General features: G+C 45.0%; 2 protein-coding genes across 3 annotated transcripts; both read left to right on the forward strand.

The window, feature by feature from the left end:
- The first annotated feature begins 1,073 nt into the window (after positions 1–1,073).
- LOC135374137 (tigger transposable element-derived protein 6-like) lies at positions 1,074–1,757 on the forward strand. The gene has a single exon (XM_064607146.1). The coding sequence runs from the start codon at positions 1,074–1,076 to the stop codon at positions 1,755–1,757; it is 684 nt and encodes a 227-aa protein (XP_064463216.1).
- A 15,835-nt stretch (positions 1,758–17,592) lies between these two features.
- Positions 17,593–40,660, forward strand: LOC135374113 (zinc finger protein ZFP2-like). 2 transcript variants are annotated; one of them, XM_064607125.1, is made up of 4 exons: positions 17,593–18,331; positions 20,257–20,455; positions 24,996–25,139; positions 32,839–35,115. In XM_064607125.1, exons 2-4 carry the CDS (start codon positions 20,329–20,331, stop codon positions 34,386–34,388), a joined length of 1,821 nt encoding a protein of 606 aa, XP_064463195.1. In that variant the 5' UTR covers positions 17,593–18,331; positions 20,257–20,328; the 3' UTR covers positions 34,389–35,115. The 2 variants fall into 2 exon arrangements, with proteins under 2 accessions (XP_064463195.1, XP_064463194.1); XM_064607124.1 differs by lacking the exon at positions 32,839–35,115 and adding an exon at positions 38,247–40,660 and having other exon boundaries at positions 17,612–18,331.
- The last annotated feature ends 20,288 nt before the right edge of the window (positions 40,661–60,948 follow it).

Consider the following 60,948-nt stretch of genomic DNA (forward strand, 5'->3'; position numbering starts at 1 on the left):
GTGACTCACCTGTATAAATTTAGGCCCTGTAACCCTGCCAGTACGGTTGGTACGACCGTAATTGCAAGAAGTTGCCATGATCGCTGCGGCGACTGTTGTGGGTACAGTAAGATGGCGGCCGGTTTCTTCACGCTCGCGCTCCCTATCCGCGATCCAGCCTTTTACAATCGAGATCAGTGTTCCAGGCGCGCGCTACGCGCGCAGAGCAAAAATAGGCGGCGCCCCACGAGAGGAGAGGACTGGGAGAGGAGACCTAGAGAGAGGCGGTCCAATCTCTTTGTTTCGCGTCTTGATTTTGCCACGTGCAGAGCGCTACCATGGCTCCAACGTCGTCCCGTGGTAAATACGGGGCGAAAATGTTGAAAGACAAAGTGGAGATTCTGCGTGAAGTCGACGCTGGAAGGATAAGCAAGAGCGACATAGCGAAGAAGTATGGCATACCAAAAAGCACGTTGTCGACGTACATCCGTAACCGCAAAGCCATCGAAGACACCTACGAAGGTAAGGGTTTCACCCCCAAAAGGAAAAGACTTTGACTTGCGAAACATCCCGAAATGGAGAATGCTTTGATCACATGGATTAAGGAGATGAGGAGCCAGGACATTCCCCTGAGCGGGCCTATCATAATGGCAAAGGCAGCGGACTTTGCACTTCGCTTGAACATCGAGGACTTAGCAGCGTCTGATGGGTGGTTCCACCGATTTCGAGAGAGGCATGACCTTGTCTTCCGGGCTGTATGCGGCGAACATGGCGACGTTAGTGCGGAAACGTGCACTTTGTGGAAAAATGAACAGCTGCAGGAGTTCTTGAGGAGATATTCGGCGGATGACATTTTTAACGCCGACGAAACCGCTTTATTTTTCAAACTTTTTCCAGACTGGACGATCGCGTTTAAAGGGGACAGCTGCACGGGTGGAAAGCGCAGTAAGGAACATGTCACGGTGATGGTGGCTGCAAACATGACCGGGACGGAAAAGCTTCCCTTTTTCGTGATCGGGAAGTCGTCAAAGCCGCGGTGATTTAAGCACATTCGAACGCTGCCAACGGAGTATGCTGCCAACAAAAAAGCGTGGATGACCGCCGATCTGTTTAAGCAGTGGCTAAAAACGTGGGACAGGAAGCTTGAATTGAGAAACAGAAAGGTTCTCCTCATCGTCGACAATTGTACGGCGCACAAGATGGACGTCGAGCTGAGAGCTATCGAGCTGGCTTTCCTTCCGGCAAATACGACAGCAGCGTTGCAGCCGATGGATCAGGGCGTGATCAAGAATTTGAAGACGTTTTATAGACGTCATATGCTTGAGCGTTTGATTCTGTGCGGTCCAAGCAACACCGTGACTCTGCTTTCGGCGTTGCACATGCTGGCGCGTGCGTGGGACCAAGTCGTGCCATCGACCATCGCGAACTGTTTCCGCCACTGTGGCTTCATCACCCCAAGCTGTTCCACCGCTCGGGACACGTGTCTGCAGGAATTAACCGATGACGTGTTCGACGAGGAGAATGTTCCAGCAGACATGCATGAGGCACTGCAAGGCGTGCGCTTCACCGATTACGTTGACGCGGATAGCGCGGCGGCGGTCTGCGCTGTTCGCAGCGATGAAGAAATCGTAGCGGAAGTGTCGGCGCGACAAGAACCGGACGAAGAAAACGAAGACGATGAAGAGGTGGAAGAAATGACGGTGCGGCCATCCCCATCACAAGTTTTGGAAGCACTTAAAGGGACGGTCTCGTACAGACCGAGCGATTCCGAAACTTAGCTGAAATTATATTCAAGAGTGCTACAGAAACACAGTCGCGAAGTTTCAACCAGAACAACGAAGTGGTTTTCGAGAAATTTGAAGGAATATGCCGTGACAGCAGACGACGGAAGTCGCAGCTGGATTCAACTCCCTCTCATGCAACGTCACATGTGACGTGGTTATGGTATTTATGGTGGCAGGTCGCCCATTGGGCGACCGAAGCGCAATGCACAATACAGTCGGCGGTGTATGCGCTTTGCGCTTGGAAGTTGTCACGCGCGACGTCGTAATGTCTGATAGCAAATTTAGCGATAGTGACCGGTCCCTGTCACTAAGCGGTGAAGATGAGCTCATCGGCGCCGATCGATTGAAGAACCGGGGACGTCGACAAACCTTTAGATACTGACCCTTTGCCACAACAACGTGGTTAGCCAGTGAAAGTAGTGGATGATCCGGAATCGATTGATGGGTAAGACTCATCCATAAAAGCGCCCTTTTTTGCGTATATATGTTCCGCCTGATCGTGACACCATTTTAAATTGTACAAACATTGCAGGTGTGTGTGTAGCCACTGCTCGCCAATATATATACCAGCATGTGTTGTGCGCACAATCCGGAACCTGTTTCGATCCGTCACGTACACATGGTGTTGTATTCTCCTGAAAGGTGTTGTAAGGTTTGTTTTTGTTGCGCAGCTTTTTATTTGCATATAAAAATGTGTGTTTCATGGTACGTTATGCAAAATTTCAGATTTGGGCATTTCGTCATATGTATCAGAACTTGGATAGACTGCTGAAGAAAGCTGCTCTCTCTATCCATTCCCGCAAGCGGCAGGAGGTTGTCAACGTGATAAGTGAAGGCTTTCCATTCATGTCATTACACCTGGAGCAAATGACAAAATCAAGGATAAGCTGACCTACGTCAACGTCTTCAATTACCCCTGGCCTATGAAAAAAAAAAAAAAGCCCTTTTCAGGACCATCCAACATATCTGCATCAAAGACGATGCTTCTGCATCGAATAAACCCTTATCATCATTGATGATTATAATATTTCATATCAAAAATACCTAGACGTGCATTACGAATGTGCAAGATGGAACAGCCGTATTTTTACTAATGTTATGGCGGTGTGTTCATGAGCCCATACTGGCTCAGATTTTGATTGTGCCAGGGGTTGCACACTAAGATGTCCAGCACGTTGAATATAAAAGATTTGGAAGTGTTTAAAAACTTTCAAAAATACCTAGATGTCCATGACAAATTTGTAAGATGGAACAGCGGTTTGCAACATGTTTACATGTCGTCAGTCTTATTTTTGCTCAAGCTACACCGGTGTGTTCATGAGCCCATACTGGCTCAGATTTTGATTGTGTCAGCGGTTGCACACTAAGATGTCCAGCATGTTGAATATAAAAGATTTGGAAATGTTTAAAAACCTTCAAAAATACCTAGACGTGCATGACAAATTTGTAAGATGGAACAGCGGTTTGCAACTTGTCGACATGTCGTCAGTCTTATTTTTGCTCATGCTACACCGGTGTGTTCATGAGCCCATACTGGCTCAGATTTTGATTGTGTCAGGAGTTGCACACTTAAGATGTCCAGCACGTTGAATAGAAAAGATTTGGAGATGTTTAAAAACTTTCAAAAATATCAAAAATACCTAGACGTCCATGACAAATTTGTAAGATGGAACAGCGGTTTGCAACATGTTTACATGTCATCAGTCTTATTTTTGCTTATGCTACACCGGTGTGTTCATGAGCCCATACTGGCTCAGATTTTGTTTGTGTGAAGAGTTGCACACTAAGATGTCCAGCACGTTGAATATAAAAGATTTGGAAGTGTTTAAAAACTTTCAAAAATACCTAGATGTCCATGACAAATTTGTAAGATGGAACAGCGGTTTGCAACTTGTCGACATGTCGTCAGTCTTATTTTTGCTCATGCTACACCGGTGTGTTCATGAGCCCATACTGGCTCAGATTTTGTTTGTGTCAGGAGTTGCACACTAAGATGTCCAGCACGTTGAATATAAAAGATTTGGAAATGTTTAAAAACTTTCAAAAATATCAAAAATACTTAGATGTCCATGACAAATTTCTAAGATGGAATAGCGGTTTGCAACTTGTCGACATGTCGTCAGTCTTATTTTTGCTCATGCTACACCGGTGTGTTCATGAGCCCATACTGGCTCAGATTTTGTTTGTGTTAGGAGTTGCACACTAAGATGTCCAGCACATTGAATATAAAAGATTTGGAAATGTTTAAAAACTGTCAAAAATATCAAAAATACCTAGATGTCCATGACAAATTTGTAAGATGGAATAGCGGTTTGCAACTTGTCGACATGTCGTCAGTCTTATTTTTGCTCATGCTACACCGGTGTGTTCATGAGCCCATACTGGCTCAGATTTTGATTGTGTCAGGAGTTGCACACTAAGATGTCCACCACGTTGAATATAAAAGATTTGGAAATGTTTAAAAACCTTCAAAAATATCAAAAATACCTAGATGTCCATGACAAATTTGTAAGATGGAACAGCGGTTTGCAACATGTTTACATGTCGTCTGGCTTATTGTTGCTCATGTTACACCGGTGTGTTCATGAGCCCATACTGGCTCAGATTTTGATTGTGTCAGGGGTTGCACACTAAGATGTCCAGCACGTTGAATATAAAAGATTTGGAAGTGTTTAAAAACGTTCAAAAATACCTAGATGTCCATGACAAATTTGTAAGATGGAACAGCGGTTTGCAACGTGTTTACATGTCGTCAGTCTTATTTTTGCTCAAGCTACACCGGTGTGTTCATGAGCCCATACTGGCTCAGATTTTGATTGTGTCAGCTGTTGCACACTAAGATGTCCAGCATGTTGAATATAAAAGATTTGGAGATGTTTAAAAACTTTCAAAAATATCAAAAATACCTAGACGTCCATGACAAATTTGTAAGATGGAACAGCAGTTTGCAACATGTTTACATGTCGTCAGTCTTATTTTTGCTCATGCTACACCGGTGTGTTCATGAGCCCATACTGGCTCACATTTTGATTGTGCCAGGGGTTGCACACTAAGATGTCCAGCACGTTGAATATAAAAGATGTGGAAATGATTAAAAAATATGAAAAATACCTAGACGTGCATGACAAATTTGTAAGATGGAATAGCGGTTTGCAACTTGTCGACATGTCGTCAGTCTTATTTTTGCTCATGCTACACCGGTGTGTTCATGAGCCCATACTGGCTCAGATTTTGATTGTGTCTGGAGTTGCACACTTAAGATGTCCAGCACGTTGAATAGAAAAGATTTGGAGATGTTTAAAAACTTTCAAAAATATCAAAAATACCTAGACGTCCATGACAAATTTGTAAGATGGAACAGCGGTTTGCAACATGTTTACATGTCGTCAGTCTTATTTTTGCTCATGCTACACCGGTGTGTTCATGAGCCCATACTGGCTCAGATTTTGATTGTCTGGAGTTGCACACTTAAGATGTCCAGCACGTTGAATATAAAAGATTTGGAGATGTTTAAAAACCTTCAAAAATATCAAAAATACCTAGACGTCCATGACAAATTTGTAAGATGGAACAGCGGTTTGCAACATGTTTACATGTCGTCAGTCTTATTTTTGCTCATGCTACACCGGTGTGTTCATGAGCCCATACTGGCTCAGATTTTGTTTGTGTCAGGAGTTGCACACTAAGATGTCCAGCACATTGAATATAAAAGATTTGGAAATGTTTAAAAACTTTCAAAAATACCTAGACGTCCATGACAAATTTGTAAGATGGAACAGCAGTTTGCAACATGTTTACATGTCGTCAGTCTTATTTTTGCTCATGCTACCAGGGATCGGAACCGGAACTGAACCCGAACCGAAAACCGAAAAAAACCGTTATTTTCTGACGAACCCGAACCGAACCGAACCCGAACAATTTTTTTGCTTGTCCTGAGCCGAACCGGAACTGAACCGAAAAAAATTGATACGGTTACCGGTTCGGGAATCGGTTCAGAGGTGAATAAATTGTACTACTGACCGACCTTTTGTTTTGCTCACCTGAAACGGTTATCTCACACCTTTCTCTTACAATCGTGTACGGTGAGCGTAAGCTTGCTTGCATGTAGCAAAATTACTGCCCGTGGACCGGTTAAACCGAGGCCGAAAAAAGTAACTGTTCCAATACCTGTAAATGCCCCGACCGCTGACAGATTTTTTTTGTCTGTGTATGTGCGGGGGGGGGGGGGGGGGTTCTCCCTGAGCCGAACCCGAACCGAACCGATATACCTGAACCGGTTCAAGCTGATAATTTCGGTGCAGCGGAGCTAAACCCGAACCGAACCAATATGCATGAACCCGAACCCGAACCGGACCGAAAAAAATACCGGTTCCGATCCCTGCATGCTACACCGGTGTGTTCATGAGCCCATACTGGCTCACATTTTGATTGTGCCAGGGGCTGCACACTAAGATGTCCAGCACGTTGAATATAAAAGATGTGGAAATGATTAAAAAATATGAAAAATACCTAGACGTGCATGACAAATTTGTAAGATGGAATAGCGGTTTGCAACTTGTCGACATGTCGTCAGTCTTATTTTTGCTCATGCTACACCGGTGTGTTCATGAGCCCATACTGGCTCAGATTTTGATTGTGTCTGGAGTTGCACACTTAAGATGTCCAGCACGTTGAATAGAAAAGATTTGGAGATGTTTAAAAACTTTCAAAAATATCAAAAATACCTAGACGTCCATGACAAATTTGTAAGATGGAACAGCGGTTTGCAACATGTTTACATGTCGTCAGTCTTATTTTTGCTCATGCTACACCGGTGTGTTCATGAGCCCATACTGGCTCAGATTTTGTTTGTGTCAGGAGTTGCACACTAAGATGTCCAGCACGTTGAATATAAAAGATTTGGAAGTGTTTAAAAGCTTTCAAAAATACCTAGATGTCCATGACAAATTTGTAAGATGGAACAGCGGTTTGCAACTTGTCGACATGTCGTCAGTCTTATTTTTGCTCATGCTACACCGGTGTGTTCATGAGCCCATACTGGCTCAGATTTTGTTTGTGTCAGGAGTTGCACACTAAGATGTCCAGCACGTTGAATAAAAAAGATTTGGAAATGCTTAAAAACTCTCAAAAATACCAAAAATACCTAGATGTCCATGACAAATTTGTAAGATGGAATAGCGGTTTGCAACTTGTCGACATGTCGTCAGTCTTATTTTTGCTCATGTTACACCGGTGTGTTCATGAGCCCATACTGGCTCACATTTTGATTCGATATCAGGGGTTGCAGACTAACATGTCCAGCACGTTGAATATAAAAGATTTGGAAGTGTTTAAAAACTTTCAAAAATACCTAGATGTCCATGACAAATTTGCAAGATGGAACAGCGGTTTGCAACATGTTTACATGTCGTCAGTCTTATTTTTGCTCAAGCTACACCGGTGTGTTCATGAGCCCATACTGGCTCAGATTGATTGTGTCAGCGGTTGCACACTAAGATGTCCAGCACGTTGAATATAAAAGATTTGGAAATGTTTAAAAACTTTCAAAAATACCTAGATGTCCATGACAAATTTGTAAGATGGAACAGCGGTTTGCAACATGTTTACATGTCGTCTGGCTTATTGTTGCTCATGGTACACCGGTGTGTTCATGAGCCCATATTGGCTCACATTTTGATTGTGCCAGGGGTTGCACACTAAGATGTCCAGCACGTTGAATATAAAAGATGTGGAAATGATTAAAAAATATGAAAAATACCTAGACGTGCATGACAAATTTGTAAGATGGAATAGCGGTTTGCAACTTGTCGTCAGTCTTATTTTTGCTCATGCTACACCGGTGTGTTCATGAGCCCATACTGGCTCAGATTTTGATTGTGTCAGGAGTTGCACACTAAGATGTCCAGCACGTTGAATAGAAAAGATTTGGAAATGTTTAAAAACTTTCAAAAATATCAAAAATACCTAGATGTCCATGACAAATTTTTAAGATGGAACAGCGGTTTGCAACTTGTCGACATGTCGTCAGTCTTATTTTTGCTCATGCTACACCGGTGTGTTCATGAGCCCATACTGGCTCAGATTTTGATTGCGTCAGGAGTTGCACACTAAGATGTCCAGCACGTTGAATGTAAAAGATTTGGAAGTGTTTAAAAACTTTCAAAAATACCTAGATGTCCATGACAAATTTGTAAGATGGAACAGCGGTTTGCAACTTGTCGACATGTCGTCAGTCTTATTTTTGCTCATGCTAAACCGGTGTGTTCATGAGCCCATACTGGCTCAACTTTTGATTGTGTCAGGGGTTGCACACTAAGATGTCCAGCACGTTGAATATAAAAGATTTGGAAATGTTTAAAAACTTTCAAAAATACCTAGATGTCCATGACAAATTTGTAAGATGGAACAGCGGTTTGCAACTTGTCGACATGTCGTCAGTCTTATTTTTGCTCATGCTAAACCGGTGTGTTCATGAGCCCATACTGGCTCAACTTTTGATTGTGTCAGGGGTTGCACACTAAGATGTCCAGCACGTTGAATATAAAAGATTTGGAAATGTTTAAAAACTTTCAAAAATACCTAGACGTCCATGACAAATTTGTAAGATGGAACAGCGGTTTGCAACATGTTTACATGTCGTCAGTCTTATTTTTGCTCATGCTACACCGGTGTGTTCATGAGCCCATACTGGCTCAGATTTTGTTTGTGTCAGGAGTTGCACACTAAGATGTCCAGCACGTTGAATATAAAAGATTTGGAAATGTTTAAAATTTTAAAAAATATCAAAAATACTTAGATGTCCATGACAAATTTGTAAGATGGAATAGCGGTTTGCAACTTGTCGAGATGTCGTCAGTCTTATTTTTGCTCATGCTACACCGGTGTGTTCATGAGCCCATACTGGCTCAGATTTTGTTTGTGTCAGGAGTTGCACACTAAGATGTCCAGCACGTTGAATATAAAAGATTTGGATATGTTTAAAAACTTTCAAAAATATCAAAAATACCTAGATGTCCATGACAAATTTGTAAGATGGAATAGCGGTTTGCAACTTGTCGACATGTCGTCAGTCTTATTTTTGCTCATGCTACACCGGTGTGTTCATGAGCCCATACTGGCTCAGATTTTGATTGTGTCAGGGGTTGCACACTAAGATGTCCAGCACGTTGAATATAAAAGATTTGGTAATGTTTAAAAACCTTCAAAAATATCAAAAATACCTAGATGTCCATGACAAATTTGTAAGATGGAACAGCGGTTTGCAACATGTTTACATGTCGTCTGGCTTATTGTGGCTGATGTTACACCGGTGTGTTCATGAGCCCATACTGGCTCAGATTTTGATTGTGTCAGGGGTTGCACACTAGGATGTCCAGCACGTTGAATATGAAAGATGTGTAAATGTTTAAAAAATACGAAAAATACCTAGACGTGCATGACAAATTTGTAAGATGGAACAGCGGTTTGCAACTTGTCGACATGTCGTCAGTCTTATTTTTGCTCACGTTACACCGGTGTGTTCATGAGCCCATACTGGCTCACATTTTGATTCGATATCAGGGGTTGCAGACTAACATGTCCAGCACGTTGAATATAAAGGTTGCGGAAGTTGAGTGTTTATGTAGTCATATTTTATTGTCCCTTATTGTAATGTACGTCCACAGCACTGACCAATTGTGTTAAAATTGGGTTGTTGGTATCGGGTAGTCATAATGATGTTCAAGCAGCAAGCTCTGAGCAACCTGTCGTCCTGTCCTGTCAACAAGGTTGTCTTGTCTTTTGCTGCTTGAACATCATATAATCACAACACTGATTTGTGGATATAACTTACATATTTATATTATGCAATACTTTTCTCACATCAGCAATGTGCTGGGAAAAATTAAATAGAGCTGTGAAGCCTGCGAATTGGAGTTGTGATATTTGTGACCCATTAATAGGTGTTGATTCTGGCACAGGAAGGAGTGCCACTCTCATCAGTTAATGTCAGCTACTGAAGGGGTACAAGACAACATTATTGAGCATAGTTTGGCGATATACTGCTCCGGTAGGGATAATACCTTAGAGAGGCTATATGCAAAACAAACTGACGTAGCCTGCTGGATCAAGCACTTCCTTCTCGCAATACTACCGAGGCACGCGGGACTGGCGTTTCGTGCAGTGCCGACAATTTCTGTACACATCACTTTTGGCTATTATCAACAAAGTAATACCTACATTTCAATACTGCGCGTATCCAGTTCTTTGGACACCGTTGCCGCTAACAGTTGACTGCGTGACGGTCGACATCTTCTAGTTTGAGCTGCGTCCGGCGCCGTCCCATACATATCGTGCTCGCAGAACGTCTCTTACCTCATATGCATCGTGAACGAAACGTGCGGAGTACACGCACACGTGTGACAATCAGACCTTTTGTTGAAGATGCTTCGAGTATGTGACTCCCAACAGGTGCTTTTCTATACCCACTTTCGTCACATTGTCGTCGACAAAAGAGTTGTTATACACCCGGGTTACGTTTCCACCACTTCCATACGGAATATTCTTTTCGCAGGTAAGACGAACTAGAAGTGCTCAAAATACCGAACGATACGAGACAAGTTAGTAAATAAGCGTCAACTGCCTTTATTAGGTGGAGTCATCCACGTAAACATCCGCTCGAAATGAAGATGCGAGACGTATTGACATTGTTGTTCGGCCACATTTTACAATACGCGTCTTTTGTTTGACCAGACCACATGCAGCAAATTTATTGCCGTCGCCGTGATCCTCGAGCACCTTTTGGAAGTCGTCTGCTCTCACCGCTGCAAAAAAGGCGCGAGAGCAGACGATTTGTTCATCCAATAAGCGGTCTGCCATCGTAGCGGATATCGCTGTTGCCAACAGAAATCGCAATGTGCTGGCGCTGTTCTTATAAACTTAATTTGTTTATTTAATAACCGTGACGATTCTGGACGAGCGAATTCACGGTATTACGTTTTCAGCAATGAGGAATCGAATGGTACGCTTTGTGGATGGGCCAGGGTGTACGAGACCGTCCCTTTAATGTTGCCCGCCAATTCTTCAGCCATGAAGAAGGCCAAGAGGACGCTCTTCACCATCTTCGTGTTTTGGAGCGCAAGCTGATGGTGTTCAGTTTTCGAGTGCAGAAGCAGCAAACAATCACTGACTTTTTTCATCAATAAACGTTGTAAGCTTTACTTATCTTAACAGTGCTGTTTTCAACTATTTTTCTTTACTTTCCATTAGTTCGAACTTCGTTTAATTTGAACGTTTTTCGCATCCCCATGGGATTCGAATTAACGAGCTTTTACTGTACTTTGTACTTCAGCTTACCTTAGTATTTCTGTACAAGAGGTGCATATTCCACAGATGTTTCATTCTGAGGTTGATTATCATCATCATTCTACGCGTTTTCATAGGAGCTATCGCTGTCGTCTGCTACGGTAGTCACACATCATCGCACATACGCTTCTGCGTGTTCAGAATTCAAATTTCCATCGTCCAATCATGATGCAGATCTCGCGTGCAGATGAGTAGTGCCCCCTAGCAGATTGTGCGGACGGGCTTCTCATAGGGGTTGCTGATTATGACATGGTCGTTATCAACTAGTATGTCGTGGTTTTACTATCCATCGGGAGAACTCTGATCGATATATGCAGACAGACACTTTCACGACTATCGTTATATTGATGTCCCGTTCGCACGTGCTCCAATGGGTAAGATCACAGGAACCAGCAATTTGATCTCAATATTGGAGGTACGGTTATCTCAAAGGTCGTAATCATAATAAGTAATCAATAATAATAAATGTAACAATAAATGGCCGCAGCCGGTGCATGACGAGCAGAAAACTGAAGGAGTTTCCGTTGCATCCCTGTTTCTTGTCTGTACGATGCCCAGCGCTTTGATGTTGACTAATATCCCCGTCATATCGGCAGTCTTCAATCACCATTGTAACCATTGGCCATTGGGAACATGCGCAGCGTCACCAACACTATGAACTTTTCAAAGAGCATCGCATCTGACTGACTCTACTAAATGGCTGACTGGTTACAGTGGGTGGCACTACACACATGTTGAATGGCTGTTGGTTTCAATGGTTATTGAAGACTGCCCATGTGTCACAACCTGGGTACATAAATCTCCTCGACCATTTTGTATTTACCTTCTGATGTTGATTGAGAGTTGTGTCCCATCTGGTCCTGTTCTGTCAAGACTGCAATGTTGTAAGGCTCTGTCTCCACTTCTACGATTGGATGTTCATTCGAAGAGTCCTCTCGAGGTTCTTCTTTAATGCTACACATCCCAGCTGTCACTCCTGCGGTAAAACAAAAAACGGAAGAAGTAAGCCATATTGCAAATCTCATGCGACGGTTTATCTCCACACCCTTTTTGAAGCTAATCACACTCTGTTGTAACCTATCCGCCTATACACATCGCATACAACGTCAGTCGACAAATCCAGAAATACTCTGTGACTATATGGGGTGAGATAGACATCTTCCTAATGTCACGCTCACATGTGCCAGCTTTCTGCTCCGAGTCGAACTAGCTGCTGCATTTTAGTGCATTTTGCATTCTAGTACCCCTTTAAGAGAATGCCTACAGATTTGTTTCGTTGGCATTAGTGGAAAAAAATGAAATGATCTCTCAGTATATATCTGCAGGAGTTGAACCCATGCCTGGTAGTTCGGCACAAACAAAATCACACCATTGGGAGTCACGTGGCAATGCTCCTCTTGCTGATTGGTCGATTGGCACAAGCAACTTTTCAAGTTCTTACTCAGTGACCAATAAGTTCAGTTCATGGTCCCCACTCACCGTCACCAGCTCTGAAGCTGGCCTGTTTATTAACACAAAAATAATAATAATAATTTTGTACTTTTATATCGTAAGACTACAGTAATGAGTAGGTCCAGATTTTTAGGTGGTGTTAGGGTATAAAAATCCTGATTTAGGCACAAAAAATGCCATTACAGGCACGGCACTATAAATGGATTTTTTCCAACTGTAGCACCGAAAGCGCAAAAAGAAACTGAACAAATCTGTTTTATCCGCAGCAACAATACCGTAAATGGCAGTTGTGACTGCTTTCCTTATCTTTTGCTGCACGAAATGCAAAACATATTGGTCCTACTGTGGTCACAAGGCTTCTGGTCACTGCCACCTGTTTCACATCACTTCACAGGAGGACTTGCAGGATGTACCGTAATCTCAGAGTGTTAGCCACAGCTTAGAAGCAATTTTTTGTTTCTTACAGGAGCTCTGCGGCTTATCCACTGGGATGACGTCGAAATAGATCATGTAAGAATAAAACACTCAAAAATAAACGTACTTGCAAAATAAACTCAATATAAATCATAAGAAAATCCACACTGCTTAAATGAACCCTGACAACTTTGAAGAATAAACACCTTCGAAATAAATCTTTTAAAATCCACAGTTCATGATTGGTGGACGGCCGATGGCTCTACATCTGCTGCGGAAAATAGCGTGCTCATCGTGCTTGGGACTACCCCGGGTAAAAAGTGTGAACGAGGATCTCACTCCACCGGACATAGATTGTCTGTCTCTGTGTGACCTGTGGTCAGTGTTGCCCACTTAGAGGGGCGATGTCGTCTGCTTTGGCAGCTGGCAAATTTTTTGGGTCGTGTATCCTGGCCGGTTTTATCTCCCTCTGTCTGTCCACTTTTTTTGTGTGTGTGCATGCTTTCTCTACCTTTCTTTTCTTGAGATGGTCCACTGGATATTTGTTTGTTGAGGGGAAACGAGCATTTTGGAGCGATGTCCCGAGTGCGCTCCTCGGTGACGATTCGTCGCTCGTTACAGAGTAGGTGCTGGGGCTTTCGAATGAAATTTTTTTTTTCAACTGAAATTTCATATGAAGGCTCCTACTTATCCTACTCATGCCCACCGTATCAAACGAACGTGTGTGCAGTCAGGTTGCGCTACAAAACTGCTGAGGCAGCCGTAAAGATTCGGATTTGAAGTGTTGTCTCCTGGCTTCCACTCACATTGCCGCCACTTTAAATCCTGCTACGTGTAATGGATAGCCCCATTCTCTCCACCATCTTACCGAAGCCTGTTAGCCTAGTCCACAGCTCAGCTGGTTCAAGGGTCGAGAGTTAGTGCCCTGTATTCATATGTGCATCGTCCCTATCACTTCAGGACTGGATATTTTGAAATCCGAAGTTGTTAGGCGAAGGAATGTAATTGATAACAGTACAAGCACGAGTACGAAACACCACAATAGCGTGTTCTGCCAAAAATCGTCCATAAAACATTCACACCTTGAGTGTGTAGTTTAGAAAGCTTTTACCACAAGCATCAGCTGCTGATGGAGACTCGTGATGCTGTCGCTGCATCTGCCTCTCTTCTGGCAGAAGTGCAACATCAGGTAGTTCCGACTTGACTTTCACGAGCTGACCACTCATCTCTAGTGGGAGCTGCATTTCTTGGAGTTGCGAATCTGAGGGGCTGGTACGTGAAGACTCAAAGACACGAGCATGTCTTGCCTCTTCCTTCATGAGGAGTAAATCGTTTGCTGTCCTTGTCCCTTGTAAATTAGGAAAAAGAGAAAATTGGGTCCAGAAGTGGGACAAATACAGCAATGGTTTCGGCAAGCTCAAACAAATGCGAAAATGCTCAACAGTGTATCAATGAGAGCGTCGACTCACTGTTTCTCAGAGGGTCAGCCGTATCTGCAAGGGTTCCCAGTCAAGAGAGAAGACACATCATCGAGGGGTTCTTGACTAAATCTCCTGCTGTAGACATTGTTTCTTCTTAAGTAAGAAGTGCAGTGCTTGTTGAAAGGCAACCCCGAGACAAGGCCAGTTCCCACATACAGCGCTTCGCTTTATAGCGCTAGAAAATAGCGCTCAAAATCTGGTGCTGTTTTTCCGGTTGTCGTTCTCACATACAGCCGAGCACAGAGCGCTATCCTGCTGCAGTCACGGGATATCTCGTTGCGACGTGATGCACCTGTACCTCCGTGATTGTTTACTATCCGCGCCGGATATCCGTAGCATGAACGCGAATGATACCTTCGATGCTGTGATCGCGATACCGAACTATAGTAACCAAACAGCCATGAATTGGCATATGCACGGCCAGATGAAACTCGTGGCCATTTTCACGTCGCCGTCGCCTTCCCGCTTCGAGTGATCGGAAGCAAAACAAACCCCAGCTCCCGCGACGTCACGGCTGGAAGACGCTCACGATTGGTTAACGCAGACTCACCGCTTAATATAGCGCTAGAAAAGTTGACTGGGGCTCTACTTCGACAAGAGTGGTTTTATAGTGGTAAGAGTGGTATTATATGGTTTTTTATATTTCGCAGCAATGCGAGGAGGAAAATACAGCGCAATTTTCTAGCGCTATATGTGGGAACTGGCCTATAGAGTAAACACAGAGACAACCACAAATTCTCTCGGATTACCACCAATGTTACCGGATGAACCGTAAACTGCACAAACCTTTGCTATCCTCTTTTTTACTACCCGCGTCCCGAGTCGCGGCGGTTTTGACTCATTTGCGTATCAAAATTCGGGTGACGGATATTTTAACACACCGTGTTTCAGGATTTGTAATTTTTGGGTAATTTTGGTAGCGTCTCGTAGTTGCACACTTTCTTCGACCGTATGTCTGCCTAGCCGTAGAACTCAGCTGCAAAGACGCCATCTATACTGCTCTCATAATCTTGTTACGAAGATTCTGTAAAGGCTAAACATAAACACCCTGTAGAATGTTTCGAAGCAGAATTTCATAACTAACTGAATAATAGTTCATTTTCAGGGAAAAAAAGATATCCGTATACTCGTTCTGAAATATAATTTATGTAACACGTTTTTCATTTACTACGGGAAATAACTAGATCAACTCTCGAGTCCGCATTCTTTCCGCAAATCTGGGAAGCAATCGAAAAGCCAGGCCACGTTAATTTAGAACTTGTAAAGTAAGAGTTCTTTGCTAAACTGTTTCAGTCTGAAGCAATATAAAGAGACAAACAAGAAAACCAGCCATCAGCCAATCAGGATTTCGGCACACTCCGATGTGCAAATTAAAAAAAAAAAAAACAAGACAAAAAACAAACGCTGTTTATTGCAATTGGGATTCGGATTCTCGAATCCCCGCCTAGGATTCCAGGGTTCCGTTGGCCCATCCCTAGTTGTAACGGAAACTGAAATGGAGGCAGTAACGGAGACGAAAAAGATTCCGTTAAATTCCCCCGGATGCTATCCACCTCGTTCACTGCTTCCATGATCACATGTCATGTCTGTTGTCCAGTGTTTTGCTCGTAATGGATTTTCTTTATATTTTCATGGGCTTGGGACCATGTGTGTTTGGAGAGGTAACGTGGATTGCGTAGTACTAATTAGGAATACTAGAATACTGACACTGGTGGCTATTGGAGAAGACAGCCTGGCAAACACCTACACGAGAGTAGTCAAAGTCTTTCATGACGGTGATGTTGCCGAGATACCAATACCACCTTCCTTGCCCTATGTGGACAGTTCTTCAAATTCTTTTCAGAAAATCGAGGTTCTTTCTGTCAGTTATTCGGATGTTTTTACGCACAGTTATAAAAACTAGAACACCAGAGAACATGTCACCATGTGCACCTTAATGTTGATGCAGTTCTTTCTGCTTGTATCCACATAAAGATAACCAGTCCTGATAGCTTTCCTTTCAAAGGAACATGTATTCAGGCTTCATTGTAGTTTTGAAAACTAGCAAAAAAGTTAGAACACCCGCTGCAACATCAGCAGGCCGATGTCACACGGCTAGATATAGAACTCACTGTTTTTTGGAGATGAAGCCTCGTTCTTCACACTTGCTTGCGCATGGGTGTCTCTGTCCTGTTCCTTGAGGTTCTTCTGTTCCGGGTGCTTCCCCGATTGTTGTTCGTCCCAGACGATCCTGGAGCAGTACGTTAGCACTGAAGGATCTCGTCAATAATAATAATAACAAGGAGTACGTAGATTCACACTTTAAAAGCGATTTTTTAAAAAACGTGCCGGGAAACAAACAAAGGACGACACAACACACAGCGCAGCACACATGTAGATTTACGCGCGTCATGTCAGTCAGTGAACAGTGAAGATTCCCATGTCATCTCCATTGACAGATACCCACGTTGCTTTTGCCTCGAAGTGAACAGTAAATGCTACTTCTAAGTGGCACTCGAAGCTACTTTGCCATTACTAGAAGCGTACTAGGAGCTTTAAAGTTTGTACCGATCCTATTTGCATGATTACTTACCGCCATTGAAGAAAGGAGGAAAGATTGGTGTCGATATCGTTGCATGAGTAAAGTAGGGATGAAATATAATGATACGCCCGAGAACAATAAAATTTCTGTTTCTGTAACGTATCTTGGAGAATTTAGTTTCTGATATCATTGAAACTCGTGTACGCAACAAAACAAAGCAAAACTGTGTTGATCACAGCGGTAAACGTCGTCTGCTACGGCGATGTGCTGGATTAAATAAATAACGCCAGTCAGTGATATCGAGGAATAAATTCAATATACGTGCTAGAAAAAGTATCATCATATTTCATTTCTTTTTCTTTATCCATGCAACGACTTCGGCACCATTCTTTCCTTCTTACCTCTGTGGTGGCGGTACGTGTTTTTAGCAATGTCATATTAATTAGAAACAGCCTTTAATTTTCGCTTCGAGGCATTAGAAATGTGGTGGGGGGCCCCCCGGGGGCCCTCCCAACTTCATTATCGAAGTGGATTTAGGGGGACAGGCAAGCTCGCATGGCCACATTAATCTGACATAAGAGCACCATACATCATAAGCTGGAACGTCGTGCAAAGGGACAATGCAAGAAAAATTACAAGATGAGACGCAGAGAAGAAAGAGAACACATTCGCTCTCGCTTGTTCTCGGGCTTGTCGTTTACTTTTTATCGACACCGTTTAGAGAAGAATGTGCAACAGAAGTCGATCATTTCTGCAGTGATTAGTGTGTTTCGGTTTACATATTTTTGTCGCGGCGAAGTGCAAAAGGACGTATTTCACTGGTGTGGTTCATTGAGGGGTAAGGGAGTGTAAGAGCGTCGTTTCGCGTTTCACCGCTGGCGTCAGTCAGAACTTTGACGTAGAAAATGAACTCGAGTGTGCTCCAGCAAACGGTCATAGCAGACGACGCGTGGACATGAAATGCTATCATCATCATGCTTTTTCTGGTGAGCGCATGAAACTAAATACATTCAGTTGTATCGATAATTAAATTCTAATCCGATAATTAAGTGCGTTCCACACACCGCGGTGTTCTTACTCATAGGCTCGTAACCATATTTTTATTTAACCCATGCAACGACATCGCCATCATTCTTTCCTTCTTTCCTTCCTCCGTACATGGCGGCGCGCACAGCGAACGTAAATATTGCAGCGTTGAACATTGAAAAGTGGTGCTCTGTCCGCGGAGACAATATTGGGATCTCCACCATTTGACGGGACCCTTTGTTTCTTACCGTTAATGTCGATTCTCCAAGCCAATTGGAACCAAAGAACCCCGAGCAGAAGTTCTAGGAGGAAACCGAGACCCCCACGCTTAGGTAAGTGACAAAACGCTTCGTCTGCAAAACACTTCTTGTTTTGTCTAAACGTATTGGGCTGCATAACCCGCAGTGATAGCGACGCAAAAATATCAAGTTTCTCAAATTGTATTTTATAGTATACTATATCGAAGAATCACAGTACATTTTGCGGGCATGCTGACGAGCCTTCCACACATAATGTCATTGTCATTTCTAGTGTGCAAAAAATGTACTAGTTCATAGGCTGGCTATAGCCCTGCCCTTCGGTCACGAAACCTATCGTTCAGAGTTCACCACGGCCGCGTGACACTGTGACCCTGCCCGTTTTTCGTGCGTGAACAAGTACCACGCAGAACTCTTGCCCTACAGGACCAGAGAAAAGTTTACCGAACACCAGGGTGACATATTTCTCGATTGGGTCGACACGTTAGCAGGGAACACAAGTGGGCCCAGAATACCGAATAGAATAGCGAGCCACCTGTCTGTAAGTGTGTGTGATCCTCTTTGCTGCAGGTGTAGCGATAACGGAAACACATTCCACGGTCCTCCGTTACCGGAAACGAAAATTATGGTCTAGTACTGAATTCGGGTAATGGCTGTTCCTGTTGTGCGATATCATTTCAGTGACTTTTCAGTTTATTTTTGTATTTTGATGGCTTTATTCTCTGTAATGCTCTAAATACTAGGAGAGATCGTGGGAACACAGAGAAATATTGGATCTCTAGGGTGCATCCATCGCTTACTTACTCCTCCTAGTCCTCATAACTCCATGACATCAACACATATACGAGATGCAGCATGGACTCCACGCATTCTCCTCCACCATAGCACGAGGATGACAGCCTATATTTCCTTATCTCTTTTTTACATTTTTTTCATTTTGCCGTGGTTATGGCAGTATGGTTTGCTACCGAAAGGGTCGGCCTATGAGTGTGACATTGGATGAAGGTTACGCCCATCTTGGGTTTCTGGACTCGGAGTGACTGAAGCCATGTTCCTACATTTCTTTGAAAAATCTCGCAAGATGTGCTCGTCCCAACAACGTAAAATTAACGAATGCAACACCTGCCTCGGCCAAATCTCGTTGTTTACAACGTAAAATTACTTGTGTACGCGTGGCAGCGAAGTAGCACTGGAGTAAAACAAGGTGTTGTCAGCAGCTGTGTAACAGCCGTTCCATTACCAGAAACGAAATTCAAAAGCTGGTATCAGAAACGGATAATGGAAACGAAAATATAGCAGTAGCAAAAACGGAAACTGTAATGAAAATATGTCCGTTATCCTTCCCTGGGTGTCTCCCCAATATAGATTATTTATTTATTTATTTATTTATTTATTTATTTGCAGATACTACTAACGTCCTAAGCACGACATTGTAGGAGTGGATACATTGAGAAACAACATGTATAATCAAGAAAAAAAAAGATAGAAAAATCAACAACACACGACATCAAAATATATACATTATACTTTGCTAAGATGGCCATTCACAGATTACACAAATATGATTGAAGCTCTGAAACAAAAGCAGATGCCGTTTGGGATGTGACAATACTGTCCGGTAATTCCATTCATTAATAACCCGTACAAAGTAAGAGTACCTGAAGCAGTCATTGCGATAGCTTATGGGTGTAATACGCCTAGAATGTTTGTTTCTTTGAATTCTTCTTGAATGGTAAGATACATATTTGTGCGCTTCGAGATTACTGTTTTCTCCCGACAACACGAAAAAGAACTTTAATCTAGCAATTTGACATCTCTCCGACAGAAGAGGAAGTTGCGAGCGCTCCAAAAGTTCAGCTGTACTTTGATCGCGGTTAGATATATGCCACACTGGTGTTGCATAAAGCTTACATCTCCACCATTCTGTGAGCGTGTGACAACTGTTTATGTTCTTTTCTTTTTTTGGAAAGGGTGGCAACAGTTTGGCTTCTCTTTGACAGAAACCCGAAGAGACAGAGATCTGCGTGTTTGGGACGTCAAGTTCCAGCCCTCTGGATTTTCAACCCCGAGAGATGGAGCTCTCCCTAAAGTTCGGTGGTCAACTCACAAAAGTAAAATTGGAGCCTCTTGACGCTAGCCTACCAGAACAGGGCCAGCAACAGGAATGCAACGAGTCTTCATGGGGAGACAACAATTACGGTAAAATTTTTGTAGACATTGTACTCAGTTGGTGAATGCTTTCTGGAATATTCCTGAGGAACATGGAATAGTGTAAACTATGTACAGTGCTGGACAAAAGTTTACGAAACACGCTTCAGCACATTCCATCCCCAGAGCGACACGCTAGCAGTGAATGGGACCGTACGGAGTTACAGATATTTGCCTAGGTAACAGGGTCACTTGTTTGCAAGTCCGTACGGTTCCATCTTCTGCTGCCGGGTCACTCCGAAGAAGGAAGGCGACGGAGTGTTTTCCGTAAACTCTTGTCCAGCATTGTACTGCTCAGACTAAATGTTCTGGGGAATGTCTTACATCTGGCTGTCTCACGTCATTTAAAGGGGCCGTCGCATCCGTCCCGGTTGATTCTAAAACTGTATCGCAGTTATACTCCGCCTTCATCGTTGATAATAATGGGGTCATTCCATGCCGACATTCGTCCCAGTCATTGCGCTCGACCGTCCTCGATTTCTTGCAAATAAATTGTGGTTGATTGTTCCCACGCAGGCAATGCCCTCTCGGCTTCTTTTTGTAGCAAATAGAATTTTTCGCGACGTGGTCGCCACTTGAAGATTGTGATTTGACATGTAACCTACCTCGAGAAAAAAAATTCTAACAAAGTAGCTTCTGCACAAATTTCTACCAAATCTCTTCTGAGTGAAGGCAAAGCATAATACTTTCGTGCCAAGACCAGTTAAAGTTGATCGTCACTTTTTATCCAGAGCTTATGCCCGGAGAAAACTGTAAAATTTTGTGAACTTTTGGAATTTTTCTCAGAACTCTCCAGTTTTTTCATAGCTATGTAAACTGTTTAGCACTGTTGCGTAGGAGGCATAGAGCATGTTAAAAATATTTTGAGGTGCGCAGACTTGGAAGAGTACGCAGAAAGAAATCATGAATTTCGGAAATACAGTCAAACTCCTTTACAACGAAACTCAGGGGACAGCAAAAATAATTCGCAGTAAAGGTATTTTCGTTAAAAATGATGTCCATTATTGGACCCATAGCCTCCAGCGGGACCTCAAAAAAAATTTGCTGTAGTGTTATTTTCGTTAAAAAGGTGTTCGCTATAAAGGGGTTTGACTGTATTGCTTTTTACCACATATTCAGCCGTGAATTGCACGCTTAGGTGGTCCTGATAAAAATGTGAGACAAATTGCATTTGATAGTACGCCCCTTGAACATTTATTTTACAAAGTTTCATCAAAACACTTTTTGTTTTAGGAGGAAAATTTTTTTTTGAACTGGAGCACCCCTGCACTCCTCCGGCATTGCCCTGCAACGCGCACCTTCACCCATGTTGCATGACCGCCGCTGCCACGAAACGCACACGGGAGCTGCCCAAACCGATTTGCGTTCTTTAGCAAAAAAAAAAGAAGAAAGAAACAAGTTAATCTTCTAAGCTTCGGGTTCTCACTAGAACGTCCTACTGTGGCGACCCAGTTGAGTAGGAGCACTGGGCCTAGGGATGTACTTCGGTGACAACGGGCACTGTCGGGCTATTGAATAGCCATAATCTGTTCGAGCGATGACGCACACAATGCTTACCTACACCGACTCTACGGCACCAGGCAATAAAGTGTGGGGAGGATACGTTTAATGATGATAAAAAAAGGGAAGGTTAGTCATGATGGAGGCTTGCTATTCCCAAAAAGCAAAGAGACACAAAGAAAGACGAAGAAGCAGAAACACAGACACAGAAACTTATGGAGAAATACAGAAAAAAACAGCTCCTTCACTAGTCGACGACGACAACTTCACTCTTTCGGCTACGACCAAAGAATACGATAACAAAGGGGAAGACTTAAAACTGTCCAAGTGACGTCATTAAATATAAGGAGCCAGCTCAGGAGGACAGTATCGCATTCCGATCAAAGTGAACTAGATGTGATAGGTGCAGACCGGTCGTCGTCGAAGTATATCCCTGGTTTCAGTGCTCCTTGTGTACTGCACCACCGCAGAAGGCGATGCGTCTTGGGGTGAAACATCCTTGCAATGCCGGATGAGTGTGGGGGTGCTCCAGTTCAAAAAACTTTTTCGCTGCTGAAACAAAAAGTGTTTTGATGAAACTTTGTAAAATAAATGTTCAAGGGGCGTACCATCAAATGCAATTTGTCTCATATTTTTATCGGGACCACCTCAGCGTGCCATTGACGGCTCAATATGTGGTGAAAAGCAATATTTCCGAAATTCACGATTTCTTTCTGCGTACTCTTCCGAGTCTGCGCGCCTCAAAATATTTTTAACACGTTCTATGCCTCCTACACAACAGCACTAAACAGTTTACGTAGCTACGGAAAAAATTGGGGAGTTCCGTAAAAAATCGCAAAAGTTCACGAAATTTTGCAGTTTTCTCGGGGCATAAACTCTCGATAAAAAGTGGTGATCAACTTTAACTGCTCTTGGCATCAAAGTACTATGCTTTGCCTTCACTCAGAAGTGATTTTGTTGGAATTTGCGCAAAAGCTGTTTTGTTAGAATTTTTTTTTCGCCAGATAGGTTAGATGTCAAATCGCAACCTTCGAGCGGGCGCGAGAAATTTTTTTGCTGCAAAAATAGGCCGGGAGAGCATTGGCTGCGTGGGAACAATCAACCACAATTTATTTGAAAGAAATCGGGGATGGTCAAGCGCAATGTCTGGGACGTTTGGCATGGAATGACCCAATGGGAAAAATCCAACACAAATTGGTGGTGTCGTTCCTGTGCATTTGGAGTACTAGTGGACAGCGTCTGCTCTGTGATCGGCTCGCATGTGTATTGTTGTTTGTGTATGTTGTCGGACGAGTTCATAAAAGCCAGGAGCGTCACAGCTTGTTCCACACAGCAAAGTCACTTAAGGAGGAATCACTTCTTCAGAAGTCCGTGAGTGATTTTCGTTCGCACAAGACACGTGAACGCTTTCAACTATCATCGTGAGATTGGTACTGGCGTGTTCTCTTAGCTTTTCTCTAGTCAATGACGTATTTTTTAGAGGACAAGGTTGAGCCGTTGATTTTTAATAAATTAAAGCTTGGCGCGTCTCGAACATGTGCTGCCATCTTGGTAGAGTGTCGCACACTAAAATATTTGCAAATTCGGGCTCAGTACAAATAGACGGATAGTCCTGGAATTGTACAAAATGCGTCATTGACAAGGGCAAAGCAAGGAGAACACACCAGTGCTTCTGTTTTGACGATATTTTACGCAGTTTCTGAGCGCTGTACGAACAAACGTTCTCTGTTGTCTCGCGCGGAGTGATTCCCCCTTAAGAACTCGCAGTGGTGAGCGAAAGTCGGCATATTTACTGACGTCTCTCCACTTAGTATATTGCGAAGCAAAAGCTGTACAGATGACTTCAGATATACGTAATCGCCTGCTCCCATTTGTGTGCCTAGCTGCAGGGAGACATGTTTTTAAGACTCGTTTGTACTATTGAAGCCAGAGGCGGAGAGTTTTCATTTTCCCGGAGGGGGCAAGGGCGCTCACTGGAGGGAGGGGGGGGATATGTTTATTAAGAAAAAAAAAAAGGAAAGTTAAGCCAGATGGATGTCGGCCTGTTATTCCAAAAAAAAGTGAAAGGGGGAAGTCAAAAGAGGCAAAGAAAATAAGAAAACAAAGAAGGGAAAAAAAAGGAAAAGAAAAATGAAGAACACAAAACTAAAGCTGAAGAATAACACACTCTGGCGGGATCCTATGATGTATACAGAACTGGTATAGAAATAAGGGAAGGAAGAACAGAAAAAACAAAAGAAAAAAAAACAGAGAGAACGTAAACAGTGAACATGTGCACAATTATGCCTTTGAAAACTCAGTGCAAAAAGAACAAAATGTATTGAATCCCCGGTGCTTGACCCGAAATGCGCGCAATATAATGGAGCAGCGGGAGTTGAACCCGCTCCCAACGAATATGCGTTCCGAAGACCCTACCGTTACACCTCACTGGCAGCTGCTGGTACGTTTTCGACTGCTTCGTTTCATTGATCTGATTACTTTGCGCGAAATTCAGGCTATGTGTTCTGTCATCCACTGTGTTTCTTCGCCTCACCTTCTACTGTGATAATGGGCATGGTGGGCGGATACATATTTTACAGATTGCAAGATGCATTTTTGGGTTGGTGCCTCTTCGCTCTTTTGACCCGAGCGCGCCGAGCCCCAAAGGTTGGTGTCAGCCTCTTAGCGGGACTTAGCCTCTTAGCGGGTGAGGCGGCGCCGCCCCTAGTTCATGTTCCGGGGGGGCAAGGGCCCCCGCGCACCCCCGCAGTCGGCGCCTATGATTGAAGCTGTTTTCGGAAGAGAGACACGACCAAGTTGGTTGTTAAGCGGCGACAAGCATCGGGGTCTTATGTGCGTTCTCATATCCGATAGCCCCTTTAACAAAAGGATCCAAGGAAGGTTTTCTGGACTGGTGTTTTTGTGTGTGATGTGTACACATGAGTTGTAACAGAGCATAAGGAGATTCAGAAAGGGGACAGAGATGACTACATACCACGTGGCTTGAAGCTTTGCCGTGTGACTTACTAATACCTTTTTTGTCTAACTTTAGGGGCAACTCGAGGGATGGTCCAAATTAAAGAAGAACCTCGAGAGGAATCTTCAGACGAATATCCGGTCATTGAAGTGAAGACAGAGCCTTACAACACTGCAATTTTGGACCAGGTGGGACACAGCCATGACTCAACGTCAGAAGGTGATACAATATGATTAGTTAACTTAGTTACAAAAAAAAATCTACAAGAAAGTGTGATGCAACAGATATGCTTTGGAGAGATTCCTCTCAAGCACGTATCATCTTTCCTGTCATGCTTGCTCATACTTGGGCTGTGAATTTTTCAGTAAAAATCTGGCGCTGTCTTCAATTTGGGGAGAAATCGGCATCACTTGGGCATCCGTGGGCTATCGCGTGTTTTTGTTTCTCATCTTGTCTTTTAAAGGTGCACTAAAATGCAAATGCAACTTGTTCTCAAATGAGAGCCAGTGTTTTAATTAGTATGGTGTAAGCAAAACTAGTTCACGCAACGCTACCGCTTAGAAGAAAGATGCAGTGAAAAGAACATGAGAGAACTGATGTTCTGAGGCTGGAACAACATAGAAGGGAGAAATACATACAAAGCCTTATTGAGGCTTTGTATGTATTTGTTCCTTCTATGTTGTTCCAGCCTCAGAACATCAGTTCTCCCATGTTCATCAGTTGCCGCCTGCGTCGATCCCGTCGTATGAATGTGTGTATGGGAGAGCAGAAATGTAAGAGTGAAAGGAGGATGAGTGAGAGAGAGTGGCTGGTTTGTCCCTTCAGATGACGCACCCTGGAAGTCGCTGAGAAGGCGTGTTAGCTTAGCTCAATTGGTAGAGCCCTGGACCGGCAATCCAGAAGATGTGGGTTCGACTCCTACAGCTGGCTAACCTTTTCAGTGACTTTCAACTTTCATCGCAGTGAAAAGAACTGTCTTTGGCGGCATCCAATGAGACTGTACGAGAAACACGTGTCTGTCTGTTGTGCACGTATGGATTTGTAATGGGGCCTGTTGTACTGTTCCGTACATGCGCCGCATGCTTTAGTCTCAAATTTTTTGATACTGATTTACGGAATCCTCACGACAGTTATCACAAATCTTCCACTGGCAACGTCTTTTGAACAGCGACGTAAGTCCGCTTTGTAACTCGCGCCACGTTTTTCGCCGAAACTGCTCCACGGCGTGGCGCACTCAGCGTGGACTAAGAGCACCCGATGCGCGAGTTAAAGGAACGTTGACTGCTTAGCGGCAAAGCAAAAAATAATCTGGTAAAATTATTGTTGTTGGCTTCGTAACAGAATCCTTAGTAATGAAATTGCTTGGAATCCAAGCTTCTATTTATGACAAGTATGAAGTTAACGTGGCATGTAACTTAATTTGAAATGAACTTGTTCTCACATTTTAGTGACCCTTCAGGTCCTTTATAAGTTTTTTTTTTGTGGCCTCCCAGCAGTCATGGGCACTAACTACTTCTACAGTAGTTTAACTATAACTACTAACTACTTTGCAATGAAGTAGTTTAAGTAGTAGTCCAACTACTTTTCAGTGAGGTAGTTAAAACTACTGCTTTAACTACTACAATGTATTTTACAATGTAACATCTGTAACTACTTAACGTTGACCACCAACACCAATCCCATTCTGTAGTGTTCTTGGACACCCGAGTGTGAACGACAAGCAGTGATAAAAGTGAAGATTTAGTAACCATGCATGGCACAATTGCACTGCACCTCCGTTCTCATCAAACAAGTAGCTCGAGGTAAAAGTCGGAAACACAATCGCGCCGTAAAGCTCGCGACAAAATCGGAAGTAGTTGGCGCCTGCACTAACCTAACTACTCTAGCTAACTACTCAAAATACTAGTTTAACTAGTAGTTGACTACCGGCCATCACTGCCTCCCAGCGCTAATCCTCTTAGGCAGCGGGAGTTCTGACACACATGGGTGTATTTCAGGGAACGCAAGTGACTCATTCTTACACGTGTTACGCGTGGCAACCTCTGCTCGTATTCAGCGGAAATGTCACTTCAGGATTACGTGGCGACTGGAATTCGGGGAGAATTCGAGTTTAACCGGAATTGGTCACAGGTTTGTTTGGGGGTGGAGGGATAGCCGGGTTTAACCCGAAAAAGTCACTCCCTACTTATACTGAAAGCTGTCACAGAAGACGGAGTGATACTGGCTCCTGAATTCATAGATGTGTCTGCACCAAGACCTCTCCTTGCTAGAGACAGTTTACATCTTTCGTGAACCCTTCCGCTGGCTTACCACGTCTAGCTTACTACGCTGGCTTAGTACGCTTACTACATTGTAGGAGATGGGGAAATTCGAGATAAGGGGGGACATTGAGATACAGTAAAAGCTAGTTAATTTGCACCTCATTAATTCGAATTGCTGGATAATTCGCAAAGTCATCATGGTCGACTTCAAAGTCTGCGAGGCAAAGTCGCAAATTGGAGGAGGCAAAGTTATCATGGTACCGCCATATAGTACATCAATATATATCACACTCAAATCAGCTCCGCTACGGATAATTTGAACGGCGCGCCCACAATTGCACGCTGCCGCTGTCAGCTTTCCAGGTTCAAACTGTGCACCAAGCTACTATTTCTGCCAATCAGCAGACACCACCTGAATGCATCTTCTCCTTCTCTCCTTTTCTTTTTTCGGAATCGTGGCTGCGTTGCTGTCATCGTTCCACGTGCACAGTTCGCTTATTAGCTCACGAGGGGAGTATCGAGTGCGGAGACAGTGCCCATTGCCTGGCACATGCTGGTGTGTGCGCAAGAGTGCAGGTCAGTCCGTGCATAATATTAAACCCCGAGATTAGGGCAAAAGGGGACAGACACAACACGGAGTCTCAAAAAGTCAGTCCAGCAATGATTACGAACTCTTTTCCCCATTGTGGATTTGTTGCCAAAGTGTGGATGAACACACCCAACAGGAGTCCGACATCAAGGCAGAAGGGCTCTGCTACAGCCATGCTACAGCCATGCGCGACGTGTTGCTGCCAAGATGCTGTCTGTTCTAAACTACCATAAGAAGTCCTAAACTGTGATGAGATGGACCCGCGGACAGCGCCACAGATGAGGAAGGGGAGGTGTTGCGAGTGCGGCATTAAAAATGGAGGTGCACCGAACTTCATGTACTTTTTTTTTAGCTTTGAGGGAGATCAAGACTAGCACTACAGCATGTGCATGCAAACGAAGCTTGACCGTGCTTTGTTTTAACAGTCAAAGGCAAAACTTACTAACTGGTTTATTTCGCAAATAAAATTCTGGACTGTTCATCGTGCACTCCTGCTTTATCTAGCACATAAACTTCCGTTCCAGACAGTTGGCTGGTGCATGGTTGCCAAAACATGGTTGGTAAAAAACGTAGATGGTCCATCTATTTGTTTTGCTGTGCCTGCTTCTATCTTCCAGTTATTTGAAACCCTCAGAAGTGGATTGCCTCTTTAATTTTGAGGGGGGGGGGGGGTCTTAGTGACAGGAGCGAAAAATATCTCAAGAACAAAAAGTGAAACGGCATAAAAGATTGTCGGCGCCCTAGCAGCTTCCCCTCTCTGCCTGTGCAGGAACGCGTATTACCTAGTCCACCTTCACTCGAGCGCTACCATCTTGACGGCACAAAAGACCGCATAAAGACGAGGCCTTCCCTAAAAGTACATTTGTGCGCGTTGTGCTTTCTCCAGTTCGTCAGCGTGCACTGAGTTTAAAAATAAAAGCGCGGCTATGAAGCGTAGAAAGTTTACCAGGTCTTGTAGTTCGAAAAACGAGCCTTTATTATGATGACGATGAGGATGAGAACGATGGGTCTGAAATTCTTCTCACACCTGCCCCTTTCTGGAGAGGAGCCCTCCGGGCGATCTTCTTGTGGCGGGCGAGCAGTGTCGAGAGGTCGTGCGATGTATGGTTTGAGGCGTGAGACGTGCGCAGACTCAGTGGAGCGCCGGTCAACGGGATTGTCCAGTGGTTGGACGAGGTACGCTACATCATTGAGCGCTCGGAGTACCTTGTAGGGGCCAGCGTAATGGTAGAGGAATTTTGACGAAAGGCCAGGCTTCCGCAGAGGAACCCAAAGCCAAATGAGGTCCGCAGGACGATAAACAACGTTAGCGTGGGACGCGTCGTAACGCTGTTTGGCTGACGCTTGCGTGTCGAAGGTTCGGCAACGGGCAATCTGTCGGCATTCTTCTGCAATGCAGGTGGCGCTTGCAAGTACAGGGTTGGAGATATCAGGCACGTAGGGAAACAAGGTATCAATAGTATGGACTGGATCACGGCCGTAAAGTAGGAAGAAGGGGCTGAAGCGAGTTCTCGATTGTGTGGCAGTGTTGTACGCGTAAATGAGGTAGGGAAGGAGGTCATCCCAGTTGTCTTGATGAGGCGAGATATAGAAAGACAGCATGTCGGCGAGGGTGTGGTTGAAACGTTCCACGAGTCCGTTTGTTTGTGGATGGTAAGGAGACGTAAAGTGGTGGGTGACATTTGAAAACGGTGCAGTCGATGCAGGACGACCCCCAGGAACTGCAACTACATGTTTCCCCGCTGGGGAGGAGGGGATGTAAGGCGTATGGGGCTACGTGACAGTGACCTGCGGCGACCGGCTGGAGCCGGGAGCGACGTGAACCGGCGTAATCGTCATTCCGGCGTCCGTCACCAGATGTTGCGGTGGGAGGCGCAGAGTAATAATAGCGATCACCGGCATAACGAAATGGGCGGTCTGAGGGACAAGCATCAGTGTAGGGCGTAAATTGTGGACGGCAACCCCAGAAAGCCTCCCGTTGACGTTTCCTGCAGAACCTTATTGTATGACCGGTAATGCCGCAGTAGTAGCATGTTGGGCGACGACGGGGCCGGTCCAGGGACATACTGAGAGGAAGTTGAGAACCTGGAAGCATCGACGGGGAGTACATCATGGACTGCTCTCGGGCTTCTGAGACTGCAGCTGTCGCCGGACTCGGGTGGATATTTGACCGAGCAACGTCAGCGTACGAGGGCTGAAGCTGGGCTGTGGTGCGCTGTCCAATTGCGCTCGCGAGTTCTTCCCGTACTACCGACTGTACAAGCACAGTTGTCTCAGTAGGTTGACTCAGTAGTTGACCCGTAGGTGATGAAAGCCTGGAAAGTTCTTCCCTTATTATCTCTCGGATCAAGAGACGCAGATTATCGAGGGACACGATTTCAGAGGCGCCGTACTGGAGATGGGCTTCCTTCGTGCGCCGGTTTCTTGCGTCCTGTAGTTTCTTACAGAATGCAAGAATTTCGGCAGCAGTAGTGATGTCCTTTGCCATGATAAGTTGGAAGGCATCCTCCCGTATTCCCTTGAGTATGTAGCGAATTTTTTCATCGTCAGGCATCTCAGGATTGAGACGCTTGCACAAAGAGAGAATCTCTTCGACGTATGACATGTACGACTCATCGGGATGTTGGGCTCGCGAGGACAGCTTCTGCTCAGCATCTGTCTTCCGAAAGGCGGGCCTGCCAGATAAATCCCGTAGCCGAGACTAAAATCGTTCCCAGGCTTGGAATTCTGCCTCGTGGTTCAGGAACCAAGTCTTGGCGACCCCGGACAGATAGAAGGCGACGTTATTCAGCTTGCTGTTGTCATCCCACCTGTTGTGACGGCAGACGTGGTTGAATTCGTCGAGCCAATCATCAACATCCTGGCCGTCGATGCCGTTGAATGTGGGCGGGTCACGTTGCCGCAGTACTTGTGCGAGGATAGTCGACGCGGTCGCTTGTCCTCCCGAGGCAGAACCGTTGCCGGCTGCGGATGGGGGTGCATTAGCCATAAGTACAATGCGACGGCTTCGGAGTTCCAGATTTACTGGCTTAAGAGGAAGGAAATCGAGCGCACCTCCACCAAATTGTTGCGGTTCGAAAAACGAGCCTTTATTATGATGACGATGAGGATGAGCACGATGGGTCTGAAATCCTTCTCACACAGGTGGTATTCAAAATGCGCAAGTGATACATGATGTTTTTCGGACCTCGTGCTGTTAGTAAAAGGACAGCATGGAGAGAGGAATACAGATGAATGAACAACATCTTTATGGAAAAGCGTGACAAAAGGCAGCAAAATGGTTCGTAATCTCGCAGCAAGACCACATGAGCAAGAGAAACAGCAGAGAAGGATCTTTCTCTAGACTTTTCTTCCACCAAGGAGAGTGCAGGCGAGAGAGGTCACTGATTGCACTAGAGGATTGCAAAATTCGAAGCATGCAATTTTTCAGCAGTGCTGCCGTCGCCTGTTAGGAGTGGGCAGGATTCGGTCGAAGGACTGCCTTGAGGAATGCTTCAGTTCTGTGTGTGGCTGAACGAATTGGTAGATGACTGTTGGGTTTCAGTCATCCATAAATAACGCCACCTCCAACGCACGCGCCACATTTTTGTACGACGTTGCTGCGGCCTGAACTCGTTGATACAACGAAGTCCGTTCCCGCAGATTTTGGTCGGAGAGCGAATTGTCGCGCAAACGAGGAACAGCCGGAAAATACTTTTCCCCTCCTCCCCCATCCCCCATGTTGCATGTGTTATCAACTGCATATTCTGTCCGTTTGCTCTTCGTTCATGCCGTGCTCAGTCTGCTACCTGCGTCGATGATGACCACAATGGTCAAGTGTCCAATGGTCCTGCACTCTTAAAGGCGCATTAAAATGCAAAAACTTGCTATCGAAAGAAAGTCCGTGTTTCAATTAGTATAATGCCAGCAAGATTAGTTCACACGGCGCTACTGTTTAGAAGAAAACGCAACGAAAGCAGAACAGTCTTTGGCGTCAGTGAATGGTATCCCCAGGAGGCAAGGATTGGCAGCAGGAAAAGCAGGCGCATACGTGTTGTAGGTGCGTGTATTTGGAACTGGTCCAGTCGAAGTGTTGTGTATATGAGTGGCATGGTGTCCACTGCTCATTTTTCAGTACCGATTCCCTGAATGGTGCCCGCAACAGTTCTCGCAAATGTTCGACTGACGACATTTATCTTCGGACAGCGATGCCCGTCTGCTTTTCAATGCGCACCACATTTTTCGACGGGACTGCTCCCTGGTGTGACACACACTTGCACGCGCAGAATGGTCTAAAAACACTGATGCATGAGCAGAAACGAGGTTTGGCACTGAACCAATAAAGAGTCCGGTGGAATTTAGTTTGTGGTTCCGTAGCGTAGTAACGTGCACGAAATCAGCGTAGCGTGCAACCTTGTTCTTGCATTTTAGTGTCCCTCTAATACACGCTGCTTTCTGTGCAAGAGCTGTGTCTCACAATGGGTTCACCTGAAAATGGGGTTGTACTGCGGATGATGCTGTCCACACACGCATCGCATAGGCCCCCCAACTGTACTCTGTGTTACACAGTGGCTGCAAGGTCAGTGGTCGTAAGAGAAGCACAACGCTGGTGTTCGCACCCTGATCGTCCTCAAGACTCTTTTCATAGCCAGTCAGATCAGCACGAGGCAAAGCAGCAAGGTAACCACCACCTAGCACCAAACCTCCGAATAGGGGAAGTGAAACCCCGTTTCAAACCATGCTCACAGGCAGCCGAACTGTTGCCGGCATACAGCAGCGATTGCCCACCCACTCAAAAATCACACGATTGGGCCAAGTCTTGGGGCTCAGCTGACGGAGTGTAAAAACTGGGCCCTGCACAATGCAAGAAAAACAAATTTTTGACGATACTGCCGTTCGTTGCTGGGAGAGGGTGGTATGAATGGTAGATGACTGTTTGGTTTCGCTCTCTCGTAAATAATGTGGCGTCTGATATGGCCCTATATTTTTGTGCAATATTGTGCCTTAGTTCTGTGAACAAACTCTATGCTTACGTCAGTCAACTACAAAAACTGTCTGCGCTCTCAACGTCCACATTCTGAAATTTCAGGAGCGAAAGAAAGCAGTGGTGGGCTTCACATTAAGGACGAGCTCAGAAGCACTTGCGATCACGCATCTTCAGGTTGCACCTCTTCCAGTGCACAGTTTGAGACCAGCACAACAACAGTTGAACCGCGGTTCGAAAACGATGCACTATTTACTACCGAAGGTCGACCCGTAGAGCAATCTTCAGAGCAGAGCGAGGCTCAAGTGGCGGGCAAGTCATCGACGTTCGGACATGAGAAAGACAAGCTTTATAAGTGCAGTGTTGGTTTGGCTACATGCAATGACACTGGGCTCTTGGAAGATGATGTCAAACCTCACAAAGCAAAGACATTTACCTCTGACATGTGCTCCGCGGCAATCAGTCATGCATCAACTCTGCAAGTCCATGCAAAACATTCCATGGGAGTAAGCTTGCACAAATCCAAGATATGTGCATTTGCATGCGCATCGAGCGCATCCAAGTGCAATCTCACCCCTGCAGAGTCCAGCCACACTATGTGCCTGTGGCATCACAAGCAGACACACATGGGCAAGAAGCGCTACAGGTGTGATCTCTGTCCTGCAGAGTTCGGCCATTACACGAGCCTGTGCCGTCACAAAAGAAAGCACACAAGCGTGAAACGTTACAAATGCAATCTGTGCCCTGCAGAGTTCAGCAACAGTGAGAAGCTGCATGATCACAAGAGAACACACACGAGTCAGAGGCCATACAAGTGCAACCTCTGTCCTGCACAGTTTGGGCATAGCACAATCCTGAAATGTCACAAGCAAAGACATACAGGCGAGAAGCCCTATAAGTGTGATCTCTGTCCTGCAGAATTAAGTCTTAGCTCTAGCCTCTATGACCACAGGGGGACGCACAGAGATGTGAAGCCCAATAAGTGCGATCTTTGTCCCGCAGAGTTTAAGAAGAGGGACACCCTGCAGTGTCACAGGAGATCACACACGGGAGAGAAGCCATACAAGTGTGACGTCTGCATTGCAGCGTTCAGCCGTAGCTCAAGCCTGTTGCGCCACAAGTGGACGCACATGGGCAACAAGCCCCATAAGTGCGACCTGTGTCCTGCAGAGTTCGGCAACAAGACGGGCCTACAGTGCCACAGGCGAACACACACGGGAGAGAAGCCATACAAGTGCAATGTCTGCCCTGCGGAGTTCAACCACATTACGAGTCTGTCATATCACAAGCGAAAACACACAGGCGAGAAGCCCTATAAGTGTGACATCTGTACAGCAGAGTTTAGCCGTAGCTCGATCCTATTGAGTCACAAGCGGACACACACGGGAGAGAAGCCCCATAGGTGCGATCTCTGTACTGCAGAGTTCAGCAGTAGCGGAAACCTATCACGCCACAGGCGGATACACACGGGCGAGAAGCCCTACAAGTGTGATCTCTGTCCTGCAGAGTTCATCGAGAGCACGAAGCTGCGGTATCACAAGCGAAAACACACTGGCGAGGAGCCCTATAAGTGCGACCTCTGTCCTGCAGAGTTCACCGGCAGCACGAAATTGCGGTGTCACAAGCAGACACACATGAGCGAGGTGCCCTGCTAGTGCGATCGCTGTCTGACAGAATTTAGCCACAGTCCAGACCTGGGGCAATACAAGTGGACACACATGGTCGAGAAGCCATACAAGAGCATTCTGTGTCTTGCGAACTTGAACCAGAGCACAGACGTCCAGTGATACCATAGGTGGACTTATATGGGTGTGAAGAGGTGCAGCCTCTGTCCTGCAGAGTTCAACCACAGCACACACATACACACACAAGCCAGAGGACCAGCAGAGCATGGACGTGTGGCTTCATAAGTAGGCATGACACACTTGGGATAGAAGCTGTACAACTGCAGTCAACACGACCACATGAAAGAGAGAAGGCATCCAAGTGTCTGTTCCGTTGCATGTCCTTAAACCTTTCGACCTAAAGGAGCACATGGCAAGGCGCAGGGGGGAAAGGCTGTAGAGATTCTATCTGTATGCCCAGCGTATCTTATTTTCTTTTGTTTGCTTCTCCTGATTCTTCTCTTTGGATGTTTCACTTGAGACTCGAGCACATGAACAGACGGAGGTTGATGGGAGTTGAATTGGTGCTGGGTTGGGTGGTGATGGATGTGAAATCTCAAACACCGTACCCAGTGCCAAGGAACAAACAAACAAACATGGAAAGGACATCACACAGGTGTGAAATGCCAACCCAGCTTTATATCCTTTATTTCCACGAGCAAAATTCCTGTTCCCTTTTCATTATCCCTGTGACAGACACACCTTTTTTACTTATTTTATGCCCTCACTTTGCTAAACCATTGAAATAAAAGTAATTTTGCAAGATGTAACAACTTTTAACTAAAATCCTGAGAATTACCTTTTCGGTCGCGATCATCTGTTGTGGAATGCATTACAATTTGTTAATGACATCACTATATAGTGATCATTGACAGCGCTCGTGTAGGGGTACGAGAGATCAAAACTTGCAAAAGACGATGGCCCTGGGCGGCTATGCTTCACTACCTCACGGCATATCAGCACACTTGCCCTGTTGTTGACCTCGGAAAGTGCATGATATTTTTGTTGCCGATGGGGGTATAGTTCATCATAGATGGGATTCAGCTACTTCAACATCTGGATCACTTGAGAGGGAAGGAGGAGAACCGTTTGTGCTGTGTGGGAAGCACTTTCGCATGCACACAATATTTAGTTGCAAGTTGTCGGATCGTATATACAGGGTGTCTTTTTTTTTTTAAATACAGTTTTCATTAAAAAAAACTAAAGGCTATAGACATCATGTTTTCACTTCTGTCGTCTCTGGGCCGGTGGACGTTCTTAGCCATCTGTTGCTCAGCCGTTGAATGACCAATTACCTAAAAATCGTTAATTAACTTTTTAATTATAAAAGCTACGAAGTTGTCCCAATTTTCCAAAATTCGTGAAGGAACACCGTTTTTTTTTTCTTTAATTCGTTCAATGGGCACCTTCTGAGACGTGTCTTTCCTTCACCCCCAGTGTGAGAGGGTGAAGGAGCACAGTGCCGCCTCATGAGCGTCAAATATGAGCTTTCTTGGCAGAAACAAACCAAAAACAAATATATCGGGTGATGCTATCGGAACTGCCCTTATCTTGGGTTGCATTTTCTATTTTCTTTTAATCTTTTTTGAGGATTCAAGAGGCGATAGTGTGCTCTTTCACCCTCTCACATTGGGGGTGAAGGAAAGAGGCGTCTCCGAATATCCGCAATGAACAAAATAAAGAAAAAATTGTCTTCCTTCACGAATTTTTTTCGGAGAATCTATCGAACGGATTTCCGTTCGGGAAACTGCGGCGATATCAGGTGACCGAATGGAAGAGATGTTATCATTGGGACAACTTCGTAGCCTTTGCAATTAAAAAGTTAACTAACGATTTTTAGGTAATTAGTCATTCGACGGTTGATCAACAGATGGCCAAGATCTTCTGCCTGCCCAAAGATGATGGTAGTGAAATCTGGATGTCTATAGCCCTTAGTTTTTTTAATGAAAAATCTGAATCGAAAAAACAACAACTATAATAGCAGGTATGTCAGGGTGAGGTTGCGCTGCCACACGGCGGCGTCTGTACAGCCACCTGTGAGCATGCTGTTAGTTTGGTGTCCCGCATTAAATTGCTTCAATATGTCTACACCATCATGTTACCTGTCTTGTATATCCCAGTGCTGCAAGCATGCATCATCTGTGCGGACCGTGAAAAGAGTGAAACCGGGAAATTTTTTTTGCTCACTTCCGCTCTTTGTATTTTTGATTATATGCAATGGTACTGTCATACTGTGTACAGGAGCAGTGTTTCTCGGTTCCAAGAATCGCATGTTCTACTCCGCAAATTATGTCGACAAGAGCGAAATGGTGCTGACAAGATTGGTGCCTGACGAAGTAAGATCTCAGACAAGGTGTACATACACATTCTCATTTTCATGCAGCATCTGGTTTCTGGTTTGGTGCTTCAGAAGCAAGATTTTTTCAACTCTTATTCTTTGTCGGTGACGGAACCCGCAACTATGTTTGGGCGAGGCTGGGGTGTCACGACGTAAATGACCAATAGAATATAGAAGCGATTGACCAATGCGAATATGCAGAAAAATGTGCACAACGGACACTGGCTTGGCGTTCGTTAGGTTTTCCAGAACTGGAGATGTTCCGATCTGAGCTGTTCGGAGAATTCCCATAAGCGTACCACGAAGAAATAGCGCTACGTTTCGGGGCAGATGAAACTCCCCAAGGCAAGATATACCTGTACTATATACTATATCCATCTCCAAAATGGATGCTCCACAGCTGTGTCAGTGTGGCACGAAGGACATGAGCCTGCGAGCGGTCCGTTGATTCCAAGAAATTGGGAAAAGGATTCCTTGAAGGATCACTTTGGGAGTGTCGCTGCAATTGCCCCGGGCAACCCGCATCTAGCCAGCGCCTTTTCCACAACTCGCTGTTGATAGAGTCATGCAAGTAGAGTTTATAATCCTGTAGCCTCGTCAACACCCTCTTATTCTTCATGACCCATTCCACATACTCCTAGCTATACCTTAATGCCAACGTTACTTGTATTTTAATTTTTGCTTTTGTCTCTGGCGGAGGAAATCCAACATTAACATCTAAACACGATCTACATCTAAGTCATCAGCATCTAGAACACGATGAGTACTTGTTGTACCCAGAGATAGTACATACTGCACTGCCTTCATGTTGACCACCTCCCTCCAGCATGTACTTTGCAGAGTGCGAGCCATGCCATTAATATGGTAACTGGGATTGAACTGGGAACATGCCATTAATCTAGGAATCTAACCTAAATGTAAGTGATATATGGTGGTACGTCCCCTGGGTGGCATGGGTGTGGTGTGAATGTTTAAGGAACACTGAGCAGCCCCGCCTCGGACACTGTCGTGGTTGTTGCTTGCTTGGTAAGGGTGGGTGGTCTCGTTAGAATTTCGGTTGGCAAACGTTGCTTCGCGCGAGGCAAAAATAGAAGGGTTACCACCACATACCGTGAAACCTGCAAATAGCGGAAGCAAAACGCTGTTTCACACCAACCCTGCTGGCTCTCGTAGACGGCTGAGCATCCGCCAGCGTGCGGTAGAGACCGCCCACTCAGTGTCGAGTGATAGACCCGAGTCGTTGGGGCTCCGCTGACGGAGTGTAAAAACTGGGCCCTGCACAATGCAAGAAAAACAAATTTTTGACGATACTGCCGTTCTTTGCTGGGAGAGGGTGGGATGAATGGTAGATGACTGTTTGGTTTCGCTCTCTCGTAAATAATGTGGCCTCTAATATAACCCTACATTTTTTGGAGTGTATTGTGCCTTAGTTCCGTGAGCAAACGTTATGCTTACGTCAGTCAACTACAAAAACTGTCTGTGCTCTCAATGTCCACATTCTGCAATTTCAGGAGCAAAAGAAAGCAGCGGTTGGCTTCACGTCAAGGACGAGCTCAGAGGCACCTGCGATCACGCATCTTCAGGTCTCTCCTCTTCAAGTGCACAGTTCGAGATCGGCACAACAACAGTTGAACCACAGTGCACAAACGATGCACTAGTCATCACTGACGGTCGACCCACAGAGCAATCTTCAGACCAGAGCGAGACTCAAGTGGCAAGCAAGTCATCGACGTTCGGACATGAGAAAGACAGGCTTTATAAGTCCAACATTTGTTTAGCCGCATGCATCGACACTGGCCACTTGGAGGTTCATGTCAAAACTCACAAAACAAAGACACTTACCTGCGACAAGTGTTCCGCGACATTCCGTCATGCGTCAACTCTGCGAGTGCACGCAAGACATTGCACGGGACTAGGCTCGCAGAAGTCGAACGTAAGTGCACCTGCATGCGCATCGAGCGCACACGAGTGCAATCTCAGCCCTGCAGAGTCCAGCCACAGTATGTGCCTGCAGCGTCGCAAGCGCACACTCGTGGGCAAGAAGAGCTTCAGGTGTGATCTCTGTGGTTTTGAGTTCAACAAGAGGTACAAGCTGCGCAATCACAAGAAAGCACACATGAGTGCGGGGCTATACCAGTGCACCTTCTGTCCTGCACAGTTCAGGCGAAGCGCGATGCTGAAGTATCACAAGCAAAAACATACAGGCGAGAAGGCCTATAAGTGTGACCTCTGTCCTGCAGGGTTCAGTCATAGCTCTAGCCTGTATGTCCACAAGCGGACACACACGGGCGAGAAGCCCCATAAGTGCGATATCTGTCCTGCAGAGTTCAACAGGAGGCACGACTTGCAGCGTCACAGGAGAACACACATGGGAGAGAAGCCATACAAGTGTGACGTCTGCCCTGAGGAGTTCAGCCGCAGCGCGATGCTGTTGCGCCACAAGTGGACTCACACGGGCGAGAAGCCCCATAAGTGTGATCTCTGTCCTGCAGAGTTCAGTCATAGCTCTAGCCTGTATGTCCACAAGCGGACACACACGGGCGAGAAGCCCCATAAGTGCGATCTCTGTCCTGCAGAGTTCAACAAGAGGTACGACTTACAGCGTCACAGGAGAACACACACGGGAGAGAAGCCATACAAGTGTGACGTCTGCCCTGCGGAGTTCAGCCGCAGCTCGATGCTGGTGCGCCACAAGGGGACGCACATGGGGGACAAGCCCCATAAGTGTGATCTCTGTCCTGCAGAGTTCAGTCATAGCTCTAGCCTGTATGTCCACAAGCGGACACACACGGGCGAGAAGCCCCATAAGTGCGATCTCTGTCCTGCAGAGTTCAACAAGAGGTACGACTTACAGCGTCACAGGAGAACACACACGGGAGAGAAGCCATACAAGTGTGACGTCTGCCCTGCGGAGTTCAGCCGCAGCTCGATGCTGTTGCGCCACAAGGGGATGCACATGGGGGACAAGCCCCATAAGTGTGATCTCTGTCCTGCAGAGTTCAGCGAGAGGGCGGACCTGCGGTCTCACAGGCGAACTCACACGGGAAAGAAGCCATACAAGTGCAATGTCTGCGCATTGGAGTTCAGCCACATGAAGAGTCTGTCACATCACATGCGAGAACACACAGGCGAAAAGCCCTATAACCCTGTATCCACACGAGTCAGTTTTCTGCCGGCAGCAAGTCGGGAAGGAGTGAGAGGATATCCGACATAAACGAGGTCACTACGCGTCTGAAAACGCCCACTGATTCTCTAGCATTCACACGAGTCATTTTCCCGGCCGCTGTCAGATTTCCGATCCGTTCTGTATTCGCGATTGCATATCGTCTGTGTCTAGCGTAGGATGGACCAATGAAAGAAAAAAACTTATTGCGCTTGGGCTCCTTGTGGATGATTCAGAGTGCATTCACGTGAGAAACGGGACAGGATATGGGCCAAAGAATGGATTCCAAAGAAGCGCTATGGAATGTAAAACAGTATTAACCCAAATCTCCATGTGGACGACCCAAACGTCTGTCGGAGTATTTTGAGAATAGACGCTGTCACATTCGGTTTTATTTTCCACTAATGAAGCGTATCTCGATGCTGAGCATCAATATAGGCGCGACAGCGTGCCGACAAGTGATGGACTGGCGATGAAGCTGTGGTGTTGAACTACAGGTAGTCAATAATTAAATTAATTTATTTTCCTTTCGGTAGGACGAGTAGCTTCCAATTATTATGTTTTTATACATGTATTGGAAACGTGCATGCGAACGATTATGTGTAGTCAACGCCTGTCCAGCGAAAGAAATATCCGCGTTTATAAAATTCATGCGTGTATTCCGTGCCTGTTTCGTCTCACGTAGAGAAAAAGCTTCCTATGCAACACTACATTGTAGGTATCTATCTATACAGGGTGTCCCAGCTAAGTGTATACAGATTTTTAAAAAATATATATAACACTTTTTCCAAGATGAAACCAATTGCAATATAGCATATGCTGAAGGGCACTCCCTAGGAGGGCATTAGCAAAGTCCAAAGGCAATGTCTTAATTAACTTTCATTAATTAATTTGTTAATTATAAAAGCTACAAAGTTGTCCCAATGAGAACATCTGTTCCTTTCGGTCACCTGATATCGTAGCCGTTTTTAGAACAAAAATCCGTTCCATAGATCGCCCGCAAAAAATTAGTGAAGGAACGCCATTTTTTTCTTTATTTTGTTCGTCGCGCACCTTCGCAGACGCGTATTTTCTTCATCCCCAACGTGAGAGGGGGAAGGAGCACAGTACCGCCTCATGCGTCGAAGACGAGCTTTAACTTGCGGAAACGAAACAAAAACAAATGTATCTGGTGACTCTATCAGAACTGGCCTTATCTTGGGTTGCATGTTCTGTTTCCTTTTAATCTTTTTCCAGGACGCGAGAGGCGATAGTGTGCCCTTTCTCCCTCTCACATTGGGGATGAAGGAAAGACGCGTCTTCTAAGAAGCGCAATGAACAAAATAAAGAAAAAAATGGCGTTCCTTCACGAATTTTTTGCGGGCGATCCATCGAACGGATTTTTGTTCTGGAAACGGCTATGATATCAGGTGACCGAAAGGAACAGATGTTCTCATTGGGACAACTTTGTAGCCTTTATAATTAACAAGTTAATTAATAAAAGTTAATTACGACATTGCCTTTGGACTTTACTAATGCCCTCCTAGGGAGTGCCCTTCAGCATATGCTATATTGCAATTGATTTCATCTTGGAAAAAGTGTTAGATATATTTTTTAAAAATCTGTATACACTTAGCTGGGACACCCTGTATATTGCATAATTGTTCCGAAGCTGCTGCGCCAGTGTGTCATTGCACCACTTTCGCGGTAAAGCCAAGCATCGTTGGCGTTTCAATTCAGAATTTGCCATAGTACAGTGAATGCCGTTGTATGGGACACATGCAGAACAATCCTGATGAAATAAACAGCAAGCGCGATAAGTATCCGTTGTGTCACCTTCTCCTTCTGCCGGCAGCAGACGCAGTCGGTCGTCAGAATCTGTGCCGGGAGGACAAGATATCCGGCTGCCTCCGATTGCCGCTCCGGAGATCAGAAAGTGGTGACGTGGCGAAGAGCGCCGGTCACGTGGCACCAGAGAGCGGTGACGTTCCCTGACGCCCGAGCGTCAGCCGGCAGAAAACTGACTCGTGTGAGTAGAGAGTAAGTGTGATCTCTGTCCTGCAGAGTTCAGCTAGGGCACGAGACTATATCACAAGCGAAAACACATGGGCAAGAGGCCCTATAAGTGTGATCTCTGTGCTGCAGAGTTCACCCAGGGGTCTCACCTGTCGTTCCACAAGTGAAGACACACAGGTGAGAAGCCCTACAAGTGCGATCTCTGTCCTGCAGAGTTCATCGAGAGCACGAAATTGCGGTCTCACAAGCAGACACAGAGTAAGGTGCCCTGCTAGTGCTACCTCTGTGACAGAATTTAGCCACAGTCCAGACCTGGGGCAGTACAAGTGGACACACACAGACGAGTGTCTCTGTGCTATAAACTTGAGGTAGAGCACAAACCTCCAGGGTTGCTGGAAGTGGACCTTCATGGGCATGAGGAAATGCGACCCCTCTCCTACAGAGTTCAGCCACAGCACAAACACACACCAGCCGGAGGACCAGCAGATCACGGACCTGTGCCCTAGTAAGTGAGCACGACACACTTGGGACAGGAGCTGTACAAGTGCTGCAGATTCTTTTCTGTTGGGTGTCTTCAACTTCAACACAGATGGAGAAAGGACAGCAAGAAGGAGTGAGGGGCAGAGGGTTATTATACGTCCTGGACCGAGTTCAGGGCCCAGTAGAGCACAGATGTCCTTTAGACGTACAAGGGATGATTTGATTAGGACATTTAGTGTGTCCATAAGATGTCCAGATATGTCCACTATACGCTGAAAAGACGTACGAATCAAATGCTTGTCAAGATCACGTTGCGGAGGTGGATGTTTTCCCCTCTACTGGGTGTATGTCTGAAACACATGTAGAAATGTCCGTCGGATGTTCTGTCTACATCTGCCTCAATACACTGTAGATGCCATGCATTATGACACCACGCAGGCTCTAAACTGCCAACCAGGGTTTATTTCGACGAATAAATTATTCCCCTTTCTTTCATTATTATCGTGACAAACACTGCTCTATTTTTACTTATTTTTGCCCTACGTCTGCAGCTGATGAAATAAATAAATAAATCAACCCGAAGAACTTAAAAATATATGTGTATATTCTGCAAGATGTAACAACTTATAACCAACATGAGAGAACAGATGTTCTAAGGCTGGAAGAACAAATACGGAAAGGACAAATACGAACAAAGCCTCAAATTGTGAAGATGTGGGTTCGGGTTCTACAGCTGGCTCACTTACTTTTTCAGTGACGTTCATCTTTCAACTTATAACGAAACTCCCGAAAATTACCTTTTGTGTCACGAGCATCTGTCGTAGAATGCATTACAATTTGTTAAATACTGCTCCGGACTCTGGAAAACACAGTTAATCTGATTTTGTCCATAAAAAAATCGGTGCCTCAAGGATTCTATAGGCACAATTTCAATCCTGTACGAATCCTGTGCATTTCCGTCAGCTTTTCAAGATCTGCTGAGCCTCCACAAGTTTCGATGACACGAGGAGCGGGTGCAGTAATCATAAGCCCACAAATTGCAATGATGTCATGTTCTGGAGAGGGCACTCGTCTCCTAGCAACGACGCCGGCGTCTGGGGAGGTTCACATGGTGAAGTCACGTGACGCTGATTGAAAGATGGAAGAGATGTCTTCTCCCTCCTTTGTGTTTTCACGATGGTCGGAGCGGTCGGAGGATATGTCACGTGGGCCTCCTGTGAGTGAAGAAACTGTGCCCCCCCGCGGAGTACGCGAAGTGCAACAACGTTGCCAGATGAGAGCAAGGCGCTCCGTTAGAGCCTAACATGACGTCAGAGTTCTTAATAATAACAATTTTCTCTAGCTTTCGGCTCACGTAGAGCCAAACCATTTTGCAGGAATGTAAAGTGTGACAAGAAGATTTCAGCAACATAACTGATAGGATTTTGAAGGCACGAGATTAGGTTCGTATAGTTGGTAGTGGCACTTTAATGACATCCCAGGAGTGGACATTGGAAGACACTCGATGGGCTCCCGATCCAAGATGACGACCCTACGCGGCACGCTGCAGCAGCTCGATGTAGAGTCACTAAATAGGGAGCAGAGTAGCGACACTCAGCCACGCCGACCAGCGAGTCCGCCATTTTGTATCAGGCGCGGCTGCGTCGCCTAGCAATGAGACGCTAATCTCCCCCTTCTCAGGTGCAGAAGAATGCGCAGTCGATCCAACTCGCAACCCAAGAAATCGGTTTTGCGTGGTGGTGACCCAACATGTACGGCGCGTTCTTGGAAGGAGAAACCACGTGACACGATCGGCCCAATCGCGGACACCGAACGGCGGCTCCGGCGAGGAAAAGGAATCCGATACTCTGTACCTCTATTTATAGTGACTCTAGCTCGATGCTGCATGATACTTTTGTTGCCGACGGGGTACGTCAGTGGGGTACAGTCAGTTCAGCATCTGGATCACTGGAAAGGGAAATACGAAAACCGTTTTTGCTGCATGCGCGCTATCAAAGCTCTTTCATGTAGTCACCCAATGTCTCTAAAATCTCTCGTAAACCGAGCTTTGGATCAGGGTTCTTACGAGAGCATGGTTACGCTCACATCGGAGGTCAAGGCGAACCTGGAGTCGGGGAGCAAAGTTCTTCTGACGCTCCAGGTCCGGTCGGATGGGGTTTGTACGAGAGTACAGTAGTACAGATATTCAGATGGACAGGCCGCTCCAAGGTTTGGGGGGCCCTAGTCTCGGGTCTATGTAATCGAACACCATCTCAGGGCCCCTGAAGCTGTGGGTTATTCCATAACGCACAGTTAATGCACAACCTGGCCAAGGATCGCCGCGAGCTCCCGTGCCAAGGCTAATCGTAACGTTATTGGGAACCTTGGCCTACCAAACATCTTTCACGTCGGTAGCTGCGGTTCCTCTCCAACTGGATAACAGAGAAAGAGAGAGAGCAGTCGCAGATACCATTCGAATGAGAGATGCAGTCAGTCCATTCGCCTGAATAACTTCAGTGGTGGTCATGGTGTCCCACAGTGCGAACCCAGGCAATTTGTAGTGGAAGACCCCGGTAAACCATAGATATCCAGGAGATGTCCGCCTGATATCCCAAATTGGATGTTTGGATATCTATCCCATGGACCATTGCAGAGAGCCCGTAGACGTCGCATGTATGTCCTGGCGACTATGGTTTGTCCCACTTTTTCCACATTCCACGAACGTCCCAGAGACGCAACTTCGGGATATTTGGATATTCACGGGATGTTCTCAAACATGCACATATTATTGCTATAAATCTATAAATGTGCTCTTTCAGGAATGTGATATACTACGCAGTGGGGTGCCATACATTCTCATAAGATATGTAACAATTATATCTCTATTGAATCTTTTAACGCTTCAGAAGAAATTCCTGCGCGCTTTTGAAAATATACGTTATACTCAGCTAGGGGCCTATTTGAAAAGCACAAAATAATTAAAATCCACAGCTTGTACAACTAGAGACTCTCGCTATGTTAAACCAGATCCGTAAAAAACAACCTCACATATTTTCTAACTATGAACGATCTACATTCTAAAAGCCACACGTTCAATTATTGTCACCCAATATGTTACGTGGTACCACAATTTAGAACATCATATGGCCACCAAACATTACAATATAATGCAGTCAAGTTGCTCAATAGCAAGTACGAGCTATGTTTATTATCGAAAGGAGAATTATTTGATTACTATCTATTTTGATTAATAATGAACTCGTTTGGACACTATACTGGGGTATATTGCTCGTGTAATTGCGGAATGTCTTTTTTTTTTTGTTCCTTTCGGTCTGTTCTTTTTGAGCTGCACCCTATGATTTTTACATAGGTTTCTAAATATGTTTATTATTTGTGTATTTATAATGCTGCCGGGTGTTGGGGCCCTTGTTGAGTCCTTTAGGTTGTTTTTTTTTGTCCCAACTCCCATCCACGAGAGTTGTGAATAAAGGTTATTATTATTATATCAAAGATATATTATGGCGTTTTTTGTTTTGTTTTTTGCACCATAAGCGTATTGCAGTACGGTAAATGGCAGCCAAATCGTCCATAATCCAAGGCGAATCCAGACTGCAGTTCACGTTTCACCATATGAGAGAGCGAGTAGTGGAAGTCTCGATGAACATAGTAGAAGCAGGCAAGCTAAGCTCAAGGCAATGTTAACATCAGTGGAAGTTTTGTACAAAAGGGATTTTATGTCACTTTTACGAGAAACCTGGACAGTGTTTGAATTTGCGCGGCATTTCGTAGAGCGCACGGGCATATAGCCTCCAATCAGTGGCGTAGCGAGACCTCCAAGGTAGGGGGGACTCGATACGAAAACTCGCCCCCCCCCCACCCCACCCGCTGATCCTGGGTGCGACAACACACACATACTTGTGCACACCGCAAAATGAGTATAAAAAAAAGATTTGGGCGTTCACAATACGATTACATGTAGGCTGTCATGACAAATGAGGCGGTGTCACGGGATTTGAAGTATTTTGAAAAGCTCTACTTTAAAAACCATTCAAGAGTGCTGCTTAGATAGACGCCATGGCCTGCAAGAACTTTCGCTATCGTCACACTGGTCCCAACATATATTATTTTCTCCTCGGAGTCGCACGATTTGCGTTGGTCGGTCCGTGGCAGGTAGGGGGGGCTCGAGCTCCCCCTAGCCCCCCCGTGGCCACGCCACTTCCTCCAATGTACTTCCATATATAGAAGGCTATGGCACGGGTCACTACAGTCTGCCTCCATGGACATTCGTTTGCGCTGTCCGGACCTTGGGAAAACTGCTATAGCCTGAAGGCACACGAGGGCACGTACAAAGAATACGGTGACAGAAATCCGGGAGACTGAAGAAAAGGATGTAGGACCAAGTGAACAGAACACAAAGTGTGTCAATCCCCATTTACAGCATAGCATAAGTTTGCAACGGCGTGATGAATGTTCATTTGTATTCATTTCACTGAAAATAGAATATATGAATAGCCGTCAACAGCCGCCTCCAAAGGCCGTGTCACGAACACTGCATTGCGAACGGGCACATTCTCAGGTTTCTCGAGCGACGGTCCAAGTCCAACTCACGACCTGCTAGATTATAACGACCATGTCATAATCAGCAACCCCTATGAGGTTCCCTGTCAGGTTCGCCTAATCTCTTTCGACACAGGGCAGGCACCTTGAGGTGCCGCAGGCGGAAAAAAAAACGAAAAGAAGAAAATAAAATTAAAGAAAAAAAAGACCACAGACGCAAAGAACTTGGCTGCCGCTAGGTGGTTTCCCGTGTGCTGCTTCCTGGTCACTTTCCCTGGGGTTTCGATTGGCTTTGCTTTGGTTGTGGGAAAACAGCTGGTCAAGGAAGACACTGTCTTACATATACCTTCAAAATATTGGCACTCGGTTGGGGAGGAGAATGAGAATGCTTACAGCCAGATATCTTACATGCACCAAAGAGGAGGATAAGAAGAGTACGAGAACCAGGGTCATGGAAGCTGAGACAAGAAAATGACAGGAACGTATGAAGGGGAAACCAGCACTACAGATGTACAGTGAAGGAAAGACCGAGATCGAGAAACTGTTTGTAATAATTCGTACGGGAGCACTTTATTGTTTGAGGCAAGAACGGGTCTGTTACGGACCAAAACTCATTACGGCGAAATTCCAACGGGATATCGACACAAGATGTAGCTGGTGCACAGAGGGGGAAGATGAAACAGCGGAACATGTCATCTTGAGATGTAGGGGACTCAACCCGTCACCAAAGAGGGTGTTGAGCTGTGGGACACACGAGACCTTCGGTTTTGAAAATAACGGGGAGGGGTGGACCAAGACGCGGTGGCGGCGACCAAATCTCGATTGAATGACTGGTGGCATAGGAAGAGAAATAACTAATAGGATTTTATTAAATACTAAATACAAAAAAATGCCAAATACTTTATGACTCAACGAATTTGTAACTTTATTTTTATATTAACGGGCTAGGTGCCGTACGCTACCGCCCGATGCAAAGGGAGGGCCGTTATCCATCCAGCCATCCGCATCACGATTGGACGATGGAAATTTGAATTCTGAACGCGCAGTAGCGTATGTACGACTCCCGTAGCAGACGACAGCAATAAGTCCTACGAAAACGTGTAGAATGATGAACCTCAGCATGAAACTTGTACAGCGCTTGTACAGAAATACTAAGGCAAGCTGAAGTACAAAGCATTGTACAAGGTGAAAAGGTGAAGAAGCAATAACTGGGACGATGAGTAGCGCCACCGCTACCTTCCAAAAATGCGGCGCAAGGAAGAGGTGCCTACGACAGGGTCGTTATAATCTAGTAGGTCATAGTCCAACTGCGGGAGTAATGCAAAGTGACGTCACACTCACGAACCAATAGCAGCGTCCAGCCATTCCTGGCTTCAAGTGGCGGCCCATGTGACGTAACAACCAAGAGTCAGCCAGTCATCAGGACCGTGTTTTCAACGGCGGCAGCCAATCACGAACGTGCTTTCAGCGGTCGTAACCATGGAAACGAACCACCGTCGTCTCTGAGTTGTGATTGAATGTCCCCGTGTACTAGATGGGGAAAACTTTTAGCAAAGCGAAGAGCTGTCTAATATATGTCTTTCTCAAGACTGGTTTTCTGGAAAGCATGTTTTTTTACTACAGTCTCAGGGCCCGCTTGCACGAAAGTTCTGCTAGGACCCTACCCTTGAGGCATTTCCTTCGGCACAGCGCTTTTGGCACGGTGCATTTCGCTGATAGGAAAGTTTGCGTCAGTAGCACGACAGAATAGCACTAGCGAGGCTGTGCAAAAGGAAATTCCTCACGATTAGGATCCTAGCGGAAGTTTCGTGCAAGCGGTCCCAGGTCAATAAGTTCCAAGTGAGCTCCAGTCATATGCGAGTTCTTGAATTCGCAGAATGGAGAATTGCAGACGAATTCTCACTTTATACGTCCACATAGCAGGGAGAGAAGGCAATAAGTAAGACTTCTGTATCTTCCATCAAGTTGGTTTGGCTGGCATCACTATAGCATACATAACTGCCCCGAATAGAATGTACAACAAATATTCAGCGAGCAAAAAAAGAAATATATATAAATAAATAAACCTCATAGGTCTGACCGTCGTTTGGAGCATATCAGGCCAGTTGTTTAGGGTGGCTGCAGTGTATGAGCACCAATTTGGTTGTGTTGCCGCCCATGCAGACCTTCCGTAAAAATTGACATTTCAGAATATTTTCAGCAAGAGCCCCACACATTCCAAACAGACACAACAGCACCTATCGTGTTGTATGTATACAGTGCTGGACAAAAGTTTATGGAACGCGCGAGCAGTGTATTTTCCCTCATCGGTGCGACTGCCTAGTGGCAGATGGAAGTGGGCTAGTGCACTTATTGTGACTTGCCGCAATAGTTCCAGTATTATCCCCCAACAACACCGAAGAAAACGGGAATCATGGTGACAAGCCTTTCAAGAAATGTTGCATTACGAATACGCTTGACGACCCAAAGGCAGTGGCAGATCCAAGGGGTGCGGTTGGGCGCCCCCCCCCCCAAACGTCAGTGTATACATAGAATTTCCCTCTCCCCCAAAACTGAGGGCCGGGATTCGACCCCTGCAAGAGGGGTGACATGCCATGGTACAAAGCGTGTGGCGAGCGTCTGATGATAGATGGGTACTTTTCTCCTGTTATCTAATGGAAACAACTCAGAGAAAGGAGGTGCTGACGCCAGGTATCGAACCTGGGTCTTCTGATTTCCGGTCAGAGGTCCAGGAGTGGGGTCATCATCCTTGTGGGTCAGTGGCCCACTGACCCACAAGGACGATGACCCCACTCCTGGACCTGACACGAAAACGCTCTGGAATGTCCTCAATTGACAATCGCCAGGTGGCGGGAATTTCCCCCAACCGACCACGTCATTCTCAAGCCCCTTATCAGCCTCGTGGCCACATTTAGCTCTTTTGTCCCGAAGAAGGCGGAGCTTCCGCCGTAACGTAGACATCCTCCCTAACTTTTATGATTTTTAAGTTTTAATAAACCCCTTTTTTGTTACTTCCCCTACTTTCGTCTTCTGTCTCCCATTTATTTCAACTATATATATATATATATATATATATATATATAGATTAGAAGCTTAGGAGGGCGGTTGACCACGAGAATGAAATAAGCAGGAAAAATCAGAAGACGACAAAGAGCTTACAGGAAAACACAAAGGGGAGTTTATTAACACATATAGGGATAGGGGTCGACGTTTCGGCAGTCAGCGCTGCCTTCGACGGGACTGGGGTTTGGTGACAAGAACAAGCTTTATATATGGGAGAGGGTTATGTACAAGGGAAAGAGAGCAGCGCATGCGCTTTTGTCATGACTAACATAGGTTGGTGACTAAGTGAGAGGGGAATGACCGGGTCTGTGCAGCAGGACCTTGAGGAAATACCCGTGAGCCTGAAAAAGAGACAAAAGAGTGTATGTATTGTGCTGGATTAGGAATGCAGGTTGCGAATAGTAGAAAGGATTCCTGGATCTTCGTTTATCTGACACTGGAATTTATGAATGAGATAAGACTCGCGCTGTTCCCTGAGCCGCTGGGAAAGAAAGCCTGACTGCAGGATGAAAATAGATATATTGGTGATTGAGTGTCCTGGTTTACTGAAATGGCGCGACACTGGCAGATTAGGTTTCTTCGCGACGTCAGATTTGTGGTTATTGAATCGCGTTCTAAATGAAGTAGCTGTCTGTCCGATATATTGGGCGTTGCATTCATTACATTGAAGAAGATAGACAACATTGGAAGAATTACAGTTAAAGTCGCCATTAATGTTGACCCGATAATTAGAATTGGTACTATCTGCAGAGTTAGCGGCTTGCATTGATTTACAAATTTGGCATCTAGTTGCATTACAAGGGTGGCAACCAATGTTATTTTCTGGAAGTTTGTTAATTTTGGCATTTACTAGTCTGTCTTGGATGTTCCGCGCCCGGCGATAACTTACGCGCGGTGGCTGTGAGAATATTTCTTTCATCCGATCAGATTGTGAAAGAATTGTGTAGTGGCGGTTGAGTATCCGGCTAATGTTAGGAACGCTGCCATTGAATGTGACAGTGAGATTTACTGCAGAATTTCCATTGGCTCGAGGAGATCTTTGGAGCAATTGTTGGCGATCTGTGGATCTTGCTCTGGCTATAGCGTCTTTAACAAGTTTGTCCGGGTATTCACGATCAATGAAGGTTTGTTCTAGTCGTTGGAGATGGTTGTCTAGTTCGGCATCGTTAGTGCATATTCTGCGGTAGCGCAATGCCTGACTATAAGGTATGGCTAACTTAGTATGCCTTGGATGGCAACTGCGGAACGATAAGTATTGCTGAGCATCTGTAGGCTTCCGGTATAAGTTGGTTGAGATGCCGCCGTTTTGTAACTTGACTTCCACATCCAAGAAGGTAACAGTGGAGGCGGAGTAGTGGGAGGTAAATTGAATGTTAGGGTGAATTTGGTTGAACCGGTTGATGAACGTGAGAAGGTCACTTTCAGAATGAGGCCATATGATAAAAATATCATCTAAAAATCTCTTGTACACAAGTGGTTTCAACACGGAACATTCGAGAAATGTTTCCTCCAGGGATGCCATGAAGATATTTGCATAGTTGGGGGCCATTCTCGTGCCCATAGCTGTCCCGTTAACTTGCAGATAGTGCTTGTTATCAAATTCAAGGTTATTGGAGGTCAAAATCAGTGTTAGCAGTTCGGTGAGGACAGTAGGATCATACGGCTGGTCAGGTTGATTTTTGTATGCTGAAACGGCCGCTGCTATACCATCTGCGTGGGGAATATTAGTGTAAAGGGACGTGACGTCTAACGTTGCCAAGAGACAGCTTGAGGGAACGGTTACTTGCGATACAGTTTGAAGGAAATGGTTGGTATCTTTGACGTAGGAAGGTAATTTAGGGGGGATAGATTTGAGAACGTGATCGACGAAGGACGATATATTTTCTGTAGCGGTACCGTTACTGGACACAATTGGTCTTCCGGGATTGCCTGGTTTATGTATCTTAGGGAGCATGTAAAATCGGCCTGGTTTAGGGTCTTTAGGAAGTAAGTATTCGTAGAGCGCATCGCCAATTTTCTTAGTGGTCTTTAACCGTTTTAGTGTTTTACATATATCTGCGGCAATTTCATTAGTGGGGTCGGATTCGAGAGGTTTGTAAAAGTCTGCACAATTAAGTTGACGGAGTCCTTCCGCCACGTAAGCTTGCTTATCCATTACGACTATGGCACCTCCTTTATCAGCCTGTTTGATGATGATACCTTCGTTGCTTTCTAGCGCGGACAAGCTTTGCTGTTCTGCTTTCGTAAGATTGTGCCGGAATTTCCGATTGTTTGAGCTTGCATAAGTACTGAGAATATCTTTCTGAACAGCTTTGATATACATATCAAGACTTTTATCTCGGTTCGGGTTGGGAGTAAAATCGGATTTTATACGGAAAGGATTTAGGTTTGATTGCGGTTTGTCGTAGAAGTATTCCGTAAGGCGTAGTCGCCGCGCAAAGTTGTCAAGATCCAGATGTAGCTGATATTCATCGATTTTACTGTTATTGGGACAAAACGATAATCCCTTCTCCAGTAGAGAGATTTCCGCGGGTGTAAGGTCACGGGAAGAAAGGTTAACTACGCTACATTTGGTTAGTGTGGGGATGTCGGGAGCAAACTGGCTGTTGCTGTCTAACGGGGTATCTGGACGTAGTTGTGAAGTATTGCTACGGGCTTCGGAATTAGGGGGTGCCGAATCTGTGGAAGTATTATGAGTTGGAGGGCAATCGATTTTGTCTCTAAATAATTTCTTTTGCTTTTGGAGCTTCAGGTGGATGTTTTTCTTTTGGAGGAATTTGTCTAACTCTGATCTATGAGAATGTGACAACGGGGTAGTGCTGTTAATGGCAATATATATATATATATACATATACAAATACAAAAATGAGCAAATGCTCCATGGCTGCACGTGAGGCATATGTTTACAATTCAAGCGTGCCACAATCCCAGCTGTGGACGGCCGTTTCGAGCTTCTTGGCTCTCATCGGCACAGCGTAGGGTGCCGCTGCTGTAGGGTGCCCTATGCTGTGCCGATGAGAGCCAAGAAGCTCGAAACGGCCGTCCACAGCTGGGATTGTGGCACGCTTGAATTGTAAACATATGAATAAACAACATGAGTAAACAAACAATATGAGTAAACAAAATGAATAAAAGGACTAAAGAGTTTTGACTGTACAAATGACTGCACAAAGCAGCAAAATCAATAGAGGGGCTAAAGGGTTTTGACTGTACAAAATTTTGCAGAGAGCAGGAAAATGAACTAAGGGGCTACAGGGAGTTTTGACTGTACAAACTATTGCACAAAGCATCAAAATGGATAAGGGGCTAAAGAGTTTTGACTGTACAAAATATTGCACAAAGCAGCAAAATGAATAATGGGCTAAATAGTTTTGACTGTACAAAATTTTACAGAGAGCAGGAAAATGAATAAAAGGGCTAAAGGGTTTTGACTGTACAAAGCATTGCACAGAGCAGCAAAATGAATAAGAGGGCTAAAGGGTTTTGACTGTACAAAATTTTGCAGAGAGCAGCAAAATGAATAAAAGGACTAACGAGTTTTGACTGTACAAAATATTGCACAGAGCAGGAAAACGAACTAAGGGGCTACAGAGTTTTTACTCTAGAAACTATTGCACAAAGCAGCAAAATGAATAAAGGGGCTAAAGAGTTTTGACCATACAAAATATTGCACAAAGCAGCAAAATGAATACAAGGTCTAAATAGTTTTGACTGTACAAAATACTGCACAAAGCAGCAAAATGAATAATGGGCTAAATAGTTTTGACTGTACAAAACATTGCACAGAGCAGGAAAATGAATAAAAGGGCTAAAGGGTTTTGACTGTACAAAATACTGAACAAAGCAGCAAAATGAATAAAGGGGCTAACGAGTTTTGACTGTACAAAATTTTACAGAGAGCAGGAAAATGAATAAAAGGGCTAAAGGGTTTTGACTGTACAAAGCATTGCACAGAGCAGCAAAATGAATAAGAGGGCTAAAGGGTTTTGACTGTACAAAATTTTGCAGAGAGCAGCAAAATGAATAAAAGGACTAACGAGTTTTGACTGTACAAAATATTGCACAGAGCAGGAAAACGAACTAAGGGGCTACAGAGTTTTTACTCTACAAACTATTGCACAAAGCAGCAAAATGAATAAAGGGGCTAAAGAGTTTTGACCATACAAAATATTGCACAAAGCAGCAAAATGAATACAAGGTCTAAATAGTTTTGACTGTACAAAATACTGCACAAAGCAGCAAAATGAATAATGGGCTAAATAGTTTTGACTGTACAAAACATTGCACAGAGCAGGAAAATGAATAAAAGGGCTAAAGGGTTTTGACTGTACAAAATACTGAACAAAGCAGCAAAATGAATAAAGGGGCTAACGAGTTTTGACTGTACAAAATTTTACAGAGAGCAGGAAAATGAATAAAAGGGCTAAAGGGTTTTGACTGTACAAAGCATTGCACAGAGCAGCAAAATGAATAAGAGGGCTAAAGGGTTTTGACTGTACAAAGCATTGCACAGAGCAGCAAAATGAATAAAAGGGCTAATATTTGACTGCTGTACACATTGTAGTGACTAGTATTCCGGGACTTCAGTCGTGATCACAACACAGAACGCAGCAGTCAGTCAAAGCTAGGGCAGATTCTATTTGTGCTTTACAAGGTAGGGCAGCATGTGTGAGAACTAAAACTTGTCAAGTTTTGACTTCATATCTTTCCATGCATGTTCGTGAAATCTGATGCGCTCAATGGCAATCCACTTTTTAGAAAACACTACAAAATCAGCCCACTTACATTCCGTTAACGGCATTCTGTTCTCCTTGACACTTGACCAAAGCACGATGCTGTGAGTCTGTGTATAGGCGCCCTTGGTGCCAGCATGGGCTAAGTGCTTGCTGCCTTGAGTTTAGTTCCAGCTCCACGGGCTCTTCCAGTGATACACTGATATCCTGGCAAAAGCAGAAACACGAGTGAATATCAGTAGTGGACCTGGCATTGCGAAGAGCGATTTTTTACACTGGGAACACAAACCGGAAAGCTGGGTTTAAGGCTTGAACAAAGAAAACTTAGGTGTCATCGCATCGTCTTCCGGCCTACTTGCATAGAACATTGAGAATGTTGCGATGTTCATTATAGCCTTTGTAGAAACCACTACCCAGGCTATTGAGTGAAAGCAACGGTGTGGGCGAGTTGTTACATACAGACACAAGAAACATCGCAGAGACAGGACGTGAGTATACTAACAGCGGGCTTCGTTTGTCTACTCACGTCCTGTCTCTGCGAGGTTTCTTGTGCCAGGCTATTGAGACTGAGAGCAGTCACAAGGTTCTATGCACATGGGCCCTGCGTGGTGTGTGCAAAAAAAAATAACGATGTGGTAGAGTGGAACATGTATGAGGGAGCGATAACATTTGCTTGTCCCTCCAAGTGACTCCTGTTCGGGAGGTGCCAGGTTGTTAAAAAGTACAGTCCTTGACGGCTACCATGGAATGTGTGGTTTGAGTCCTACAGCCAGCTGAATAACCATTCCAGTGCCTCCATGCAAAGTGTAGACGATTTCCTTTCACTGAATTGTGTTTGTTGTAGTTATCTGTACAATCTCGACAATGTAAGTACACGTGTGATCTCTGAAGGGTTACAATCAGTATGTTTCGTTCTTCTATGGTGAATCCGTCAGGAAACACATACCGTGTTGCTCCGCATAAGAGAGACAGTTCCGGAACAAAATTGATCTTACTGGACCCTGCTGAGATGTCAGCAGTAATCCATGCCTTAAAGTTTGCAGGAAGACTTGCTGGTTGGTAGGTCATCGGCGAGCAAGGATGTTGCTGAAAGGACTCCTTGCAGCTCGCAGGACAGCAGCGAAGTCGTGGTTCCCCGGGTCAGCTTGACGTCCTCCCAATTTCTGTAAAGAAGCCAGCTGGTGCTGTGGCTCCGGATTCCCAGCTCGTGCGTCGAATAGCCGTACTGGCATTGGCTCACGGGGGTTCCTCCATTCCAGATCTTGTACCCTCATCGATCCAATATGCTGACGACGAGGACGCCTCCACAGTTGAGGAAGCTCTGTGCACGCAAACTCCGGTGTTGCCTCCTTCAAGTCCATTCTCTTTAGCAAAATAAGCAGTCGTAGCGTTGCAAGGATATGACTGCATGGACTGTCTTTTCCAATGGGGCACGCAAAACATGCATCAGTGACTGAGCAGCTCTCAAATTTCAGCTGCACTTGATATGGCAGGCCATTTTTGTTCTGGCTTCGGTAACAAGCTGCCCGAGCATAGATGATGCCATGACTGTAAAAGAGCAGAGTAAAGTGAAGAAATTTTCTACTTGCTCATTATATCAATCATCTCATTACACCACACGTATCGCATGATAATGAATAGTATGTAACCACCCCACGGGTGCAATGTGCACCGAAATCATGCCTTCAACGTTTTGGGAACCGCATTTTGCGCGAGTCAAGCAGGCTATTGAGCTACGTATATTCGCTAGGTCGTACAAAGAGCGCGCAACGCTCGCGCGACTGCGTGCACTTTCTCGCGCGGTCATCAACTAGACGTTCAACCTTACGAGAGCACGGGGAGCATTGTGTACCTGATGTGACAGGTGTTTGTAAATACCGACGAAGGCTGGCCGTACGCCTCGACGGTGATTTCCCCAGTGTTGCCGAGACGACGGCAGTGCCACTGTACACAGACCTGCTACTGTGTCATCTGACAAACAGGGCAGTATTTTTCTGCAGGACGCTTTTCTACGTGTCATGACCAAAAGATGGGAAACGCGACCGCGGTCGTCATCGTAGAGCAGACAAACACAACGCACGTTTACCGGAGGTTCGACACAACCAAGATAGCCGACGAAGCCTCGGGGCTCGTTGTTGCCAGATGCCAAGTTAATTTTGCATAACGCCGATTCTAACTTTCCGCAGGTCTCGCAGTATTCGCAGCATCCCTAAAACTCCGCGCCCTGAATCGTCAGCAACACGGTTCCTCTCCTTGCAATAAAACACGCGTTCCCTAGTAAGGCAAATTCCTCTACATTCAAGACCCGACACTCTTTGCACTGCAATTGGTTTAATTCATGGTCCTTGATTATGTGCGAAAAACGCAACATCCAGTGTATTGGTGAAACATGAAACTCCATGCGAGAAATATTTTGTGGCCCAAACTCCAATATAGCCCCGCCCCTGTATCAGTACACTTTAATGCATAGGGACAGGAATTTAATACTCATCTATCAATTGTACTCCTTGAACACGAATGTGAAAATGGCATAAAATGAAAAAAAAAATCGCGAACCCTACCTAACCTTTGCTCCCTTCAGCCACATAGGTTAAACATATACGCTGGCCCATTACAGTTGTTCAATTTCCAATTATCTATCAAATAAGTCGTCCTTCCGTAGTCCAGGAAATGGGGATGTTGAAGGAGGGGTGTCCGACAGCGCTGCCGGCTGGAGACCGCAGAGCGACCTTGTGCCTTCCCCGAAACCCGGGACCCAGGCAGCACAATGTACTGAAAGTCGAGTGCAATGGGTGTGGACAGAATGTGCAATGGGTGTGGAAGGTCTTGAACAGACCCGTGACGCTAAAGCACATTGAGAAGACACATACCGTCCACCCCCACTGCACTCGACTTTCAGTGCATTGTGCTGCCTGGAGAGGGAGGATCTGGAGGGTCGCCTTGCGTTTTTCGGCTGTCTGCGCTGTAAATTTTCCCCTGTCCTATGTAGGTCTGTGACACATGTGTTGTAGTTGCTGATCTGATTCCCCACTTTACTTATTATATTTTCAGCCTCCTCGGCTAGCTAGAACAGTGTCTTCGTTAGTGTTTTGTTCTTCTATTTCCCTTAGATATTTCCATCTTTCCCTCCTTCTCTACTTGTACATACGTCCAGTTGTATGGCTACTCTTTGACCTGACGAACGGTACAGGCTCTGCACGAAGGTCTGGTTTGTGTTAATTGTAATAAAGCGTTCCTGCCCGTTTCTTTTCTTCTCTCTGTGTAAATAGTGTATACATCGTTTCTCAGAAACATCCTTTCCAGAAATATCGTTAACGGAAATACCGTTTATCCTGAAAGAGGGAGCAGTCGGATGAGTAGATTTCGACGCACGTGTCATTGGTTGGGATTATCAGTATGAGAACATGCCCTGACATTTGTTGGAACCGATTACGTGAAAGTACTTATACAATATATATAATACTACAAATAAGCAGGAAAAATCAGAAGACGACAAAGAGCTTACAGGAAAACACAAAGGGGAGTTTATTAGCACATATAGGGATAGGGACGGGACTTTGCCAGTCCCGTCGAAGGCAGCGCTGACTGCCGAAACGTGGACCCCTATCCCTATATGTGTTAATAAACTCCCCTTTGTGTTTTCCTGTAAGCTCTTTGTCGTCTTCTGATTTTTCCTGCTTATTTCATTCTCGTGGTCAACCGCCCTCCTAAGCTTCTAATCTAATACTACAAATATATATACACTACTACAACAATACTAATAATAATAATACAAAAAATATATGCAACGTCCGGTTGCCCGTATTTATTGCTATGGTAGATCTGAAAACACTGCGGTATACTGCATACGATGAGCGAGGAAAGTATTCTGAGTACCGAAGAAAGTACGTTAAATGCCTCAAAAATACTTGTCGCAAAAAGTATGGAGTAGATACTAAAATATCGGGAAAAGTATTTAAAATATTATGCATGTTTCAAGTACGAACTCAAGATACGTTCAAGCATGGTCATATACACTTGCAATTCTGATGCAGCTTTTCTGTGGCTGAAATCAAGCATCGTAGAGGATGAATGTTTCCTACGTTACGTTGCGAGATACTTGTTTCCTAGCAACGACGCTCCCGCTGCTCAAGTGGCTTGCCGCCTACATTTTTATAAGGACGGGTTTTGTGGCGTTCTATAAGACTGGACTGTAAACGCAGCAAAGTTTATTATAACGACAATATTGAACATGGGGATAATTTTAAATAAGACAGCAAAGCCGGAGGTTTCCGGTGTAGGACTTCTCTCTATACAGCACACGTGGCAGTCATTGCACCCTTTTGCGCCAATTATCTGAACAGCGGTAGTGGGAGTGTACAATCGGTTTCCTTTAAAAGCAAACTGCTTCTCATTCAGATCTACCACAGGATGTCCTTCCAATACGTGGCCTTCTACAGTAATGATGAGGAGATATGTAGGAAGCGGATGCAAACGAGACTCTGTACAAATTGTTTCCGAAACGCTTCGAAAGGAAATCGATGTCGTTCATATTTCAATAACATTCACCGTGTGGGCGAGGACTTCCCGGTTGCGATTTGCTTAGTCTACGGATCGTACTACATGCTCATAAAGCGAACAAATCTTCTACCGAACAGAGATGCAATGAAGGATCGCTAAACGTGATCCAAATACTTCAATCGAATGCGTTCGAGAGAAAGTAACAATATTTACGCGTTATTATTAATGAAGAAATCATTGACAGGAGTGTTTCTTATTGAGACGAGTTAACCATGCATGCTGAACCTTGTGTTGAGGCAAGCACGCAGCCTTCTTGAGAAATAACCTCGTTACCTTTATGTCCTGCAAACGGCGGGGCAGTGGATTAGAAATTAGAAATAAAATGCATCAACAACCATCGACGAGATTCTAAGCGTAGAAAATCCAACGAGAATGTAAGAGAATGTTGAGTGAATGTTGAATGTAAGTAAGAGAACGTTGAAGAAAGTACCTGAGGCCGGTTTCACGTCAGTTCAGGCAGGGAGGTCCCATCGACCTCTTGGATTTTCATTATTTTTTTTTTATATTTAGAAGCTCATCGTACATGATGACCAACAGCGGTAAAATGAATAATTTATACGAAATAGTTTTCGCGCAAAAAAAATCCAGAAAATCCGTCCCTGAATTCGAGTGTTTCAGTTTTGCCCTGTTCGCACGCGTATATCTCAGAAGTTTTAAAAGATACTGCAGTGAATCTTTTTAATGCTTTAGTATGCCTACAGGCCAGCAGTCCAAGCGCAAATTTTGGCGCGCAGGAGCAACGCTCTATAATATAAAAAATGGCGAATATGCTCTCTCGTGCGGTTTTGTTTCAATTTCGACGCGTGATTTCTCTGACTGTAGATATTCCTCATTACTCTATTTGGCATCATTTCACTCAGCTTTTAATGCTCTTTCATCTGGTATATATATCGTGCGTATACCCCCTACAGGTACCTGCTGAAACAGCCAAATGTTAAGGTATATTTCGAAAAAACAAGGGTTTTGACCATCCGTTTCTCGAAAAGGCCCCTTTTTATTTCATTTATATTTTGCCAGGACATGGCCAGATGTTAGACCTTTCATTCTACGTAAAAACATCCTGCTTCAAAAGACATACACTGGCGATTAGACCATTAAAACGCGGCCCTAGTCTGCGTGCGTATTTGTCGGAGCTCGGCTGCCGGTACCGTGGGATGGCGGGCCTCCTGTCGATGTCGTACAAGAAAGGGACAACTTTGTGTAATCAAAAGTGGTAGTTTATGTCGATATATTTACAAGACTGCGGAAAAGCAGTATTTTGCAATGACAGCGACAAATGATTTCACTAATTTTCTAAGAAAATGTCACTCTTCTGCACTCACTGTCCACAGTACTAGCTATAAATGTTTCTCGGCCTAGACTTTCCGGTGTCTTGATTTGCCACGCATGCGAACCCTGTATGCCACTTTGATGCGGTATAGGTTTACCCATTGTTTTTTTGTTTTTTTTGCATTGTAAAAGAAGCCACGTCCTCAGGCCGTACATGTGGAGTAAATGGACGCGCGTTAGGTGTTTTGGCAAGCACGTTATCGCATCTTGTGACTCTAAGATGACGTCACTCTCGATTGAACGCAAGTTAGGTGTCATGACATGGTGCTTGATTGCTGTCACACCGATCCTCTCACACGCACTTTTGTCGTGGCCTGTTCCTGAACAGCCATGTCTCGCTCACAAAAGTAGATT

The sequence above is a fragment of the Ornithodoros turicata genome, unplaced genomic scaffold (assembly GCF_037126465.1).
Source record: "Ornithodoros turicata isolate Travis unplaced genomic scaffold, ASM3712646v1 Chromosome44, whole genome shotgun sequence".
Lineage (NCBI taxonomy): Eukaryota > Metazoa > Arthropoda > Arachnida > Ixodida > Argasidae > Ornithodoros > Ornithodoros turicata.

Coding starts and splice junctions, on each gene's coding strand:
- LOC135374137 (XM_064607146.1), top strand. CDS start 1,074: ATGACCGCCGATCTGTTTAAGCAGTGGCTAAAAACGTGGGACAGGAAG.
- LOC135374113 (XM_064607124.1), top strand. CDS start 20,329: ATGGAGCTCTCCCTAAAGTTCGGTGGTCAACTCACAAAAGTAAAATTG. Junction 20,456..24,995: donor ATGGGGAGACAACAATTACG/GTAAAATTTTTG, acceptor GTCTAACTTTAG/GGGCAACTCGAGGGATGGTC. Junction 25,140..38,246: donor CCATGACTCAACGTCAGAAG/GTGATACAATAT, acceptor CTGCAATTTCAG/GAGCAAAAGAAAGCAGCGGT.